General features: G+C 35.7%; 3 protein-coding genes across 8 annotated transcripts; 1 reads left to right on the forward strand and 2 right to left on the reverse strand.

The window, feature by feature from the left end:
* The first annotated feature begins 12,414 nt into the window (after positions 1-12,414).
* Positions 12,415-15,716, forward strand: LOC145586163 (reticulon-like protein B9). Its single transcript, XM_081642916.1, has 5 exons — positions 12,415-12,543; positions 14,385-14,565; positions 14,929-15,070; positions 15,181-15,250; positions 15,337-15,716. The coding sequence occupies exons 1-5, from the start codon at positions 12,441-12,443 to the stop codon at positions 15,504-15,506; spliced, it is 666 nt and encodes a 221-aa protein (XP_081499042.1). The 5' UTR covers positions 12,415-12,440; the 3' UTR covers positions 15,507-15,716.
* A 3,503-nt stretch (positions 15,717-19,219) lies between these two features.
* LOC145599001 (folylpolyglutamate synthase-like) lies at positions 19,220-29,238 on the reverse strand. 5 transcript variants are annotated; one of them, XM_081655422.1, is made up of 12 exons: positions 29,101-29,238; positions 28,947-29,021; positions 28,560-28,812; positions 26,682-26,748; positions 26,381-26,430; positions 26,214-26,261; positions 23,871-23,978; positions 23,167-23,285; positions 22,918-22,983; positions 22,487-22,596; positions 20,645-20,706; positions 19,220-19,803 (listed from the first exon to the last, which is right to left on the reverse strand). In XM_081655422.1, exons 5-11 carry the CDS (start codon positions 26,415-26,417, stop codon positions 20,658-20,660), a joined length of 537 nt encoding a protein of 178 aa, XP_081511548.1. In that variant the 5' UTR covers positions 26,418-26,430; positions 26,682-26,748; positions 28,560-28,812; positions 28,947-29,021; positions 29,101-29,238; the 3' UTR covers positions 19,220-19,803; positions 20,645-20,657. The 5 variants fall into 5 exon arrangements, with proteins under 5 accessions (XP_081511548.1, XP_081511541.1, XP_081511567.1 ...); XM_081655415.1 differs by having other exon boundaries at positions 26,214-26,276; XM_081655441.1 differs by lacking the exon at positions 23,871-23,978.
* A 1,847-nt stretch (positions 29,239-31,085) lies between these two features.
* Positions 31,086-49,554, reverse strand: LOC145598985 (uncharacterized). 2 transcript variants are annotated; one of them, XM_081655407.1, is made up of 11 exons: positions 48,710-49,554; positions 44,255-44,512; positions 40,055-40,297; positions 39,720-39,869; positions 38,160-39,565; positions 37,407-37,480; positions 37,237-37,318; positions 37,033-37,155; positions 36,836-36,933; positions 31,789-31,940; positions 31,086-31,460 (listed from the first exon to the last, which is right to left on the reverse strand). In XM_081655407.1, exons 1-11 carry the CDS (start codon positions 49,148-49,150, stop codon positions 31,209-31,211), a joined length of 3,279 nt encoding a protein of 1,092 aa, XP_081511533.1. In that variant the 5' UTR covers positions 49,151-49,554; the 3' UTR covers positions 31,086-31,208. The 2 variants fall into 2 exon arrangements, with proteins under 2 accessions (XP_081511533.1, XP_081511527.1); XM_081655401.1 differs by having other exon boundaries at positions 31,789-31,946; positions 48,710-49,552.
* Between the last annotated feature and the right edge of the window lie 22,535 nt (positions 49,555-72,089).

Below are 72,089 nucleotides of genomic sequence, written 5' to 3' on the forward strand. Positions count from 1 at the left end.
ATACACACGTTAGTTACTTCAAGGAAAATATTAAATAAGTAAATTTAATCAAAGAATTGAAATAAGGTCTGGGACCAAACCCTAAAAAATTATCAACATTTAACGTCTAGGGCAAAGGCAACCTCGAACTTGGCTAGGTGTGTCTAGAACTTGTGTATGAGGAAGTTTGAGAGAGGGAAGGTTTTGAAAAAGAATAGAGAGAGAGAGATGATTAGATGGTTGTGAATGATGAATGATGATTAAAAATAGGGAAATACGATCCCTATTTATAGGAAAAATAGTACGGGATCAAAGAAAATAATATTCGGAATAAAATACCTATTGTCGCCAACGACAAGAGTCAGCGCCTGGCGACAACTATCAGCTCCAGGCGACAACTATGTCGTCTCGCGCTGATTCATAAGTACAACGCGCTTTCGTACGCGGAATCATCTTTTAACCCGGTTAACAGGTAATTCTGTGTCTAAGCAGATTTAAAATCAGATTTATGATAAATAATATATTTTATTCAAAATAAATTATCTTTAAAAAATATAATTATCAATCATTATCTTATTAGAATTAAAAAGAACCTTCTAGATATTCCTAGAAGATTAAAATCAATCCTTATGACTTTAGGAATAATAATTAATAGGCCCTCCTCTAGATTATTGGGCCACATGTAAAACCACTGGGCCTAATCTAATTTAATCCATAATTTCCTCATAATTCATTGGAATTGGGCTTATAATATATCGTTGGAAAGCTCTTTTTGAGCCCAATCCAACAACACTATTATTGGACCCTTATCATGGACTAAAAAAATTGGAATGGCTATGTTTTATAAATAGGGTAAGAAAAGAAATATTTTTGAAAACAGAAAGAGAAATATTTTAATAAAAACATCTTCATCACTAGACTTTTCACACTTTCACTTTGTTCGATAATCAAATAATGTGAAAGGTATTCATCAATGGGTTTGGTTTTGGGGAGACACATTAGGGTGACTACAAGTATGCTGAACATGTGGTGTATTTAAGAGAAAAGGGAGAGTCGGAGCCCGAGTCTTTTGACGCCTGGGCAAATAAAGAGCTTGAGGAGCCTGCCAAGGACCTCCCCGGAGAAAGAGAAGCCATTGAGCTTTAATCTAATGGGGAGAATCCCAAAGAGGACCAGGCGACTCAAAACCAGGCGGTCCAACAAAAGGAGGGCCAGGCGGCTCAACCTCAGCCTTGATCATTCAGCGACAGTATGCCAAACTTAGATTTTTTTCGGCCTGTGTGCCGAGTATTTGCTTGTTTTTACCGACTATGGGGTCGGGTATCAATTTAACTTTCTTTTCTCCCGGATGTTTATCTGGTCAACATTATTTATCCTGTTTTAGCCGATTTTGAATGAAGTATGCCGACTAAGTCGGCTTGATTATGATTTTGTTTCAATTTTTGCACACGTATAAGTTTGAAAATTTTTGTTCGAATTTTTTCCCAACTTTTTAAAGCATGCGTCAATTCAGATAGTATACCGGCTGCTCTTTCCCCTAGCAGTTGTGTGGTTGGTTTCAGTACTTTGTTTAATTGACTTTGGAATGTTTGATACTTTAAAGAGTATGGAATGTTCCTAAGTCAATCAATCACAATAGTGTTTGCCCCAGACAAAGTACATAGCCGCCAACAGCAGTTGTTTTACCCAATCGGGTATTCGCATATAACTTCTTTCTAAGCCAGACGAAATATTGCCACCTGGCAGTCTATGGAACAAGGAACATATCGTTCGCTGTCTAATGGACCCCAGACAGCTTAAAGGCCGTCTAGGATACCTACAATCCATTGCACTTGATTCATCTGCCCCATTGGGGTGACTGATACGATTTCGTTAAACAGCCCAAGAGAGAACTTCAGTAATTAACCGGCTAATGTCTCTTGACGTCCGGTGTTAAGCTTAATCATTATTTTAGAATATTTTGGTTAGATAGCTATGAGTTGACCAATTTGGTAGTTCAATATTTGCCATCTACATATGCTGGTAGAGCAAACAATAGAATGCCCTCAGCGACAATAACACCCGAAGGGGCGTCGGCGGACGCCATACTCAAATAGGAGCAGGGGAATTTATAAAAATAAATTTGCATCCGGCCATTGGCCTCGGTTTGAATATCATTTTAGCCACTAAGTCTTTTAACTTAGCTTAGTTTTATTCATTATATAGGCCGTCTGTGCATTGCACAGATGATGGTCCACCAATTTAAATATCAAGTTAGCTGCTATGTTTTTAACCAAGCTTATTTATTCAATAGATTGTCTGTAATTTCAACAGGTGGTAGTATATTGTTGTGCATGTATATATACAAAGCAATTAAATCAATATTGGAAACAAAAAGCAACTTAACATTAATAGGATTTTTATTTACAAAAATTTACAAGTCACAGAAGTAGTAATTTTTCAAGTTGTCTACATTCCAAGTTCTAGGCAGCCGCCTGCCGTCTGGAGTTTCCAGGCGGTAGGTGCCATTTCTTACTTCTTCTCTTATCCAGTAGGGGCCTTCCCAATTAGGAGTTAACTTTGCCTCAATTCTTCGTAACACAAATTCCCCAACTTTCAAGGGTCGTTTGTACACTCTCTTGTTGTAGGCACAAGTTATTCTCAGACGGTAAATCTCATGACGCAAGGCGGCATTGCCCCTGCGCTCCGGGAGTGAGTCCAATGCTAGCCACATGGCCTCCCAATTTGCCTCTTCATCATATAGCATGAATCGAATAGTCGGGTCGTAATGCTCAATGGCAAGACGGCTTCAGCACCGTAAACCATGTGAAATGGGGTTTCGCCGGTTGCCCCCTTTTTAGTTATTTGGATGGCCCATAGGACATGAATTAACTCTTCAGCCCAAATACCACCGGCTCTTTCAATTTTCTTTTTGATACCATCTGAGATGAGTTTGTTGAAGGCTTCAACTTGGCTGTTTGCTTGGGGACGGCCGACTGATGCAAAATAGTGTGAGATCCCTTGATCTCCCAACCAAGTTTTAAGCTGAGGCGTCTCAAGCTGAGGTCCATTATTAAATACCATAGACATAGTTACCCCAAACCAGGTGATGATGTTCTTCCAGATGAAGGAGATGACATCCTTTGTCTTGATGCCTTTGACCGCCTCTACTTCCACGCACTTGGTGAAATAGTCCACAGCCACAAGAAAATAACGCATTCCGCCTAGTGCAGGTGTATACGGGCCTAGAATGTCTATGCCCTATTTAGCAAACGGGACTAGGTTGTCGTCAGGTGAGTAGTCGGGCGATGAATTAGCTTGCCAAATCTGTAACACTTATCACATTTTTTAACAAACTCCATGGCATCTGACTCAAGAGTGGGCCAGAAATAATGCCGCCTGGCCTTGACGGCTAAGGATCTGCCGCCTGCATGAGATGCGTAGTATCCCGCATGAAATTATTTAAGAACTTCTCTCACCTTCTTTGGGGTAACACACTTCAATAGAGGCTTTAGAAACCCCACCTTGAAGTGTTCTCCTTCTCTCATCTCAAAGTTTGCAGCACGCTTCTTCAACAAGACTACCTCCTGGGGTGAATCAGGGAGCGTGCCGTCTGTCAGATATGCCCGGATGCCATCCATCCAAGTAGAAATTCAGTCCAGTACTCCAATGGGCTCATCATCAGATATTCCTTTGTCTTTCCATTACTTCCTAAAAGACTTACCGAGGCGTATCACAGGAGGCGGAGGATGCCAATTTTGATAGAGCATTCGCCTGGTTGTTTTCAGACCAGGGCACTTGACTTAGATAAAATTGTTCAAGTGTCCCCGCTTCAGCCTTGACCGCCTGAAAATACTTGATCATAGCTGGATGGGTGGCTTCATACTCACCATGGTATTGGCTAATGATCAACTGAGAATCTTAGCAGGCGTCAATTTTTTTTGCCCCTGCCGCCTTACACATGCGGATACCGGCTAGCAGGGCTTCATATTCCGCCTTATTATTTGAGGCATGAAAATTAAACCGTAGTGCATACTCTTATTTATCTCCTTCCGAAGATTGACAGATTATGCCTACACCACAGCCGTACATAGAAGAGTTCCCATCTACATGCACCTTCCAAACCTGATCAAGGTTGTCCGGAGCAACCGGCCTTGTCATTTCGACAATGCAGTCGGCAAATTCCTGACCCTTCACTACCTTTCTTGGTTCATAGGTGATTTCAAGACTTTGCATTACAATAGCCCATTTGAGCATTCTGCCGGATAAGTCTAGAGTTGTCATTGGCCGCTTGAGGGGTTGATTTGTGTATATCACCACCAGATGTGCCAAGAAGTATGGTTTCAACTTCTTAAAACCCATGTAAAGTGCAAGGCCAAAATTTCCAACCATGGTTTACGGGAGTTCAGCATTTCTGAGCACATGGCTAATGAAATAGATCGGGAGCTGATTGTCGTCTTTCTCAGCAAGGAGAACATCACTGAGGGCGTGATCTGAGACGGCTAGGTATATGTAGAGCGTCTCCTTTGGCAGAGGGCTATTAAGCCTTGGCAAAGAGTGTAAATGTTCTTTCAATTTCTGAAAGGCCGCCTCAGCATCATCCCCCCACTCAAACCTAGTCTTCTTCATGATTGCTTGGAAGAAGTAAAGGCACTTGTTTCCTGAACGGCCAAGGAATCTCCCAAGAGCGGCCAAACAACCAGTAAGCCTTTGAGCTTCCTTAACAGTGCGGGGTGACTTCATGCCAATCACCGCCTGTATATTCTCAGGGTTAGCCTCTATCCCCCTTTAATCAATCAGGAATCCGAGAAACTTCCTAGACTCAACACCAAAAACACACTTTTTCGGATTTAACATGACCTTATGCTGCTTGAGTGTGGTGAAGGTTTCTAGGAGATCAGCAAGGTAATCCGTCTATAGCTTGGATTTGACTATCATGTCATCAATGTACGCCTCTACATTCCTTCAAATCTGATTAATGAAGACTGTATTAATCATCCGTTGGAACGTAGCCGGCGCGTTCTTCAAGCCAAACGGCATCACCGTATAACAGAATAGCCCCTAATTAGTGACGAAGGCCGTCTTTTCTTGATTTTTTTTCCACAGGGGTATCTGATGGAAGCTGGAGTAGGCATCCATAAAACTCATCAAGGCATGACCGGCTGTAGAGTCGACAAGGCTATCGATCTTTGGGAGAAGGTAACTGTCCTTTGGACATGCCTTGTTCAAGTCAGTATAGTCAACACTCATGTGCCAAGTACCATTCAGCTTCTTTACAAGAACCACATTCGCAACCCAATCAGGGAAGTTACATGGCCGAATGAACCCGGCGTTTAACAGCTTTTTAACCTCGGCAGCTACCGCCTGACTTCTTTCCTCGCCGTGATTTCTTTTCTTTTGCCTGATGGGATTCTTTTTTGGAACCACGACGAGTTTGTGGATAGCAAGATCCGGGCTAACGCTTGACATCTCTTCCACTTCAAAGGCAAAAATGTCTTTAAATTCCTTCAGCAGAAGGTGCAAGTCTGCACCAAGCCTTTCAAAGGCAGTCGTCCCCACCTTAACCGTCCGCTCTGGACGGCTGTCGTCTAGAGGGATATCAATGTGCTCATCAGCCGGCTAGGGACGAAGATCCTCTGACCGTTCCCCGGTAAGTGATTGCTATTTCTTCTCCTTCTTCACTTTCACCAGCTTTTCAGCTTTTCTTTTCTTTGCGGCTGCTAGAGGGGGTGAATCAGGGTCCTTGACATCGTCAAGGTCTATTGGCTCCTTCGGTTTACCAGCTGCAGCAGCAGTCGGCTTGACGTCGGAGAGATAGCACTCCCTTGCCGTCTTTGATCCCCGTTAAGGGAGCAAACGGAACCATCATCCTTTTCATACTTAAGAAGCATGAGGGCTGGGATAATGACGGTCTTGCACTCGTTAAAAGAGGGTCGGCCAAGAATGATGTTGTAGGTGGTCAGCTCTTTAACCACCAGGAACCGGACGACCATGTATCGCCCTTGTCCCTTCTCTCCAGCCAGCACAGACAATTGTAGCTGATAAGGTCAGAGGAGCTACCCGTGTCTATGAGGATCCGACCAACCAGCTGGTTGGCGACCTTGCATTCAATGACGACTGGGTCGTCACGCGGTCGACGAACTTTGTCTCGGTCCTTCTCAGCGATGAGGACGTCTGGGAATGTTCCAGTTGAGGACGCCTGTCCATCATCAACTGAGTGGATCATCCTCTTCAGATGATCTTTGGTGCCTCGAATGGTCGAGCCATTGCTTGCGAATCCACCTGCTATACTTTAGACCGTATCCTTGTCGGTATCCGAACTACTAGTAGGTTAGACAGTTTTTGACGACTGCCCCAGATTTGTCTTAGAAGTCACTTTGGACTTCAAGACATAGGACTTCAGCAGTCCCTTGTTAGCCAAGTTGTCCAACGTTCTCTTGAGACTATAGCAGTCGTTAGTGTCATGGCCCACCTCCTAATGGAAGTGGCAGAATTTATTCTTGTTCCACGACTGAACGGAACTCTTCATAGGATTCGGCTTCTCAATAGTCAGCCGGTCCTTCACCTCTATAAAGATGGTGTAACAGTCTTTATTGAATTCATACTGTGAGACATACGGTTTGAATTCTTTCTTTTTCTTTTTAGACAACTTGTCAGGTTCTTCAACCGCCCAAACTTCTTTTCTCCTTTTATTCTCTTCAGCTTTTTGAGCCGGCTGAGCAGACCGACTCTCTTTGTGCTTGTCAGACTTCTTGGAGTCCGACTGATGGCTGGACGAGAAGAGGTCGGTAGCCTAAATAAAGCTCTCCGCCTCTATCAACGCCTCCTGAAGGGTGAATACCCTCTTTCGGACCAGATCGAACTTAAAGGTCGATCCCTCCTTCAGACCTCTAAAGAAGTCTGTATAAGCTACCTCGTCAGACAACCCCTGGATTTGAATTCTCACCAGGTTGAACCGCCTGACGTAGGAGCAAAGTTCTTCTCTATCTCCCTGTCGAATGGTGCTCAAGTCGAGACTTGTCTTTTTGGCAGGGATGTTCATCGAGAAGTTGGAGGCAAACAAGAAGGCAAGCTTCCTGAAGCTGTCGATACATCCGGCTGGCAGGTTTTTAAACCATTGTTGGGCAATGCCCTTCAATTTAGCTAGGAAGCACCAACACCACATAGCATCCTCCAGCCCCTTCATGTGCATGGGGTTGGAGTAGGCCATGAGGTGTTCCTTTGGGTTGGTGGTACCATCATAAGCACCTACCAACACATTCTTTACCTTGGTCGGCTGTGCGGCCTCGGTTATCTCTTTGGTGAACGCAGAAATTTGTTCACCAAGTTTGAGCAGATGGAGTTGCCAGTCCAAAGGTTGGACATTGTATGTTGCCTAACCCCCAAAGAGGGACAAATGCATGAAGTGAGGAGAATACTGACCGTAGACCATCGGGGGTACATACGGCGTATTCCCAATCATCTGAGGACCCGAAAAGACGGTATTACCACCTGTATGGCTCTCATGCAAGGATTGAATATTCCCTGCAAATGTATTCTTCAAGCTGTCTAGAAAGCTCGAAGTAGAGGCTGACTTAGACAGCTGCTGACTTCTCCTGCGCTCAATGATTTGCCGAGCATCAGGAGTAGATTTTTTGTTACCCACCGGTTGTTCCTCCCGGCGGGGATTTCTTAGATTCTTCTGGGGTAGAAGAATCTTGGACCAATCAAGGGTCCCAGCTGCCTTGTCCTTTGGATGCAGGGTTGGCTGCCTATCCCTGAGTGGCTTCCTCCTCTCCTGAGGAGTCTTCCTTGCCGACTGACCCTTGCTTGGGTCAGCCCTGCTCTTAGTGATTAGATACTTAATTTCACCCTTAAAACTAGTCATTAATTTCATGAGTTCGTCCCGGGTGATTGGGACGGATCCATTTGCCGTTTGGGTTTCCCCTTCCGGCTGACCAAGGGGCCTGCTTGTACCCGCCTGGCTTACACCCTGTTCCAGAGTGTCTTTAGGACGGATGCGCTTGGTAATTAGAGAGCCATCTTTGGCTATGTACGTTTCGACTTGAGGATCATCATCCTCGTGGTCAGTAAAGACCTCCGACTGATTAACCGTGTGGTCAGGAGGCAATATAGACTCTTGAACCATCCTTGAGGTACTCTCCCCACAGACGGCGCCAAATGTTTTGGGGGTTTTTGTCCCTCGAGAGAGTTACGGCTCAGAGACTAGTTGCGCGCGGCCTGTACCTGCAAAACCACGAAGACTTCGGTTGTTGGAGCTCCGCCTCTGACGATCAAGTTAGTACTTGAGTATAAACAGGAGAAAGTGCGGAAAAAGAGGTGAGATCTTCTCGGATTCTGAGATCAAGTGATTCTCTGATGTAAGAGAATGTAGGGTAGGCTATAATAAATTGCAGATGCCCCAAAAATGGGGGTAATCTCCCTATTTATAGGGTTTTTGGAAAACGTGCCCCTGATTAGGTCACTCTGACCTAATTATACTGGGCTGCGCCGAATTACGGCTTTTTTAGGATTTGGGCCCTTGAAGCTAGGCCGCCTTTTTCTCCCAAGTTCTAGGAAGGACACGTGTCGAATGAAGGTTGGTCCAATTCGGACCAACCAGGGTATGACACGTGTCAGAATATGATTGGTCCACGTGGCATGGGTAAAATTACCCAAAACAAGAATGAACAAATATTAAAATTTAATATGATAACAAACAAGTATTTAAATTGAACAAATTTATTTTAATGTGAGAATGAACAAGTATAAAATTAAATGAACTTGTTTAATAAATATAAGAATAAATATGGTATTAAATTACAAATAAACATCTTTTAATATGAGAATGAACATATAATCTAAAAGGAATGAAAATGTATCAAATTTAATTATACATACACTAATATAAAAATAATTATAAATGAACATGTATTACATATATATATATAATTACACTCGTATTAACATAATCACGTTCATCATCACATCATTACTAGTTCATTGAAATCTCAACACTATATCATCTCTTTAACTATATATATGTTCATTATCATATCAATAAATATTCATTAACATGATAATAATATAAAAGGTACCCTCAACTATAATATTATCCTTAATTAACCCTTTTTTATTGGTAAAATTTATAGTAAGTCATACACTCAAAGAAATTCATATCAAATATATGTTTTCTTAGGGAAATTTTTTTCCGAAACTGTGAACAAAAAAAATATGTTCAATTTTATATTGATAATTGTTCAGTTTCAATTTGATACATAATTACAGATCAAATACTAGTTATAAAAAAGGATCGGAGGATTGTAACAAAAAAATAAACCAAGATTAATCATGCGTAAATGCTTTCCGATCCACATAAAAATTCAATTCATTAATATTTCTAGTATGATAATAAGAAACATAGATTTTAAAACGTTAAAATATATCAAGATACAATCAAGTTTCAACTACTTATCTTACTTTGAAGTCATTATAATTCTATCTTACTTTGAAGTCGGATTAGTTAAGTAGCTAGTGACCCTTTGACCATTAAGCTTTTTGAACTAGTAAAAGGAACATGACTAGCTAGCAACTTGAGTTCATAATTCCATACACCTTGAATATCTCGTCGAGCAGTGGGAATATCTTGAATGTTCATTTACAAATTGTTTTATGATCATTTATAAAATTTATACACTCCTTGTAAGTATTTTAAAAAAAATTTTAAAAAAAAAGAAGTTAAATACTCCCTGATAAGAACACAAATTCATGATTCATCAATGGTGATTTGTTTGAGCTTCAATCTTTACTACTTTCTCTCTTTCTCAATCCTTTACATTTTCCCCCTTTACCCACTCAAATTCAGCCACTACAGCCACCGTTGTGACGATTGTTGCTGCTGCCACAACAACCACCATCATCTCGCCATCACCACTACCATACAACAACAACATTGTATTTTGTTTGTAACTGCTTCGATTAGGCTAGAAATTTGCTTAATTGAGTTGATTGCCCATGAGTTAGGATCGTCAATTGCTTTATTAAGATATTATTGTGAAGCGAGATATAGCGGTGCATATAGCGCGTCATTCTAAGGAGGGTGTAGGGAGTTTTGCCTACACTTGGGTGTAGGTAAAAGTTTCTACAAATTGATAGGTCTACATAATAATAAAATTTATTGGAAATGGTAATGCGAACGGAAGATTCTCGCGCCCGATCGGGCGGTGGTTTGCCCGACCGGGCGGAATTGGATAAGGAAAAAAAGGAGGGCTCTCGCGCCCAATCGGGCGGTGGTTCGCCCGACCGGGCGACGGAGTCGAGTTTTGACGAGCCCGATCGGGCGGCTCTTGCCCGATAGCTCGCTCGGGGTGAAATTTCCAGATCGCCCGACCGGGCAGGTGTGGCCCAACCGGGCGCGACACCAAGTCTGGAAAATTTTATCTCGCGCCTGATCGGGCAACTGGTTGCCCGATCGGGCCCGCCTTTTTTCTTAGGTTGGTTTGATTTATTTGTCTTCTAATTTCGGGACACATATAAATACGAGCATTGCCTTTTCTATCTTCATTCATTCACATTCAAACCTAAAACACAAAACCTACCCTTTGAGATCTAAACAGTTCTTGAGCAATTTCACTCTTCAGATTCGGGTGCACGGATTACGGAGAGAGTTACGAAATTTGTGGGACGTGCGTCACTAGGAAACTTGTACCGGTGGTGGCGTATTTCGCTTCTAAGGTTGTGGATTATTGTTCCGCGGCGCGACTGTGAGTTTGGGATCTTCAATCCAGGAAAGTTTTAATCTTTTGTTTGTTATTGATTTCAACAGTTATTTTACCAACAAAATTACTAGGATAGATCCCGTGCCATGCATTGTGCTTAATAGTTATAAACTAAATTATCCCCGTTTAATGCACGACATAAAAAAATTTCTTTAAAATAAATATATTTTATATATGTACCTCATATGAGAAATATATATAGAAACATAACCATTAATTGCAATGACATATAGATCTAAATAATTTTGAAGATAATAAAAATTTAACCAAATTATACAATATGGAGTACTCTTAAACTGAGAATAATTATATTTGGAATCCAGATAGTTTTTTTTTATATATATATAAATCCATAATAATATAAAAAAAAATTGAAAAAACATTTTATAAGAGTTGTCTTCTAAAAAAATATACTCCGTATATATAATTTAATAATTTAAGGTAAAAAATAAGAAGGTTTCAAAAAATAAGTAAAAATAAAAATAAGAATATGATATCAGCAATTAATTTAGGCGGGAAATTTTTTTACCACAACTTGACATCTGTACCATTTAAATAGGGGATGATGCCAGTGATTGTTACTTTAGTTATATTTATAGATATTAGATTGTGTAGTATATTATTTTTACGTTTTGAATTACTTTTTTCGCTCCAAAAAATATTATCATATCAAAAATAAATTTATATGAAATTTTTTGAGAATTATAATCTAAAATATTTTTTGAATAAAATTATAATTCAATTTGAACTTCTGAAATATTAGTATTTTATCAAAAATAAAATTCTAAATTAAAAATTTTATCCTAAAATTCTATCCAAATTTGATTGAAAATAGAATTTTTCTAATTTTTTTTATCCTATGAAGTCTATATAAATCTATTCAACGTAACGCGATACTTGGCAAAAAGTTAGAACGCTAAGTGTCGCTATCTCGTGACCTAGCTAAAAGTTTAGCTTTATATATTAGTTATTATTATATGATGTCTTTAATTAAGAGTCTTTTATATTGTACACTAGTAGAAAAAGGCAAATGGGCATAAGGTTAAAACCTAATGTCCTCGGGGCCAAATTAAATAGGTTCATATGAGGGAAAGTGTGAAAATAAACTATGACCCCATGATAGATCACATGTGATTGTATTGAAAAGAGACCTTACACGTGTAAGGGAGTGTTGAGGCGTCTTCCCAAACAACACATGTAATTGTCCCACATTAAAAAAAGAAGAGAGAATTAAAACAGTTATAAGGTTAAAGTGTTATTCCTCCCATGGCCAGATACAAAGGTACCAAATATATTGATGCAAGCAATAGAAAACCAAATGATAGGGACTTAATTATGTATGTAGCGCGATCAGAAGAAAACTAGTAGGGCAACATTCAATTAAGACACACACGTGCAATAGAAAACCATTAGATGAGATTTTAATTAATTATGTAATGTAATGATCTAAATAAGCAAAGAACTAATGTTGGATAAGGAACAATTAAGAATGTGGAGATCAAATTTGAAAAGCAAAACAGTAAACATGCCTTCTATATCATTCTTCAAGGCATACCTTTCTTCTTTAATTACTAAACTTAGCTATATTTCTTTCTTGGATACAAAGTATAGAACCTCAATGTACAGTATATATAACTACAATCTTGTATACTTATATATTACCAAGTACTTCGTACATATTAGTAGCTACGTTATTGCAAGAGTCTCAAGCCAGGGAATTTCAAAATGACATCCGTTCAAGAGAGCATTTACAACAACAAAGAAGCCGCTCCGACGAGGCTGTTCAGTCGGCGAAGGTCCATTCATGAAACTCTTGGTGGTGGAGAAGGTTTGCCACAACTTAATCCTTTATATTTTTTTGAGAACAACTTAATCCTTCATATTTAACTATTATATAACTCATTCATTAATTAATACTACTAATTACATACTACTCCGTACATAGTAATTCCTTTTTTTTTTTTTTTTGACAAGTATTAATTCCTAATTAGATGAATTAAGAAGGGGATCAGAATAACAACTTTTATTGATTAAAGGATTAAAAAAATATCTTGAGCTTTAATAAAACAAAACCAACCCAAATCCTCCCAAGCAATACGTTCTAATGCATAAAATAGTTCACAGCACTTACATTGTATAATAATGTTCTTTCAAAAAAAAAAAATAATAAATAAAATAAAATTGTAGGACGGATTGGAGCTTTAGATGGTAAGTTGTGGCATGATTATTTATTGTTACTTTCAATAGTAAAGTGTGATGGGAATTCGTGTGCATATCTATTTATACTGTTATTTCAATGAAATATGTAGGTATGGAAAGGAAAAGTGAATTCACAATAACTTTGGAAATTTTTATACTTTAGTTGATGCATATGTTATTTTATGTTTTTGAAAAGTTTCTTTTTTGTTGATACATTTAAAAAAAAAAAAAAAAAAAAAAAAAAAAAAAAAAATTATGGTAAACTTTTTTATATACAATTCCTACTTTATCCTAATTACCCTACATTATTATGGCACCAAGGCATGTTATATGTGTAATGTGCCAAAATCAAGTGTCAAATCCACGATTATTTTATATAATCTATCACCCTCCTCACATGAGAGCCCTTTAGACTTGAAATATAGATACGACATATGTTCTCTTATATCCAAAGCAAAAATGTTCTACTCGAAAGTAGGGGGTGGGGCAGATTTAAATCCATGACCTTTGTGTTACACTGGCTCAAAAAATCATTTAGTTTTTGTATAAAGCCCATGATCAATTTAAGTATATTTTATCAATTATTAGTACAATCCTCTCCTATTTCCGGTTCTATACCAATTGTACCATCCACAATATCAGGTATCTTCTTTGTGGAAATATATATATGGGAAATGATGTACCTAAATACCTACACCAGTCTTTTATTATACAAAGATTAGAATAGACCCGGTCTACAATAACTTATTGTAAACCCAACCTTCTTGTATATCATACGAATGTGATTATATCATACAAGATGTGATTATATTACTACAAAAGTGATTATATCATTTTGAAACTGTTATATAAATGTATAACTCAAAAGGTGAATTTATCATTATAAAAAGTATCAAATAGTAAATTACATCATTTCAAAACATGATTTTTAAATTTTATCATCCTAAAGATAATTATATAATCTCATTAAATGATTTAATATGAGATTATATAATTCAATATATAACTCACAAAAAGATAATTATATCATCTAAAAAAGTGATTATATCATCCAGAATGTGATTATATTATTTGAAAGTGTCAAATTTTGGGTCTACAATAATTTATTGTAGACCGGGTCCATACAAGACCAATTGGTTTTATTATTGTTTTGCCAACACATAATTAACAACGATTAATAGATCAAAATACGGACGTATAACAATTATTACATTAAGACGATTCAAATTAGAGTTTGTATGACTATATTTTATTATAAGTATAAATTACAAAGCTAGTCAATTAATCAATTTGATGTTGAATTGTGTTAAAAGTTAATAATTTGTATATTACTACTATATAAATAAAATCTTTAATTTTATATTGAAATTCTATATTTAATCTAGACATAAGCATAATAAGATAAATTATAATAATTTCCTCTTTTATATAGTATATTATGATACTCAAGTTTCTATTTTATATCTGCAGTGGCAGATATCTTGTTATGGAGAAAGCCAAAAGTGTCGGCAATTCTTCTACTTGGCATTACTATGATATGGCTTTTATTTGCGGTTATTGAGTACAGCTTTGTTAGCCTTGTTTGTCACATATCCATTACTACACTGCTTGTGTTCTTCATTTGGTGCACTCTAGCAGAACTATTTAACTGGTAAATCATTCCTCCTATTTTTGTTTAGCTTATACTCGTACTCCATATCATTGTACCCACAAACAAATAAAGTACAAACAAATAAAGTACGAATATATGTATTTTTTTAAATGCATCACTTAAAAAGTTGATATGTAAAATAAAACATTGAGAAGATTCTAATATCATCACATGATCAGATCATATTTTTGATTTAAACCAATGAATTTTTTTGGTCATTACTGTTATTTTTAAAAACTTGATCATAAAAATAAAAACAGACATTATATTACAGGACAGAGGAAGTACTAAACATGTGCACTACGATCATTTGATGTCTAAGTGATTAATAATATATATTGTGACATACTCCGTATGATGTAGGAAAACTCCTGAGATTCCAGAGATCATGATACAGGATTCAACATTCAAAAATGTAGCCACTATGATTCATGCCAGAATAAACTTATGTTTGTCTATGTTACTAGACATTGCATGTCGTGAGAATATTATGTACTTCTTTATGGTAAGGAAACTTCATTATTTCATTTTTTATTTCAGAATTCAAGAAAAAACCACATATTATTCTAGTTATAAAGTATGACATAAGTTGGGTTTTATTTTTTTAATAAACAGACAATTGGATGTTTGTTGATGCTGTCAATACTTGGCAACTACATTTCTTCCATAAATCTTTTGTTCATAAGTAAGATTATTAACTTCTATTTTTTTATTCATATAATAATATATATGAGGTTACTTGTTGAATTATTTTTTAAATTATTATTGCAGGCTATATTTCTATGCAACTATTGCCATTTCTATATGAGAAATTTGAAGATGAAGTAGATTATATAATTGGAGAAATATATGGAGAGATGATGAAGTGGTACAAGATGTTTGATGAAAGCATCATTGGAAAAATTCCAAGAGGACCAAACTATGATCGGAAAACAAGATGAAAAGAATGATAATTTGTTCATTTTTACCAATTTCTAAAGACAAGTGCCTATTGTATCCCCTAAGATAAATTTAGGGAACATATTCAGAGGCGAAATGGGAAAATCACATCATTGTATTATGTATATATGTATATAACTAACCTTTTTTTTTTTTTTTTTTTTTTTTTGAATACATGTATATAACTAACTTAGATCCTATACATGTACGGATAATACTAGTACTTCGTAATTTATTTTTCTATTCTCAAAGACTATTACTCCCTTCATGTTTTAATTAATTGTTACATTTTGACTTTTTTTACTATTCATATACTATCTCTGTCCCCAAAAAAAAATCCATTCGGCCTAATTTTAATCCCCAAAAAAAATGACCTATTAGCATTAAAATACCCACCAATTTGCAACAATATTTGTACAAAATTAGCTTCCTCATATAAAATTTTGTTTTTCCATATACTTTTATTACTATATGTCTCTACTTTTTTGTAAACCCCATATAAATTTATCTTTCTGATATACTTTTACTTCTTTTTATTTAATTGTATTAATACCCGCGAAATCAACCCAAAAGGGTCGTTCTTTCGTGGACGGAGGGAGTAATGATTTTGACTTGATTAATTTACTAATATATAAAAATAATAATAATAATAATAATAATAATAATAATAATAATAATAATAATAATAATAATAATAATAATAATAATAATAATAATAATAATAATAATAATAATAATAATAATAATAATAATAATAATAATAATAATAATAATAATAATAATAAAGCAAATTTTATTGTATAATACATTATTGGATTTGTTATAATATTTAGTCAAACTATAATACTTATTAAAACACGGAGGGAATTAATTAAACCTTGTACTACATACTTGATATTTGGCTATAGCCTAATTAGATACAATAGTAGTCAAAGTCTTGTCTCGACATGCGTGTTTAATTAGTCAAACTGTAACACTTATCAAAACATGGAGGGGGTTAATTAAACTTTACTACATACTTGATATTTGGCTAAAGCCAATATGTTTCTTTATGTTGTGGTTAAAAAAAGGATTAATTTTCTAAGAATTATTTTATACTCCTTAATATGTATATAATTAACTTATTTTTAAATAATACTCCCTCTATTTCACTTTGTTAGTGTAATAAACTATTTTAGGCATTTCAAAATGATATACCCATATTGAAGATTTCCAAGCATTATAGGGTGAATAATTTTCATAATTTGTGAATAAGTAATCTAATTGGGTGTTTAAAGAGTCAAATAATGCTGATTGATTAACATATGTGCTACTGGATTGCTGACATGGCAAATCTTCCAATTAAAATTTATTTTATGCAATTTGATTATAGTCAATTCCCATAAATAAAACAAGAAAAGACAAAACATTAATTACAAAGTTGCAATCAAATTTCAAATTATTAGGGTTCGTTTGGCATTATTGCGGTTTGCAGTTTTTTGGTTTTTTGTATTTTAAAAGTGTATGATATATGTCATATAATGAATAAAAAATTAGTCAAACTTATTAAAATCATGCTAATTTTGAAAACTGACAACAGAATAGTGAAAATATCTTTTTCTTGTTTCCTGCTTTTGGTTTTTTATTTTCAAAAAAACTGAAAATTTGAAAACAAAAAACAATGTCAAACAAACCCTAAGATACCTTCTTTGTTTTTTTTTTTTTTTTTAAATGATTGAAACGAGGGAGTATTAGTTTTATATACAATTTTTTTTTTTTTTTCGTTGATCAAAAGCTACTATATTATACTAACCATGACCTACCATAAATATTACTACGTATTTACTTTTTGAAATACCAATATTTACTCGTACCAATAAACTTATACGGAGTACTTAATTTTTTCTTTTTCTTTTTCTTTTTTTTTTTTTGGGTGAAGAACTTATACTATTATTCTAATGTGAATATTTCACTTAAAAAAGATAACACTTAAAAGTGTTTTACTTGAAAACACAATAATTTTTTTGACGTTAATCATGATTAAATATTTGTCAAATCAAGATTTTGACATCAGCGCACAAACAATACTTTTATAAATATACAATATTTGCCATATTTTATACAACTAGTCGTTGGAGCACGCGCGTTGCGAGTGCTCCCCCGACGGCAAGATAAGCAAAATTCGTGGATGTGTTCGGTTGTTGTGATATTCGTGGTTGTGTTCGGGTTTTGTAATAGCAAGGATGCATGAATTTATAAGTACTGAGAAGGAGTAGTGATAAAGTTTCTATGGGGAAATATCTATGGAAAAACAATTGTTATAAGTGAAGTTATCTAGAATTTGATAATTTAAAGATTCTTAAAAAAAATATACTATTGTTTTAGACATTATTGTAGAACGCAAAATAGTTTCCTATTGTGGAGTACCTAAATATTTTTCGAATAGCTAGCTTCGTCTTAGAATGATTGTGATAATAAGGATTAGTTATAAGGAAATGCACCACTAAGGGATAAAGTTATGTAAAATGGATTAAATGTAAAATATACAAAAGTATTGTATATTTGTTTGTTAGACTATTTAAAGTAGAAAATTTTCGAGTGGTTCTTCTATTGAAAATTTTAGTAATTAGAGTTTGTAATCGATATGGAATGTATAAAATGAATGACAAATATCATATGTTTATATATTAAATTTTATTTATTGGTTATTTATCTATAAATTATTTTATGTACGATTTCAACGATTGTAGTTCTTAGGCTCGCATGTAAACGGTAATAGCATCTTAGTGTTTGACGCATTTAGTGAAATCACATTTATTGCGTACTGTTATTATCTTTAAATATTTTCACCAAAAAAAATTATCTTTAAATATTGTACATACTAATTTATGTACTAATAATCTTTCTTTCCCCCTTCCCTTCCTCCTTTTCTTTTTCGAGATATATATAGCTATTTATGACATTCTTATCAAATAATTATGAGACATGCAAAGGCATATCTTTCTATATTCGTGGCCCTACCAAATTTGACAAATCTACACGCGTGGTCTCCCAATTTGGTTGACACGTTTCCTTTTGGGGTAACTTTTTTACCTTGCATTTACAAGCTACCCCACTTGATTTTTCATTTTCTCTCACTCTCACTCTCTCTCCTCTCCTTAATACATGTGCCTAAATAAAACGCGTCAACTAAATAGAAACGGAGGAAGTATGAGATAGAGGAAGCAGTACCTAAATTAGTGCTTAATTAAATTAGTCTCATTGTAATCAAACTGAGCCAATTTTGAATGATTCCAAAATTCATACTATTGTTAATGACAGTAGTAATTAGTTAATGATTACAAAATTGTCACTCTTATTTATAATAACTTTGTATATGGGGTATATTTCAACCCTATTGGACATACTAAGAAACTTATCTTTCCTGTTTGCTCCTTGAGGCTTATTTCAAAGCTTGCAACAAATATATATCCGCCACTTTCTTTGTGTACAGGGACAGTCTCCAAAAGAACCTTTAATTTGTCCTCCTTACCGGGCATACAAAATAGAGAGAGAAAGAGAGAGAGAGAGAGGGGGGGGGCAGAGAGAACAAATATTAAGACAATAAAGTTCTTCATGATTTCATTCATCCCGTGTAGAATGAAATTGAAGAGCCAATAACCAATCTATCTAAACTTTCAGATAATATTATGATGCTCTATATTCTAATAAGTTTGAACCACCAAAATATACCATATACAAATAGAAAAAAAGTCGTCAAACACAGATAAGTGCACATATATATATATAGGCTGAATAAAATCATCACAAAGGTATGATATAAATTCATCCAAGAAATGATGGTTGTCATAATATGCAACCAAGGTCTGCTGGCCTAGCCCTACCTAATCCGGTCAAAGTACCAAAATCAAAGACCAATGATGCTCATTTGCAAGCCCATTTAACTTGGTGATGCATGCATTAACTCAACCAAGAATAGGTTTCATGCGACTCTCAATGCCATGAACACATTCTACTTAACCATGTTCCTCTTTTCATATCTTTGAAGCTATGAATATATACTTCTGATTAACTAAATATATCCAAAAATACTTTCCTACCTTGTATTTAAACATGACAGCATGACAGAATGAAGAATGATGCATCCATGTAATAAATGTATAATCAATTTGATTCTCTTCAAGTGCAAGCCTCGCCTTTTGGCTATCCACAGAGAAGGGGTGATGATATAACTACATTGTATCATCAATATCAACTCCAAGGATGTAATGTAGGTAGCATCTCAAAACTTATCCGGTCAATCAGGCAATAACAAACTTCCTGTTCAATAACAAACGGACAATCCACCACCCAAATAAGAAACAATACACAGCTAAAGGGTTCATAAAGTCTGACATTACATTGAACATTTTAGGCTATATACAACTATACTACATTGAGTATAAGATTCAAGCAAATAATATAGGCTATATACAACTATACTACATCGAGTATAAGATACAAGCAAATGGTTTTGCCATCACATTGAACGTTTTAGAGCTTTATCTTACTTTCACCATGACCTCGTCCATACAATAATAATAGCACAGCAATCTCAGGCAGATACTAAACATAATCCATTAATTAGAGATATTTTTTAAACCTCCCAAGTCAGCCAACCATGTTAATTGTGTGAAAAAATATAGAATGTTGAGTTTCATTGGTATGTCAATTTTAATCCATGAAGATCATATTGACTGGAAAACTGGCATAATCTCCTTTTAATTAGTGAAGATCCTATACCAAATCAAATAGAAAACTTTTAGCAATATGATATTCTACTTCTATCAAACTAATTACAAAAAACTAACTTATTCACTTCTGCCAATAAAAAGGCATGCCTTTCTATAACTGAGTTCCGCCAATGATATTAGCATCAAGCTTTAAACACAAAAACACCTAGTAAAGCTGAATTAAATTCAGAATCAATATTAAATAAATAAATAAAAACCCAGAAAATCCAACTGCATAAAAACCCATAAATGAACAAAAATTTAATCAGTCTAACATTCAAATAAAAGGAAAAATCTAAACGAAGAGATGAACATTGAACCAATTAGAACAAGAGAGAGAAAGCAAAAAGAACTATACTTGGCGTCGGATCGGGAAATCAACAAATTACCTTTCAAGTTACTTCAATGGAGAGGAAAGTTATTTTGCTTTAGTGGGGGGTTAGAGAAAGCTCTGAAGTATATAAAAAAAAAAATTAAAAAAAAAATTAAAAAAAAAAAAAAAAAAACCAAATATAAACTTCCCTGGCCATTTTTACAAGTAGATTCAACATAAGAACACAACATTAAGAAAATTTGAAACCGAATATAACAACAACAGTGCAAAATAAACCCTAACTTAAGCATCACCAAAAATTATTGACTTCTCCATCCATATGTAAAATAACCACTCAAAACTCTCACTAATTCACTTACCAATCCACTAAAAACACTTCAAACTTCACAAAAAAATTGCAGAGACACCATGAAAAATACGTCTTGATTTACCTCCGAATATTAGAACATCTCCAGATTCTGAAATAATTTTTCACCCTCCATTTCTGCACATATAGAAATTAAAGCACCGCACAATCGAAGAAGCACTAAAATTCAACCCAAAAAATGAAAATAAATAGAACAATCTGGCCTACTTACCTTAAAACAATCTGGCCTCCATAACTAAACTTAAATTACATCAATCTTCAAAATCACCGTAGGATGGCTTCTCTTAACTCAAACTTACATCGATAACCAGACCCAAAACCCCTGTGTCCCCCCACCCCCCTCCTCTCCCCCCCCCCCCCCCCCCCCATTCACATGAACATGATATACCAATGAAGAATCCCCAGTACACCAACTTTATCACCTCCAAAAACTTTTCTCCCAACTAACTTGTCAATGGCATATCAAACAACACCATTAATGAAAATCCTAATCAACTTCAATATTTGAATCTCTTCAACCACTTTAGTCACTAAGATTGTATCAAAAAGCAGTCAATTCACCATTAAAAAGTACAGCTGAGATATAAATAACCCAGGCTACTTAAAAGGCTGAGAACCCCACTTACGTTCTTATGAACACTATAATAACACTATCAATGATCTCATCTTTTTACCTATTTATATTGTGACATTAACAACTAAAGCACTGTAAATGAAACATAAGATCAACTCAACCGCTCTATCAAGTATCCATAAAAAATCACAATAAATCCCGTCAAGAAAAGGAGATTTGTCCTGCTGCATATCAAAGTTAAAACCACTTCCTCACAAAATTCTCCTTAACCATTCCCAAGTGCGCAACCCATGAACCATATTTCCAAAAACATCTTGCACTCTCATTAGTCTCTAAGTCCCTACAATTAAAAGGGGGAAAAAAAAACCCTTTTAAGCAACTTAAAATGATTTTTTATCTCCTTCCAACTGTCAATCACATCAGTAGCATATTTTTTATCATAGAAAGCCTTCTCTTTGAAGAATAAGCTCCTCTAATTTTATTTTATTTTTCCGACAGTTTTATTTTCCCAAAACAGCTCTCACTGTCATTAAAATCTCACTTTTCAGGCCCTTGATTCCCTAAAGAACCTTTTGTACCAGCTTATTCTCATATAAGTTCAATTCCAACCCTCCACCCCCCATCCCGCGACTTCACACTATAATCCACACTCATGATGATAATTGACAAAGCTACAATATAAGGCACGTTTGGCTGATCAGTGATTGAATAAGAATAGCACTCACTCAACATGGCATACAAACAAAAATATAATTAGCCATGAAATAAATAAAAGAGCTCGAAACATAAAGGGTTTTGGAATGAACAATAAAATCTTATTTTATAAAAAAAAAGGCAATGGCTGGTATTATGCTTGTCAATTTACAAGGTAACATAAACATGTACAGCATGACTCAACTTCAGACAATTTTAGAACAGTTAAGGTGAATGAAAAGAACCTTTAAGTTATAACTTACCCATCTAATAGAAATCTTTCGCGGACGTCCATTAAGTGTGGGGACATAAAAAGCCCGGTATGGAAGCCACAATTGCGTAATATGGACTCAGTAAAAGCACAAGTCGAACCCTATGCACATAGATAGACAAAATAATCATCATTTAACACAAGTTCATAGTTTTTCTCTTAATGACAAGAAAGATCAGAGTAATCCTACAGCTGACTTGTGAGAGACTACAATGCAGCCCGCTTAAAGACACTTTGTTATACAATTCAGTAATCCCAACAAACCACAAATGCAAATCACTTCAGAAATGCTCCCTCGGTTTCAAATTAATTGCAACGTTTTCATATAACACGGAGATATGTTTCTGTATGAGTGTATGACACGTAGATATTCATTTAACAAATTCATTGTCTAATTAACATAAAAGGATCGAAGACAAATACCTTTCCTTTGGTGTCAGCCACATGAATAACCTTCGACTTAGAAATTGGTTCTTCCAACTCCAGTATCTGCGAAATCCCACACAAACCTAATATACATTATTACCCTAATAATTCCAAAATAAATCAATTTTGAGACAAAAAGATGTAAATCAAGCATAATAATAAAACTATATAACTTTAATATAATCATATGATCAACTAATTTAAGATAAAATGACATGAAAATTAACATAATAACAGAAGTATAACCTTAATATAATCAAACAGCAACTCAAAGCGATCACCGCTATTGCTCTTCTCAGCACGAGTTCGAGTAGTAATCAAAGATGACAGCGCACTCATTGCCTCCTCATATAATCGAAGAAGCACTAAAATTCAACCCAAAAAATGAAAATAAATAGAACAAATAAGCCCTTAAAATATCGAAAAACAATAGAATAAATAAACCCAAAAAATCGAAAACAAATCGATCAAATAAACTCCTACTAAAAACGAAACGATTTCGCACAAATACACCCACAAAGATTCAACCAAAAACATTCGAAAACAACAGGAACATATTAATCTGCAGTTTGGTAATAAGAGTTTTGGAATGAGGGTCCCAAACCTGAATTAAAGTTTTTCATACCAAAACAATTAAAATAAAAAGGTTGTTTAATTTTATACACACAATACTTGGGATTGTATGTTAAATTATTTGTTACTGGTATTATCGACAGTTCTAGCTATATATTGATATATGGTTCATCTCAAATGCTTCATAATTTTAAACATTTAATTTAACATTAATATGATAATCTATTAATTGTTATAATTATATACTTTGAATTCTAACATAATTATCGACAATGACGAAATACCCATGTAATTGATTTCCATTGTTTGTATTGATTCTGAACAAAGTTTGGGTCTTAAAATTTGACTATGGAGGAGGAAGGGGAGAGAGAAAGTACCTGCTCGGGGAGGTCTATGTTGTATGGAAAGGAGCCGCAAATGGCAGCGACATTGATTATTGGTTTTGCTGCTGCTGTTGCCGCCTCCATTCTTATAAGAGGAAAAATCTAATCGAATAGATGAACAAAAGAAATAAACAAAAAATAAATCATAAATTCTTTTGCTTGGTACCTCAGAAACTGCTCCAATGGAGGAGATAGAGAGTGGGAGCGCCGAGAGGAGAAGGAGAGAGAAAGATAGTGAGATGAGAAGAAGGAAGAAGCCTTAAGAGTTAAGAGAGAGAAGACAGCTGGCAGCCAGGCCACCAAAGAAACAAAACAATAAAGGGCAAAATCGGCAATTCAATGAATTCAAGGACATCTCTGTAATAGCACCAGCGGGTACTATTCATAAGCTACAGTTAAAACTTTTGCATTTTTATAAGGTTTAAGGATACGTATAATTTATTTTTTTTTTTCGGTGGGTGACGAGAATAACCCTAATAACCTGGACCTCTCATAGGCAAGTCATGTGGTTAAACTCCTACCGAGGAACTTATACAAAATATCATTTGATAAAACAAGTTGTAGAAGTTTATTCCCAGATTTTCTCGTAGACTTACCAATTTACCATACATACTATATATACTCGTATCTATAAACTTATGTGTAAACATTCTGAGAAGATCCTAACTAAAAGTTGAATTATTCCCATATTTTCAATAGTGAGATTATTGTAAGAAAACGTGTAAAAGGTCGGATTACTCTTGTGAATTTTCCCTTTACAATTTTTGCAAATCAGCTTACTGATTTGGTGTCTCCCGTGAATAAGATGGGTGAAAGTTGTAATAAGCAACCTGCTCAAAATCAGCTCGTATTGATCACCTTTCAACAGTCAAAAATCATCAAGCCAAACTCAAAAATGAAAGGGTTTATCTACATAGTACCCCTGAGGTATTCACTTTTCTAAGCTGTGCCCACCCATTTTCAAAATTCCACACTGTAACCCCAAACTACCTTTAGTGTCTATGATGTAACCCTGCCGTTAAGTTGTCGTTAGCTATCACCGTTAGTTTTATGTTGCCTCTCTCACACCCTCACGACCCAGCCTTAACCACCCTAACTAACGCACCCAGCCACCGCCACACCCAACAACCACCACACCTAGCACAACCGCCACACACCAACAACCATGAAGAAAATTGAACCTAACCCTAACCAACCCCACCACAGCCACTGCCGGCAGCAGCTATCGGCACTCCCATCCCCACCTACTCCAGCCGATGCACCACCTTAGCCCAACCCCAAACTCCGCGGCTGACGCACCACCCTAGCCCAACCCAAACACCTCAGCCCCAACCACTGCCGCGCAAAACCACGCACTCCCCTTTTCCCTCACCCTATAAACGGCCAAATCGACCATTCGGGGTTTCAATGGTCGATTCCAGCCATTTTGAGGGTGAAAGGGTAAAGGATTGGAGTTTTTCGTCCTTTAGGGTTCACGCATCAGATTTTTGGTGGTCGAATCGACGGCGAAGTGCTGCTGTTCTTTCGGTGGTGCGTTGTGATGGGTGCGGTTCGCAGGGTGGGTGCGGTGGCTTGGGTGGGTGAAGTTCGGTGGCTTGGGTGAAGTCCGGTGGGTGGTTCGCTGGGTGGGTGGGTTTGGAGGAGGGAATGGTTGGTGGTGCGTGGGTGGTTTTGCAGGAGGGAAGGTTTTTTTTTTTTTTTTTTTTTTTTTTTAAAAAAAAAAAACAGATTTTTTAACAAAAGTTAACGGTGTTAACCTTAGGATTAGTGGGGGGTTACATAGCAGACACTAAAGGTAGTTTGGGGTTACAGTGTGGAATTTTGAAAATGGGTGGGCACAGCTTGGAAAAGTGAATACCTCAGGGGTACTATGTAGAAAAACCCAAAATGAAAAGTCTTCAGAAATATATTTATGGTATTAAGCTTTGAGCACAAAATAAGGTAGCTGTGAAATCTCAAATAGGAGTATTTCGCAGTGTGCACTCTTCACTCTGTGAAATCTCAAATAGGAGTATTTCGCAGTGTGCACTCTTCACTCTGTCAGTGGTTGAGAAAATGACTCCTATAGACGGGTTCTTCAATTCATCGGCAGCATTCCAACGATCCCACTACCAAGGGTATCATAACAAAGCTAAGACTTATGAATAAGGATTAAAACTGCATTGTAAGGATAAGTGTTAAACATAGCCATTGGACTGAAAAGCTTAAACGGGAAAACGACTTAAAAACCAAGAGGCATTTCTTACAAATCAACAACTTTTAGAACCAAGTCCACTAATAGCACAGATATGTTTGGATCAGATTCTTCTGAATTATATAAATGTTGTGATTCCTTACCAAAAGCTGCAGAAAATGCTACTAGGAACCGGGCACTGACTGAAGTTCCTATAGATGATGAAGCTGAAAAGTATACATGAGTCCCGAAAACAACACCAATTAAAAAAAAAAAAAAAAAAAATTCAACTTCTTACATATGAAGTTCTAAGAAAATTCTCAAAGCTTACCATAAATAAAATCAGACTCCAAAGGTTCAGGCCACATATTGATGTAGCACCTGAAAAAGACAGCATGTTAGGTAACAAAGGTATGAGAGATTAACAGAATTAATTTGCAGCGACATTGATCACAAAGAACGCAAAGTAATTCAAATTCCTTAGAATATTACTTCATTAAAATACAACAGCATGTTCAGGAATCATTCTCCAGCAAAAAAGTAAACTACTGAACATTAGATATAGAATGCATGATCCACTCGCCAATTAAAGAACCAAGGAACTATTCTTCAGAAAGAGGGAGTGTGATTACCTCTTTTAGATTGACCCATTCACATGCTTCGTTAAGCGTTCGCATCATAAACTAAACCAAGCTGACCCTGTAAAAATATGGTAGGATGTGAATTTTCAAGATTCATTATATGCAAAATGCTTTAAATTTAGGAAAAATACACTTTAATAATTCCAACTATGAGCGATTTACTTCTAATAATTCCAACTAAGCTTTAGTTTTTAATAATCCTAACTATGGGGTCAGTTTGCCACTAACAGTCCCAACCGGTCATCAACCTAATCTAATGGATTGCTCTGACATGTGGCATCATGTGAGTGGTTCTAAAAATAAAAATAAATTAAAAATTAAAAAACTGAAAAATAAATTATAAAAAAAAAATTATAAAACCTCTCCTCTTTACCAGCCACCCCCAACCCTCTAGCCCAGCCGGAATCCGTCGCTACCTCACCAGGAACCTCCCTTTCCCCTTCCATCCCCGAAAACAACCACCTTCCCCAGCCCCACCCTCGAAATCGCCTACCATCCGCTTAACCACCACCCTCCCACCTGCTTGCCCGCTCACGAAACCACCCCTCGTATCTTTTTCGGCTTATGTGTTCGTCGTCGCTGCATTCCTTTTTCTACAACTCAATCGAATGGCAATGAGGTTTTATTTTCTGTCAATAAAAAATATTGTTACTCTTTGAATTACTTCTGTTTTGTGCTTCGGATTTGTAGATTTTGCAATTAGTTTTCTCAATCAGAAACCCCAATTAATAAGTTCCAAGTCATTGATCATGAATATACCAATATGTTTTGGTCACTATTCCATAAGGTAGCTAAAAATCCCAGTTTGCAATCCAAATTCCAATTTGGGTTAAATCAAATACGAACTCCCCATTTACAGTAATTACAAGCTTGATTTCTTATGGAAATCAAATAGACTCACTATCTATTGACTATTAATCATAGAATACAATTTAATTCTTAATTCATTTGCAAAATCAGAAATCTGGGAAATGCTGAACAAATTAAAAGCAAAAAATTACATAGAATTGTTAATTACCAATTGCCACTTCGAACTAACGCGCTCCTCGGATTGAAATTGCATAACAGATTGGGAGGTGGTTTTAGGGAAGAGGGGATGGTGGTTTAGAGGAAACGTGAAGGGTCGACGGCTGGGATGGTTGAAGAGGCGTTGGGCTGGGCAGTGGAGGTGCCGGTGGGGGAAGAGGGAGGAGCTGGTGTTTGGGGTTTTCTTTTTTCTTTTTCTTTATTTTTAACTTTTATGTATTTATTTAATTTTAACTTTTTTTTATAAAAAATTTCTAGACCAATAGAAATGCAACACATGTAATTTTTTTTTAAAATAAAATAAATTTAACCTGTCCCCGATCATCCGGGACTACTAGTGGCGAACTGACCTCATAGTTAGGATTATTAAAAAATAAACCTTAGTTGGGATTATTAGAAGTAAATTGTTCACAGTTGGGATTATTAAACAGTATTTTTCCTTAAATTTACTAGGAACATATAATGATTTTTTCCCATTAACAAATTTGAAGACACTATCCTTTGCCACAACCCACAAAGATAGATAAATTGACTTTCTCAATTCATTGCAGCGCTAGATAAGCTCTATTTGCTTACTAGATTTAAAAAAAAGGTGTTAATATGTGCACACACATTTTGTATGCCTAGTAATATTTAACAAACCAATAGAATAACAAACAAATGATATGTTACTCTGTTATAAGTTTTATAACTAACAAAATTTCCGCATTACAACAAAGCCACTTCTACATTTCAACCTGTCAGCATTTAGCAACCACAGAACACTACATTGCAGACCTAGCAGATACAGTAGCACATAATAAATTTCTCTAGTTATCAAAATCTTTAAATTCAAAAACTTACTGGTTTTTGTCTTTTTGGGTCGTTTTTTATCTTTTTGGGTCGTCATCCTAGTTGGCCTCTTTTGAAATTTGATGAAGATGATTGCATGTTAGGATGCAAGGTTGGAGATGGTGCATCAACAGATAATTCGACACTGACTGATCTGTTATCTGTTTCTTACGCGATGCTGAAACTGTTGGGCTAGGTACAGATTCATGAACAGGTTGTGAAGAGCTAAGCATGCCTGGTTGCCCCATTTGCCGTTCTCCACTCCCTGCCAAAGTTAATATAAATAATTCTCGTCAACAAACAGCATCATCATCATCATCATCAAATCATCAATTATACTTTATACATTGAAAACATGTTTTACAATGATGATAAAAAAAAATATATGTTTAAACTTACTCTACAAATCATATCATCACTGTTCTCGGCTGACGCCCTCAGCTCTTTCCCTAGTTCTGTTTTCAAACTTTCCTTCTACTAAATAGCAAAATGTGTTTAGACAAATGAATATAATGATTCTGAACATGATTATTAATCAGCAACAGCTAAGTACCTAAGAAATGGCATCGGAATGAGCCTTGAAGGCCCCCCGCAAAACTGAGCAGTATGCATCTTGTTCAATCATATGGATTTGTGTTCCATGGCATTATTTGACATCCTTCGTAATGGAGCAGGGGCAGGAACTGCAGATCTCCCATTCCCAACTACACGTGCATTTCTTGCAAATCTATTTTGATGAGGCGGTGGAAGATCATCATCATCCCCACAAAAATTCCAAATAAAATCAATATCTGAATCGACCTTATAAACAAACTAAAACAGACAAAAAAGGCAACAAAACAACAGAAAAAATCCTTCAAATGGAATATTGAATGAAGATATAGTTGAAATTAGTGGGTAGGACCGTAGGAAAATGCAAATTAATTTTATACAAGATAGATTTCAACAGCGAAGACATAAAAGAAGTTAAAATATTGATGCAGCGCTATACAGAACACAAATGGACCCCTCTCAGTGATTATGATGAAGATAAGAACCATGACAATGAAGACAAATAATGCACTAATGCAGCAGATACGATAGATCATCTAAATTAGAATGTTATCTTTACATATCTTCTAGTAGTAGATTTATAGTTCCAAAACTATAATCTTTATGTATCAACAAACAAAGCAAACATATAAAAGAAACTAAGCGAAGAAACCTAAAAACCACTGCAGATATAATTTAGCAGCCATTTTAGCCCAAAATAATCCTTTAATTTAATTGCATTTCAATAGCCTAGACTTACATTTCTACAATTATAATATATGTCCAAAAGAATAAAATACATGAGATTTTTTGGCTCTGTAATTATGCACAGTTAAAGCAACTCAAATAGTCAAATAAACCACCTAAGAGCCCAAAATTGACTATACAGACAGTTATATCAAAGACGAGCAAAGCAAAACCTTACCACCAAAGCACCAAATTCAAAGCGGCAAGCGAAATCTCAGCCGCCATAGAAGCAACAGCAACCTTTTTCTGCAACACAACCCCTTTTAGTCTGAGCAGAAAACAACTCCCATCATCCCCATCAACAACAAAAACATGCGGCGGAAGTGACTCAATTAAATTCACAACAAACCCTAGATTGCAAAATTGATATTCAATAATAATATAAAAAATCTTACCTCTGAAGTTTCTTCCACGGAGAAGAAAGTTTAGAACCCGCTTCAATGGAGAATTCTGAGTTTAGTGTGTGTGGGAGAGGAGAGAGAAGAAGTGAGTTGAGCAAAATGAGTGGAAGAGAAGGAAAACCGGAAAAGAAGAATAACTGGATTGCTGACTCCCTTAAATGGCTGACTCAGTAGATGAAATTGAAATGAATTAATGTGTATGTCTTATGAATAGCATATTTTATTAACTCTACACCCAAGCCACTATTTATCAGAAATTTGTCTTATTCCCATTTTTTAACTGGTAGAGACTACACATCATGAATAGAAAAAGAGAAGAAGAAGAAGAAGAAGAAAGATATCACCAGGGATCCAAACCAATGTGCTAAAGAAAAAAAGGAGATGAGTATACTAAGGATAGATCTATCTATTATCCGTACTCCTACAGAGTGACTTTACAGGTCTTAAAGAAGCTCTTACCTATTCATCCGTACACTGGCGGGAAGTATACATTTATTCTCTTATTCCCCTTTGAAAGCAATATGTCTCGGGAAAAACAGCCAACCTCAAAACCAAGCATGCTTGGTGGAGGTGGTGGAAAACTCACCTTGTGACTTTGAACCAAGCATGCTTGGTGGAGGTGGTGGGGAACTCACCTTGTGACTTTGAACCAAGCATGCTTGGTAGAGGTGGTGGGGAACTCACCTTGTGACTTTGAACCAAGCATGCTTGGTAGAGGTGGTGGGGAACTTACCTTGTGACTTTGAAATCACAAGTTCGAGCCCCATCACCCACATTTGCTAGCGAATAGGGAATTCCCTTACCTTCTCCCTCTACTCTTTTGTAGCTGGCTACTGACCCTTCTCCTTACCACAAAAAAGAAAATAAAATAAAATAAAATAAAAAAAGTAGCCAGCCTCGGAAATAACTCGCTTTTTCACATAAAAACAAGAAGTCCTAGCGAGACACTGAATTAATGATGAGGGAAAACTTTATGCATAAACTATGAAATGTAGGTTATGGCCAGACTTGATGATGTCATTCCTCTGTGAATTGCCTTTAGCAATGTGACAAACTTGCATAAACTTTCTGCAGAAAACCACTTCAACTTCCATGTCTTGGCTCCTGGAATTATACTTCCATTCTTAAATCCAACTCTCGGTTTCATCATGTCAAGTATAGGTGAAAGACAGGATATTGGGGAGTTTTCTCTAAGAGTCAACATCACAGTCAGGCTCTCTTTGGCTTCAATGACCTGAAAACATCAGGATGTTAATAAGCAAGATCATCATGAACCTAACATAATAGTAAGATAATTGTGCCACTGAAGAAACCCCACATCCCTAACCTGTTACTATACCAAACACCAGTGTAGAGATTGAGAGAGGTGTAAGACAAAGCATTTGCACTACGTAAAAAAAAGATACAAAGGCTCCATCTTAAAAATCCAAATTCAACTAATAGACATTTACTAAATTGGGCTTCCAACCATCAGAATCAAATTAGTCAAAACAATCTCAACGCAAAGTGTTTTCACATCCAGAAACGTAATTTATATAATTTGATAATCACGTATAAATTACCATCTCAGAGACATTAGCAATGGAACAGCAACTATCAAGCAAAAAATAAGAGGTGGCATCTGCATGTGCTGAAAGTGAGCTGAAGTGCAAGATATCCTCAATGCATACAACCAGATGTCCCCCACTCACAAAAAGTGATCTGGATACCCACTCTGCTTCTGCCAACAACAAGAGAAACAGGACTTCAAAGAGAGCAATAGATTTACAGAAAATGGAAAATAGAGACAATGAAATAAGCCTCGGAGTAATTTGAAAATTCTGGACAAAATATGATTAACCCTTTGGAAATTAAAGAAACAGGAAAAAAAGGTAGCTCGTCAAATTTACAGGTTTAAAGCATAAATAAAAAGTTCATAACATGCCAAAAACATATTATGTCCTTAACAATCTTCTTGGCAAGAGGCAGTCTTTTTAAACACTTGCAAAGAAGTTGAACCTCATTGGAACAATAGTTGTAATCTAATTGTCCACAGACTGTCCTATCCTACTCAACCCCAAGGACATTGCGGAAAGAAAAAGATCATTAATGAAAAAGAAAAAAGAAAAGAAATGTAAAATAAAAGAAGAATACAATCACATGGTAGATCGATATTTAAGCAGTACCTGCAAAACAGCCTACTTACTCTCAGCTAGTAGACAGGTTTGGAGAACTTTAAAATTACAGACAATGAATTTGCATACACCGTTAATAACAAAAGAACTCGAAACTACTCCCTCCGTCACATGAAATCATTATCTTTCATATAAAGGTTGTCTTGTAATAAAAAAAAAATAATAATAATAATTAAGTAATTCTATTTAGGAAATAAAATAAAAAAATAAACAACTCTTTTCATTCCATCAAATCAAATCCTTTTGGATTTTTTGTGAGAAACTACCTAATAAAACCCAGATTTTGTGAGAAACTTACCAAATAAAAAAAAATGTTGTAAGATACTACCTAATAAAAGGTTAAATGTTGTAAAATACGACCCACTTCAAACAGCCTCCACCAAGCCAAAACCACCGCCTCTTACCCAAAAATTACCATATCGTAGCCCGAAACTACCCCTACCAACTCGGAATATCCCCCAACCACCTCGAATATAGCCTTACTATCTTGAAAATCAACCCTTGCGGTGGTTTCGGGGGTGTTTTTATGTGGGTCAAAGTCGGAAAATTAGGTCAAAATCTAGTTAGGGTATTAATTTACAATATTTAACCTTTTTTGGTAATTTTTTACAACTTTTTTTTTTATTAGGTAGTTTCTCACAAAATGTGGGTTTTATTAGGTAGTTTCTTCATCTATTTCCCATTCCATCCACTTATGTTAATTACAATATTTATATATATAAGTATTCTAGCAACTAATTCATAACTTTTGCATCCATACCCAATGAGTAAAACATTAAGAGACAAAAAGACTATTTTTTGAAGCATCCATTTAATTCTTATGGTCACCTTAACAACCGGTAATATTTGATGATTTTGAGAATATATTTGAGTGTAATTTAGCAAGAAAAGTAATATTATAATGTCCATAGTAATGTCATGTAATCTCTAAAGTTATATTTTCCATTGTATTTTTCCAATTCACCGGATGCCACACTCCCCATAATGTAATGAACAATAAAAATGATTTAGGAGGAAAATGAGATACTTAGGTGAATTAGCATGATATTGAGCCTTATACATAACATTCTCTTATACAACACAAATTCAATTCCCATTACCTTTTATATACTACTAACAATAGAAGTTGTAAATCCCTTGTAATAGTTTACTTTATCACTTATACTTCCTCTGATTTTTTATAGTTGCAACACTTCTCTTTTCACGCTTACTGATGCATGTTTTCAATCGTTTATATCTTTAGTTACCAATATGTAAAAATTATAAATCTTAGATATTAAAATTGTATAAGTCAAGACGAATCTAACAAGATCCCACATGACTATATTTTTCCTTAAGTATAAATCGTTAAAGCTAGTCAAAGTGAGACACATGAATAGTGTCAAAGTCAAACTGTTGCAACTATAAAAATTGAAAGAAGTACATGTTTTTAATGAGACAAACAATTAGTGATCAAAGATCAAAATTTAACTTATAAGGGCGAAAGTTCCCCATAAAGAACAACTTTGAAAGTAAAACAAGTAACTTCAAATCCTAATGTCTAGTTTTATAATTTCTTTTTCGGAAATTAGACTATCAAGCATCAACCTAAGGACCTTGAATTGTCACCTATATACAATTTTGTTTTCTTGGATGCAGGTCCAAGAAAATCCCCTAAGATGTTGGGATCATTATCACCTTTCAGTGTTTTCACAATGAAAAAAAAGTAATACCTTTCAGTATTTTCATAATGAAAAAAAAAAAGTAATACCTTTTGGTTTTTTCAGAATGAAAAAAAAAAAAAAAAGTAATACCTTTTGGTGTTTTCAGAATGAAAAAAAAGTAATACCTTTCAGTGTTTTCACCAATGTTACAAGGTACGTGGTTCGATTCGAAACATGGTACGGAAACGGATACACGGCACGCTACACATGATGAATCCGGTACGATTGGGTACGAAATAATAATTAATAAAATATAACTGTGATTTTTATTAATAAGATTTTGATTTGGAAAATAATATAAAACGTAGTTGTATCGGTCCTAGCTTGAATTTATGTGGGTTAGTGAATTGCTTAAGAAAATAGAGTACATTATATATACTTGTATAAAAAAAAGCCCAAAGATTTAAGCCCATATGGAATAATACCCTAGCCGCCACACTATGTACTACTGTGTAAATTAGGAGAGAGGAGAGAGAAAAAACTACTCCTAAGATATAAAATCAGAAGAGAGAGAAAATGCATTGGAAATATTGGGAAGAAACCATAGAAAGTTGCACACGAAGAATAACCGCTTAGCTGCTACCAGAGTCGCCTCCTTCAGCGACCCAAGTCGCGTTTGTTCCGCGTTCCGATACGCGCAACTCAGTTCGCGATTCGTGGCTACGTACAGCGAACCTTGTAACACTGGTTTTCACAACGAACAAAAAAAAAAAGCACTCCCTCCGTCCCCAAATCGACCCTTTTGGGTTGATTTCGCGATTATTAAGAAACTTAAATAAAAAGAAATAAAAATATACTGGAAAGATAAATTTAGATGGGGTTTGTAAAAAACTACAGAGATAAAATATTAAATATACATCATAAAAAAAAAAACAAAAAAAAATACGGGGAAGCTAATTTTGCACAAATATTAATGTAAATTGTGGGTATTTTAATGCAAATGGGTCGATCATTTTGAAACTAAAATTAGGCCAAAAGGGTCGAAGTTTTGGGGACGGAGGGAGTAATACCTTTCAGTGTTTTCACAAAAAAGAAGGAAAAAAAAAAAAAAAGAAAAATTTAATAGTACCTTTCATTGTACTGTTGAGGCACAGCCAGGCCATGAACCTTTTGGTGTGAAGGCACAGTGAGCCACACAACTTTATTTTTCCCAGAATTATTCTCTCTTTTATTGAGTGTGCCTTGCTTCAATTATGCAAACAAAAGCGCAAGGAAATTCCTATCACTTTTTAGTGCCTTCAAGCCATGCATTGGCACCTTTCAAAAAGACAATCTGTGGGTAGCAACCTTATCCTATGGGGAGCTGTTTTTATGATATGATGGGATCCAGTGCGACAAAGTCAATTTTTAAGGAAGTAGGTCCTTCATTTTCTTTCTTGTTTAGTCATCACTCCCCAACCTCCTTCCCCTGTTTTATGTCCACTCTTCTACCTTCTCTAACCCTCCCTTTTGCTTAATATGTGAAGAAAAGGGGGCTCCATCAACCAAGGCACAGGTTCTAGATTAGGAATCCAGCTCCAATTATTATTAGCATCCTCAAAAGTTAATTTTGGTTTTAGTTCAAAGTAGGACTATAAGTGATTGCATAATCCTAGAAAATCAAAAAGTATTAGATTTTATAATAAGCAACGCTTAAATAAATGGCAATGTTTGTGGCTTCTGGTTGATTAGAGAGGGAAATGAGGGCAAAATAAAATAAAATAATTGAAAAAATACTAGCTAACTTTTTTTTGTAAAAGGTAATTGGATTAAGGAAGGATATGAACTACTGGGACTTATTATCGAATGAAATTGTAGAATACTCTCCCCTTTTTTTACACAGTTTGACATTCACAATTGCTTACGCACAACTTTAACCATAAATATCGTCGAATTGTCAATCGGCATGTAAAAATTATAAAATCTGATATCTTGAAAGGTAAGGAGAATTTCCCTACCAAGCAGGCAACCTGCATGGGTCAACTCAGCTCGGGTTAGTGGGCTACACTAAGAGTGAAGGGGGAATGGTAAAAATCTAAGGGATGCCCACACTCAAAGTGTCTTGAGTGAGGATTGAGCCCTAACATCAGGGTTGGAAAGTACAATCTTTACCACTAGGCAAAACTTAGCTTTGTAATATATTGTAAGTATATAGTTAGATGAATAAAACAAGAGCTGACTTGACTACTTGTTTCCTTACATATAAATACCATCATTGGTCATAGTGGAATAAGTTAATAGTGAAACTAGGGCAAAGTGTGTAGATTGAAAAAGAACCCCTAATATTTGTAAGGTCTACTACTATTGGAACATCGTCCACTAAGCATATAATGTATAGCTGTGCTCCAGCCCCCCAAAAAAATCAACTCAATAGCTACTATAAGATGAGAATCAATGTATTATAAATTACAAATGCACACCAACTAAATCCTCTTCAAGTAATACTGAAAGAAGGAAATACAAATAATTACATTAATGAAAAAAATGACCACGCTAAGGAATACCAAACAACATTTTCATCAAGTTCAACCCAATAATTCTGCTTTCTACTTAATTTCTTATGTATCAAGAGAAAGTGCAAAATATATTAAATACAGATTTGGATAGTATTAATTCTGATAATTTCATAAGACCTTGAATTAGTTCATATAGAATGTAACCTTGAGTTAGTTCAGATGAAATGTATGAATGTTCTGAAATGTTATGAGAAAAAGATACAGTGAGGGAAAGAAAACAAAAGATATGCCTGTTACCTTTGTGCCAAAAAAGCACCATACAATATTGGTAAATGCTGCTTCCCAAGTTTCCACATATTTGCCTATCAAACAAGTTCATCTGAACCTGATCCAAACTGCCAATGAAGTTTTTAATTGTGATAAGCATTCCTCCTTAAGATCTGTCCAAATACTAAGCTTATTTATAGATAAAAAGCATAGACTAGAACTTTAACCTCTTGACAGAACATCTATTTATTTCTCCTGGTGCAATTAATCCTATCATGAAAAGTAAATGCCTAGTTTTTTCCTTGCATCTTGTAATCAACAGATACGCAGTATCCTCATCAATAAAAATCCTGCAAAAATAAAGAACAATGGCTCTATTAATGAGAAAGAAACACTACAGTGCATAAATAAACAGCTAAGAGGACACTAACCAGAGAGCCAGAAGACCCAACCCAATCGAAACCTCTCTCACGTCTTCAACCTTGTGTGAAGTCAATAGACTCAAGTTATTACCTAAATGAACCCATGTGCGGAACAAAAAAACAGCACATAAGAGATGAGAAAACCATCGAAAAAGAGATCATACCACAGCAAGTCTAACCTGACCCATCATGCATGCCATCAAGAAGAATCACATACAACTTCCATTCACTGCTTAGGACAACAGCTACCTGTCTGCAGTTGTCAATAAAAATTGAAATTGAAAGGTTTAAAATTTTGCAGAATTTCTGAACACTTTGAAGTAAGGGTCAAATTTGTCAACAGAAGACAAAAATATATGACCAAGAAATGAAGAAATTCATGGCTTATAGTATATAACATAAGGGAAAGGAGGAAAACATAAGCAATGAGACCAAAAAAAAAATTGATGATATAATGCAAAGGCAAGTCCTAGAAGAAGAAATAATTGTTAGGTCGAAGGCCCAAACGGCTGATATATTTTGAAGATATCACAAACCACCTCCAAACACATCATGCAGTGCCTTGTTATGGAATCTCATAACAGTTTAGGATCTAGTAAATCCATAAGATTATGTCTTACTGCCATATTTATAGATTCAGACCTAGCCTAGTGTGTAATTCATTACTTGATGTAAAAATATTTCCTAGTGGCAATCACTCAAGTAAAAGGGCCCACAATCTATGTATGCCACATGTCACAATTTAGTGGTAGTTGTATGGTTGGCCCTTAGGGTTTGGGCCCTTCTTCCATTATATCTTACCACAACAAAATAGGGTTAAAGAAAGAGGTTGTAGCTAATACTCTTTCAATGGGATTAGAACAAATAATGGAAAACAAGTATTGAGGCTTGAGTTGTTAAATCTTATATACGGCTATAAATATATATATTACCTTTCGTTCCACATGGGATTCCTCCCAACTACGCCATTGCAGACAATGTACTGCTTGCAAGTCTCGTGAATGGCAGTATCTGCAACAAGTGAATTGAAGTAATTTTCAATATGGTCACCAGTTTTTGAAACTCCATGCTTTGAGTAAGCTAAGACTCCACCACCGTCATCATGTGCAGGTGCCGAGTTCACCTTTCCATCAGCTCTTCCAATGCAATATATATCATTCATAGTTTGGTTCTCTTGCACATCTTTAAGATCAGCTTTGCAGGGACTTATGCTATCCGACAGTGAAACAACTCTTTTTTTTGGTTTCCTTTTAGAGATTTTCTTTTCATAACAATCATTAACTTGCTTATTGGAAGTGATAGCATCTTCATCATTGTTTCCAAGAAGAGGTGCATCACCACAGAAGAACTCTATAGAACTATCAAGTACACCAAGTTTACCAGTGGATTGCTGCGTATGAAGATCAAGTGAGCCCCATCCTGTTCCTACCTCAGGAGCAAACTTCCAATCAATATCTCGAGTCAAACCCTCTTCGCCAGTATATTGGTCACTTTCAGGGTATGGTAGCCCACTTTCAAGTCCATCCTCGTCATCACAGCTGGTATTACTGTCAGAGGAAGCAGCAGATAAGGACTCAGCAGACACCTGTAAAAACTCTTCCTCCAAGTACTGACGGCGATAAAGAATATCCTCCTCATAGTGTGGAGGTGATACTGGGGTTCCAGAGAATGGCGTTAACTCCTTAATACTTTTTATGGCAGTCAACGGTGTACCATTAACACTAGCATTTAACTCTTCGCCATGTACACTGAAACCAGGTGTAACAGAGTTGACATCTGCTCTTTGTAGATAATTTTTCCCCTTAGGCAAATAGAACTTCAGAAGATCTTCATCTAAAGCCCGTGTATTTGCTCGAGGCATTGTTTCCACATATTCAGCAGCAGAATGAAGCCATTGATAGCCATGATTGCCAGCTGAAGAACTAGCAAAGGAGCTATTAGTTTTCTCAGCATTTGTACTCCTATCATCTTCTGAATTTATGATTGTGTCTGATACATATTCCATGTACCTTGAACTTTCTCCAATGTGCCTCCAGCTAGATGTCTCTCTTGAATTGCTGTTAACAAAAGCCAGTGCGGCCTGGCTACTCTTTATTTCATCAACCCAATTCTCAGATTCCTGATCCATCCAATCCTTGAATTCCTCCAACCATAACCTAGAACGTTCTTTTTTCATAAACTCAATTCTGTTAATCAAACTACTTAGTTCACCTTCTTTATCCGAAACATCCTCCTCTCCACCGTGCATATCATTATCACAGGACACTGAATCTTGCTCAGAGAGCATGTTCATCCCAAGCTCTTCATTTTCTATGCATGCAAGGCGAGAGAGCTTCTTCTGCAAACAAAAGCACAACAATTACCACAGAATATTGATCAACAAATATAGCAGACATGTATGGTATTATCCAGTACAAAACAAGCACTACAAGTCCACAAGAAATACAGTAATAAACTATATTCACAATTCCAAGAAGTGTTCAATAGCTTACCCTTTTTCCATCTATGAACCTTTCCACTTCATTGTCTTCCCTTGCAGGAAAGTAAAATCCATAACTTGCAGGCCTTCTGTGCCTCCTAGCAATTATTATATGCCTCTTCAAAAACTCTCTCGTGCTCATTTCTTTGTCGTCTAATTTCACCTGAAAGAATACGATTCATGAAAATTTTAGAAAGCACTACATCATGCTTGGATTTTTGAATTGCTTTATCAATTTCTTTTGCCCTGCCAAACCAATTAAAAAAGAAAAAAGAAAAGAAAAACAAAGCTGAAAAAAAGGGCTAAAAGATGCTCTAACATCCCAAGGAAACAGAAAGCAGAACTCACTTGTTCAGGACGAAGGAAATGGCTGAAAACTTGTGGCCGATACCATCGAGCACAACAGAGAGGATTCCCTTCCAGCCAAATATTTTTTAAAGAAGGAAGGCCTGAAAGGACCTCTAGCTCCACATAGTTAGAGATAATGTTGTACGAGACATCAAGTCCTTCTAAAGATTTCAAATTCTCAATCCCTCGCAAAGTAGTCAATGCATTGCTCCTTAAAACAAGTTTTAATATATGGCATGTAACCTGCATAATACAATTGAAAAAAAAAAATCAAAAGCCAGTTCCTAATGGATTGAGCATTAAAATTGTTTTCCTTGCAATTGCTAGAGCTGTCAATTCGGGTAAACGGGTCGGAATAGAGTCGGGTAAGAGTGGGCCGGGTCGGGTCAATTCGGGTTTATGCCGTAACCTATGCGGGTCGGGTTCAAGGTGGGTCATGCTTGAGTCAGGTTACGTCGGGTCACACATCTTGTCGGGTTTAGGTTGGGTTACATTCGGGTTGGGTGAATAATAGGTCGGGTTTAATTTGGGTTTTCACGGGTCAAAACGAGTTAGGGTAATTCTCGAGTTCGAGTCGGGTTCGGTTCAAGTCAATGATTTGCGGGTTAGAATCAGGTCGGTTCATTCTCGGGTTTGAGTCAGGTTCGGTTCAAGTCAATAATTTGCGGGTTATAATCAAGTTGGGTCATTTCCAAGTCGTGTCATTTCCAAGTCGGGTTCGGTTAAAGTCAATAATTTGCGGATTATAATCAGGACGGGTCATTTCCAAGTCGGGTCATTCTCGGGTTCAAGATGGCTTTGGTTCAAGTCAATAATTTGCGGGTTACAATCAGGTCAGGTCATGTTCGGGTTCAAGTCGGATTTGGTTCAAGTCAATAATTTGCGGGTTATGATCAGGTCATGTATATGTGCTAGGAATAACCAAACATTGATCCTAATCATCAGAAATTTAGCACAATAAGTTCTAATCTTTTGTATCTAAGTTAGTTTATATATATATATATATATATATATATATATATATTAGTCTTTGTGTATCAATTTAATTATATATATCTATTTCCTCATTAAAAAAATAAAAGTTATTATATATGTCTAAGCTCTAAGGGGAAAATGGAAAAACAAAAATATCCTTTGAAAGATTGAGGGAATATCTTCTTTCCTAATCATTAAGAAAATAACTGCATATATAAAATGCACATGCCTTTGTCAATCATTATAGACTAAACTCTAACTAACTATAAATGGATAATTATCATTTTTATATAACAATATATATCCGGCAACATACAAGGAAACTATAGCCTATAATTTAAGAAGATAATTATCTCCTTTGACCATACAACAAATATCTACTATATTTAACTCTTATATTTGGGGATGATGCTTGTTTCTTTTGTTGGCCTGGACCAACTTGGTCTCACTAGACAAAATGCATTGATCAATAATAATAAGGTAGGCTAAATTGAATTTAAGGTGATTTGAAATCGGGTTAGGAACAACTTTGGTTGTATTTAGGTCAGGTAAATTACAAGTCGTGTTGATTTCGGTTGGGATTAGTAACAGATCGAGTTGAATTTTGGGTCGGGTTAATAATAAGTCGGGTAAAATTTAGGTAAGGTCAATAACAAGTCGGGTTGAATTTGGGTCGGGTCATTAACAAGTCGGGTTGATTTTCGGTCGCGTTTGCAACAGTCGGGTTGAATTTCGAGTCGGGTTAGTAACAGGTAAATTCGTGTCGGGTTGAAATTCAGGTCGGGTTAAATTCGGTTTTTGACAGGTTAAAACAAGTTTGGGTCCATTTCGATTCATCGGGGTCGATTCAGGTCAATAATTTACGGGTTACATTCGGGTCATCTCCGGGTCGGTTCATGTTCGGGTTCAGGTCTCAAATACTCGGGTCAGGTTGGTTTCAGGTCGGGTTCGGGTCACCATTTTTTCGGGTTCAGATGGGTTGGTTAATAATCAGGTTCGGGTTGGTATTTCAGGTCGGGTCCGCTTTTGACAGCTTTAGCAATTGCAACACAAGATGTTTACCGAAAATCTTATAGCTATGTTATTGTCCAGCCAAATCAGGGTCATTAAGAATCCAAGTGAAAATTACAAGACAACGTACACTTTCAGAATCACAACCAAGCAAACCAAATTAAAAGACATCACGCAGAAGATGCAAAAAGATTCTCAAGTTCAAAAACAACATCAAAGCTGAATGCAAACTGAAAAGAAACGCTTTGTCATTGGCCTATTGTCAACCAGACCAGATTGAGTGCCATATATAATGCCATGGGCTGGCAGTTCATGTGTTGGAAAGCAAGTTTGGTGTGTTACAAACACACACACACAAAAAAAAGGCATTTCATCGGATTGGGTTGGCTTTTACTAGGTCCATGGGCCACATTATTAGTCCAGGCCCACACACCTTCAGAGCTGGGTTGTTGGTTCAGTACCGGCATGTCACCCATACTCAGTTGACTTGAACTGATTGATCCAGGTTGAACCTTGGCCATCTAGATAACGTGTAAGAAATTCCATTTTGGGCCATCCTTTAAAGATTATCCCATTTCTTTATATAATAACATGTTTCCACCATTTACCCCACTTGCATACACTCGTAAATATGAAACAAATAAATAAATAAAACAAAGATACCCTCATATAGTCATACACTTGCAAAATTTTGGAATCAGCCTTAAACAGCACATTTAGCCTTAGGCACAAATAAATACGGGTGGAGGGAGTAACATCAGTTGCATGAAAACAATTGGACTACAAATCCAACTGAAAGAAGGATTACTAGTTTTAAGTATCAAAATGTAATCTCAAGTCCCTCAAAGGCGTCATAGCAGGTACAAGAAGAAACTAAAGACACAACTTAGTCTAAGTGGGTAAGTTAAGTTGAGACAAATTCTAGAAATTATTGCCATCAATTGTTAGTTTGGACACTAAGTTATTGCCAAATAATCATCTTCTCCTCATACTCACCAACAACAACAAACTTCTGCATTAGGTGATCCCTTCATCCTAGACTTAGATTGAACAAAATAAACAATAATATAATGTGAAGAAGAAGTTGATCGACTATTTACTAGAAAAATGGCAATGATGAAGGATAGTCAAGCTTTAAAGCGAGCATTCAAGAGTCTTTGATTCTATTCCAACTAACAATCTAAAAGCTAGCAGATATAGTATATTAATATATATTCTAATACCAATATTACTCAGATCACTGCTGCAAAATACTAATATATTAAGATTAACACAGAGAAAGTTAAAGAATAAGACAACAGAAGCAATGATTAGGTTACAGTTAACAACCAGTGAAAGCATAATGAGCTAAAAGGTGCTGCAATGGCTCATTCCTTAGAATAAAACCACACATGCAAACACATTCCTTAGAAACTTAGGGCCAAACACAATAAGCGCAGAAAGACAGTTTCCAATTCTATTGGGATGCTTCTTTTAACTCAGAGATTCTACGAGCAATTCTGTTGTGATATATAATCATGAAAAGTGGATAAGAATCTCACTTTTCTAATTTGAATTAGCTTATACTATACATTGATTATATAGATGAAGGAAGAAACTCGAAATTCAGTCTCACCACATATCTAGCAAAAAGTGGTTAAGTCTTTAACGAATCAGAGCTAGCCACCTGTGTCTTATACAAACAAAAGCGAGCAGAGAAAAGGACAGGGTCTGAGACCTCTGACCACTATCTCAAGCAAGGTGGTGAGGCACAACCACACCTAGCAACAGTAACTTAAGGCTGCAGCCACTAGTTGGCATATTAGGATAATGACAAAGGGGCAGTAAAGTTAGTAATTGAAGCCGTACTATTTAGCTAAGTAGTATAAATAGGTAGAGAGTGGTAGAAGGAAGATTAGGCAGAATTTTGTTAGGGAAACCTAGAGAGAGTCATGGCCTAAAGCCATTTTGGAGAGTTCTGAGCTAAACTCACTATAGAAGATTGATAGCCTTAAGCTATTAAACCTATTCCTTGTAAACCTTTTGCCATTTTCAATCAATATTCAAGCACTAATCTTTAATTACTAGCAATATTAAATTAGAATTATACACCAGAAAATCAGACATTACAGTATCTTCAAGGTGAAGGAAATGATATGGACGGTTTAGAAATTGGAAAAAGAAAACTATCTGGAGTTTCAATTATATTCAAGCCATTCTACCAACTAGACTTACCTCACTAAAAGATGCGACTGATCGAAGTTGATTAAATCCCAGATCCAGGTGCGTTAATCTTGTGCACTTTCGTAAATTATCAACTTTTGCAAACTTGTTTCGGCTAAGATCAATAGTTTCAACAGCTGGAAGAAGTTGCAGTGACTCATCCATAAGAATCAAACCATTACATGCACAAGATACAAAAGATAACCGAATCCATTGGGGTGATTCTTTAATGTCAGCAATTCTACTTGCAAATACATGACGTAATGCATCCTGAAATTCAACAGAGAAGAAATTGGATCACTCTGTATGACCATCAGAGCACCAGCAAATCTTGCAGATAAAAAATGGACATGGAGGAGAGGCAAAATCAGACAAAATCCATAGAAAAGATTATTAACTTAGTAAAGACAACTAAGAGAAGAAAAAAAAAGGATACTTGATTAGGTAAATCATAGGAGGGTATCATAATACATATTGTCATAATGAATATTGAGCATAAATTTCAGTATGGAATTTTATACATGAATATCCAAGGTAATGCATTTTATTAACAAACGTGTACTTCTCTTCAATGATTATCAAAATCACTCAAAGGCAAGTTTCTAACAGGTGATGGTGACCGATAATCAAGAAAAATTAAAAATAAAAAACGCCTAGTGGTAAATGCATGGAAATAAAACTCGGCCGTCCCGTTATGAAACAGGTGTTTTGCAATAGGTTTAACATAGACCGAACAGAAAAACCCCGTTTTATAACAGCAAGTCAGAAATCGCACCCAATGAGGTGCATTTCCCGTTCTATACATTGGGATTTTTTTTTTATCTCATATAGTATATTTATAATAGTTTTGGCTAGAATATGGTCTAATTACTACCTCTAGTTCATTTTAGTCACAACAAAGGACAATTTTACGCAAACCTAGGCAAAAAATTGAAAGCATGATTATGAAAAATAAGGGTACATGCTTAACAATTAATCCAGCCAAAAAAAAAAAAAAAAAAAAAAAAAAAAAAAAAAAAAAAACCTTAACTAAATTATAATAGTAACCCACCACCACCACCACTATTGACACCACCAAGCATCACCCAAACCACCCACCACCACCACCCAGCATCACCGAAACTACCCAGTACCGAACCTAACACCGCCAACGCACCACCACTACCCCACGCACCCAGCAACTCGTCGTCCCACCACCACCACCCCACGCACCAGCCACCCACGAACCCAGCCACTACCACAAACCCAGCCACTAGTCCACTACCACGACCCCACCACCACCACGGCACCACCCCATGCACCCAGCCGATTTCAAACCCACGAAATCAATTACCACGAAATCAACCCAGAAAACCCACGAAATCAACCTAGAAAACCCACGAAATCAACCTAGAAAACCCACAAAATCAACCCAGCCGCCGATTTCAAACCCACGAAATCAATTACCACGAAATCAACCCAGAAAACCAAACTCACAAACCACTATCGCCGCCGATCTACAACCCCCGATCTGCCGATTTCAAACCCACAAATCAAACCCATAAACCAAACCGCCGATCTGAAACCACGAATCAAACCCACAAAACCAAACCCACGCCGCCGCCGATCTACAACCCCCGCCGCTCGTAACACCATGGAACCACCATGAAAATGTGGTTGGAGGAGGAGAGAGAATATTCAATGGGAGGAGAGTTTAATTAATAAAGATTGGGGTTTAATTTAATGAAATCAGATTTGTAATTTAATAAGGGTGTTTAAGAAAAAAAGTAAGGGTATATATGTCATTTTACAGGCTAAAAGTTACCAAATATGGAAAAAAAAAATTTGTTGCAAGTAATTTGAACCACCCCAAAATGGAAATTGTTGCGACTAAATTGAACCGGAGGTAGTACAAAGAAATAAGTATACAAGCTAAACTTTTTACTTATGAAATTTTTTCTTAAGAAAAAAACATGCCGCGTAACCCATGATCCATCTAACCATTAACAGCCTATCTCATGACAATGCAACCGTTTCCGCTGTTTTTTTCCCATAAATAGATGCATTAACTTGTAACATTACTTACCAAGCAAATTATTGAAAACCCCTAAATTTTTAACCTTATACTCTCTCTCTCTCTCTCTCTCTGGACTGTGAGCTACTCATGAACATTTTTCCAGCTTAACAACTGACATTATCTTTTTTCTCCCAATTTTTTTGTCTTTCCAAGTCCCACTATCTTTAAAATAATGAGATGTGACAACAAATTTTCCAGATAGTGTAATGTTATGAACTAATCTTTTCCAATTGAAATAAAAATTTAAAAAAAAAAAAAAAAAAAAAAAGCTACAATAACGCATGACGCTGCAAGGCTTACCTATTTTATATACAAACAAAAAAAGTCAGGTGGGATCTCGCTAGATTTGTCTTGGTGTATATTTCCAAAATATTATCTTTTTATTAATAATCAAATATACCAATGTTTGAAGCTATGAATTGGCAAGCATGAAGAGAAAAGTGTTTCATCAAAAACTACAGATGAAGTATCAAACAAGACATTTTAGAGAAAAGGTAAGAGTTAGTGAGTTGTAATGAGGAAAAATAATATCAGAGGACAACAATAATAAACATATCCATGATATATAGTGAAGAGAATATAAAGGAAAATTATTAAAAGAGCCAATAACATTGTCATTGGATCCTATGGGTCACAACTCAGGCTAATAAAAAAACAAACTTAAGTCACTTGCACGTTTGGATGTAGTGTGCTTGCTCCTAATCACAACGCCGGTATAAGCAGGGGTGAGCAGAAAATCCAGGTACCCGGTTTTGGACAGGAACCGGAACCGGTTTGAACCCGGCGGGTCTAGACCCAGAACTAGTCCACCGGGTCCGGTGGGTCCGGTTCCAAAAATCAAGACCCGGTTCCTATCGGTTCCGGGACCAGGTCCCAAATATTTGGACCCAATTCTAACTTTTTTTTTTATGTTTTTATACAGCTCATATCCCATTTACATATGTAATATTAGTAGGCCCAACAACCCATTTACATATAAACTCTCCTACCCTTTCTAAACTAACCCTAAAAAAATCATCAACCTCCCGCATTCATTCTAACGCCTCATTCACTCTCAACTTCTCCTTTTTCATCTCTTCTTTTCCTTCCATCTTCACCTCTCTAATAATTATAAGATATTTGTATATTGTTTTCTTTCCATTTGATGTTGTAACTCAAGAATTTCTTAGCTTTTCCAATTAAAACATTTTTTCTTGTTATTGATGCCAATTCAAAGGGAAAGGAGCTTTTATTTTGGAGTATCAATTTATAAAATAAATTGTCTACTTGTGTATTTTATTTTGTACTAGAAATTTGTAATTATTTACTAAATTTTGATATGTCGATGTATTTTTTTTTTTTTAAACCGTGTTGATGTGTTATTTGAATCTGTTATACAGTATTTAGATACTTTATTTTTTTTAGTTATTATATTGAAAAATTACCCTAATTAAATTAAGAATTATCAAGTTAGATTTTTTTAACCGAAAACCGGTTCCTACCGGATCCGGGACCAGTTCCAGATTTATTGGACCCACTTAGGACCGGTTCCAATACCAACCGGGTCCGGTTCCGGGTCCTTTGTTTTTGACCGGGTACCCGGTTGTGCTCACCCCTAGGTATAAGGGTTAAGTGTCACCCTCAAGGCCGCCTTATGAGGAGGATCCACTCATTGGGTTCGTGCTTCATCAAAATACCATGTTTTGTTTTCTAAGTTTTGCATTAAAAATTTAAATTTCACTAGATTGTTTTTTTTTGTAAAGAACCTAGGAGGCTAGAATTTGTTTATTTTTGGTGTCTTAGACATGTGTTAGAATTTGTTAAGAGTCCTTAAGTTAGGTTTGTTGGTTTTTGACCTGGATTTGGTTTAGTTAATCCTAAACTAAATAGGTTACTTGCAAGATTAGGTTACTTGCAAGGCAAGGTCAATTAGGCAGGTTAGGTTAGGGCTAGTCCTAATATTATTAGGAATCATAATTAGGATGGCTAAGACCTCTACATAAAAATGATTGAGTGTGTAACTTTGACACACAGTTCAGCATTAAGCTCATCAAGGTGTTTCACTACTATATTCTTGTGAATCAAACTGTGAAGGGAATTTCCTATGTAAGAAAGTTGCAACAAATTTCATATTGAACTCGAAAGTCTGACCCAATCTAGCTCAAGACAGTAAATACTAAGATTGGTAGCACTTGGTCCTAGCAAACATTTTCATTTATATCTGACCCAATAGAGCCACCCCTTTAACAGCATTCCACAAATAGAACATTAAATTGAAGTAAATCATTTTGAATCCACGATTCTAATCGAAAACTCGACTCTCCATGATCACTAAACATTCATTAACACCTATAAAAAAAATGCTAAATTAAAGCTAAATAAAAATTTCATAATTCTAGAGTTAAATTGAAATTGAGTTGAAACAGACTTACAGTAGAATTATGACAAATAAGTTTCTCCAAAGTATGTCTCAACTCAAGCAAGCCTTTAGCAGCAGAAGTAGAAAGATCACAACCACGGAGCTCCAAAACCTTCAATCTTCCGAAAGCAAGCAGCGACAAAGGCGTCGGATCCCTGGAAGGAGGAGGCAATACAGAAACAATCTTCAACGACGAAAGACGACACAAAATCTTACGGAGCTGCTCCAGAGCCCGGTGATCACCGAGATCGGATACGTAAGCGCGAAGATAATCGACGGGAGCTCCAGCAATCAATCCCTCAAGTTCGCTAAGTGCTTCCAATCTGGATTGAACATAGTGAAGACCTACTGGATTCAGCTTCAAAATTAGGGTTCCATCGATTAATCCGCCTGCATTTTTTGCCACGAATTTGACTAGGGATTCAAGGTAACGATCACCAGTCACAATCTCCATTGATTCAAGAACAATTTTTAGGATTTGAAGGTTAAAATTTAGGGTTGATGCATGATTATTAGCAAGAATTTGGAATTCCGAAAGAAGTAGGAATGAATTTCAGAAATGAAAGAGTGAGAATTCAGAAGAATATAGGAAGAGGAGAAAATGATACTAAATTTTAAACAAGGAATTGGAGAAACCCGGGGCAAATGTTTGTTGTATCTCGTAGCTCCGTAAAAGTCGCAAAAGGAAATCGGTTCCTCGACTTCGAGGGTGGAAAATCGTTGTTACCGGTGGTAGGACCCCTATTCCAATGACCCTGACTAGTTTGTATCCCTGTCGTACTGTGTTAATCGTGATGGGGGAGGAAACATACAAGTTTATCACGAGTGATATCCCAAAGAGCTAGTCCCGATTAATACTCCCTCCGTTTCTTATTGAAATTCCTCAATTTTTAACTCGCAAAAAAATAGTCTCACTCGATAAAGTCCATTTTTTTTTTTTCATTAATAATAAGCCATACGGCACTTACATAAGAAATTGTAATCGAACAATACAAAGACAAAAGAACCAATTACAAATTCGACATATATTAAACTACAATTGCACGCGCAAAATGACTTCCTGAAATACCCTTGGCTCATATAACGATGTCCTATGCAGCCTCTTGCAAGGGGGTCTGGCAATATGTTGTAGTTTTTGACTCGAACCTTCATTGGCTCAGAAACCCGTACTCCTCGACTTGAAATCAAAATTGGTGTCGTACACTTCACCACTGACAAGACAATCTCCGATTCAAGCACGGATATCGGCATGGAAGCATAACCCTTTAGCCCAAACCAACAGAAGATCAAACCAAAGCCCCATAGCCAAAAAACCCGGCTCAAATCCTGCACCAGAAGATCGGCGCACCGATCTGCACACCCCATAGCACACCAACACACCACACAAAAAGAAAAAATAACAAACCCAAATAAACCACACATACAAAGACGGAAAAAAGAGACCCAAACACCACACACACCACTAAAAGAAAAAACAGACGAAAAACTAAAAACAAGAACTACGACCGTAACCCTAACAACCCACCCCGCAGCCAATCCGAACACCACCACCAAAACTCCGAGGTTCACCAACCCAACCCACATACCGCCGAACAGTAAAGCCCGAACCGCCGAGACCCGCCCGAGAAGCCCAAACCCCACACACCCCTGAACCGCGGCAACGACGGCTGTAAACACCAGACTGAGAACGGCCCTACGCGAGGGACTCAGAGGAAGATAACTCTCCCTCCCCATTCTCCTACAAAACGTCGCGATGACGGGAAAAGCGGTGGAGAAGAGGCACGGCGGGGAAGCGGAGAAGAAAAACGGCGGCAAGCCGGCAGCAAGGCCGGTGAGGAGAAAAGGCGGTCGAAAAGGGGGGACGGCACACGTTGCAAGGCCGACCAGACAAAAAACCAAAACGAGAAAGGACAAAAACAACCTAAGGAGATAGATCGGAGGCTCGCCGACGTTGTGGCATGGGCGGTGAACCGTACGCCCGCCGGTGAGCCTCATGGCCGGAGCAATTTGAGAAAAAACGGTAGGGTTAATGGGAGAGAGAGAGGGCGCTAGAGAGAGAAAAGAATTGCAAGTCGCAGGCGCCTTTCACTCGATAAAGTCCATGATATTATTATTATTATTATTATTATTATTATTATTATTATTATTATTATTATTATTATTATTATTATTATTTTTATATATATATATATATATGTACTAAAATTTGTTATATATTTAGATAATTTTCTTAATATCAAATGATAATATTTTATACGGAGTATTTAATTAATTTAAAATGGGAAATCTCATTCGCCAATTTTGCTTACGAGTCATTTAAATTATTTGATTCCAAAAAAAATTAATATTCTCGTATTTAATTGGCTACCACTAAAATTTATAATCTTACATGGCGCTGAAAAAATAAAATCCTACGTGCCTCTCTAAAAATTCGGGAAAAAACTCTCCTTTAAATATATACTAGCCCGTGCGATGCACAGTTTGTTTGAATTTTTAAAAATATATATATATATTTTTATGTGCTAAAATTTGTTTTATATTTAGATAAAATTTCTAAAATCAAAAGATAATATTTAAATTTACTTAATTTAAACTGAATAATCTCATTCGTCAATTTTGCTTACGTGTCAATTAAATTATTTAATTCTAAAAAAAATTAATAATCTCTTATTTATCGGCTACAATTAAAATTTATAATCGTACGTGGCGCGTTAAGAAAACTAAATCTTACGTGGCTCTCTTAAAACTCGGGAAAAAACTCCCCTTTACACACACACACACACACACACACACACACACACACACACACACACACACATATATATATACTAGGTTAGATCTTGTGCCATGCACGGTAATTTCAATATTTATCATTAGTTTAATACAATTATTTTACTATAAAAAATAATATTAAATTGCAAAATAGGATGAAAGTTTTGTAATTACAATTTTTTTGAATCTTTAAAGAATACAGAGGAAGAAATGCATGCATGACAAATAAAAATAACTATGGATTACATTACAAAGTTATAGATAATATTACATTATTGTATTACATGACTTTATTCCCGTCATAAAATAAATAAATATATAAATCTTTGTTGAATGTGTAAAAATGAATATACTTGCCAAATAGAAAAGAAATATTATTGTAAAGTAAGTATTAAATTAAATCTTCTCTAAGAAGCTTTGGCACAAAAAAAAAAAAAAAAAAAAAAAAAAAAAAAAAAAAGACCTTTTGGAGGGAAAATTTTTAACCAGGTTATGACAAGTGTCATTTCTGGTTTCGCCTTTAATATAGGTACTAGGTTAAGTCCCGTGCCATGCACGATAATTTTTAATACTTAATACTTATCATTAGTTTAACACTATTATCTATACTTTAGTATTTAAAAATTATAACCAATAAACTAAGAAAGACTCATGTCCTCATCCATTCTATTACACTTCTCTAACCATAGTGCCACATGTCATCTTACACTATTAATTTTTTATTACACCATTCTTTTTAATTCTTTCATTGAACTTATACTTCATCTTTCATACACACTTCATCTCTTCATCTTCATCTCTCCCCTTTAATTAAACCTTTTCCTACATTCTCTCTTTAATTTTAGCCCTTCCACCTTCTTTTTAAGCCTCTTTTTCGATTAAAGTTCCAAAGTTTTTATTTCTTTAATCATGTTTCCGATTACATATTATACCCTATAATGACTTATTGATATTTCCTCACTTATCTCTCAATACAATTTTATATGAATAACTCGTGCATTGCACGGGCTAGAAGGCTAGTTTAATTATAAAAAATTGTACCATTAAGTCTCACATAACCATTAAGGAGACAACCCTCACCTTCACATTATTAAAACATCTAAATACATATTTCGTCACCCCACCTCCACCTCCCCCGATTCCCAACTTTCTCTCTCTAAACTTTCCTTTTTTCTCCCATCTCCCTCTTCTCTCGTAACCCTAAAATCAAAAAAATGGGGATGAGTATTATTAGTAGTAAGTAGGGATGACAATCTAGTCCGGATCCGACCCTACTCCGCCCCGATCCGAGGTAAAATATTCGCTCCGAGTCCGAGAAAAAAGTAATTCGAGTTCGACTCCGTAAAAATAATCTGACTTCGAGTCGGAGGAAGCTTGGAGTCGGATCCTACAAAAAATCCGAGAAAAAAATCCGACTCCGACAATTGTCCGACTTTAACGGATTATCCGACTCCGACTCCAATAGATAGTGGATTTTTGTGTAAGTCATGGTGGCATTGGGTGTGGGTTGTAAAGGCCCAAATAGTCCAACATCTCAAAGTATATTGAATAATGAAAAAAAAACTCGGAGTCGGAGTCGGAGGTCGGATATTGAAGTCGTAGTCCGAGTCGGATGTCGGAGTCGGATTTAACCTCCAACTTCCTGTCGGGTCGGAGTCGGATTTAGCATAATCCGCTCTGAGTCCGACCCGTTGCCGCCATCCCTAGTAGTAAGAGCTTTGATCATGCCAACTCTTCAATCCTTAGAATCTCAAAAAACCTCTTCAATGATTCAAGAATTGTATTGCATATTTCCGTTCACATTATTTTAGGAAATTTTGTATCATCCACGGCCCAATTTTGGAATCCCTATCCATAAGAAAATTTATTTTAAAATACCACCTACAAAGACACAAAAAAAATAAAAAGAAAAAAAATTACCACCCAAAATGATAGATCTAACTTTTTAAAAAAATAGTTTAAATCCCGTGCAATGGACGGTTATTATTAAATTTTCTAAAGAGTTATTACATTGAATTTTATAAAAAACTTAACCTCATAATACTAATTCAAAAATAAATATAACTTAATTTTATATGTAACTCTATCAATGTCAAGATTAGTGACACTTAGACTTGATTCAAAAAAAAAAAAAAAAAAAAAAGGAGGTCTATGAAGTTTTATTTTTTGTAAAAAAATTCTATGAGGATAGTACCTGCACATGTTGCGTTAGTATTGATACGACTTTTAAGAGTAGAAAATAAAGTGTATACATACCTTAACAAAATTATTTTATTTTTAATTGAACTAAACATTATTGCAAAAGTAACAAAATTAGAAGAAAACAAAAGTTTATATATCGAAGACTAAAATAATATATAGTAGTATTGTTTAATAATTACCTCATTTTTTTTTTTACAAAAATAATACCAAATAAAAGACTACTTATTTGTCAAAATATATTATTTGGGTTTATATGGAGAATTATTATTGTTAAGATTTTTAATTGGAAGAAAGATATTTTAAATTATTATAAATGATTTCCTTAAAGAATCTGCGTAAAAATGGAAAGTTAAATGGGCGGGAAATTTTTTAATGAGATTGTGACAAGTGTCACTTTAGGTTCGCTTTTAGTATAGGTTAATGATATTGATTAGATATTAGATTTTCTTTTTTCAAGTATATTAATATTTTTTTTTTATCAAAATTCTCTCAAATTTACAACAATATTTGTGCTAATCTAACTTTTCCACGTAAATTTTGCTTTTTCACGTACTTTATTACTTTATCTCTCTACTTTTTTGCATACCTACCTTTTCAATGTGCTTTTACTACTTAATTATGTTTATTAATTTCCATTAAAATTGCTCATAAGAGAATATCAATAAGGGACGGAGGAAGTATGTCATATTAACATATCTTGTTGATATAGTGGCATACTTGAAAATAGGAGTCTTGGAGTTTGTATTATATTGTTATAATATTGTTTTGATGACATGTCATTTAAATTCTTGTTATTTAACGCCATTTGCCTGAATTTGATTGATATCAACAAGGAAAAAGTAAAGGGCTTTCAGAGGAGTGAGAAATTAGTAAAAACAAACGAGGAAGATGGTATTCTTCGAATCCATGCACTAGCGGATCTATAAAGACTTGAAGGGGAGCACTTGCATCCCCTTTTTGCAAAAAAATTATGAAATTTAAGGTAAGTTAAAAAAAAATTCTATTTCATATACTAATTTTTGTTGTCCCATTTTAAGTAAATTGATTCCTAAAAGATAATATCAGACAATAGAAATTTTTATGTTCTAAAAAAATCATACATTTTCTTCATATATAATGGTAAATGATACATTAACTCCCATTTTTACACGTATCTCCGCTTTTTTAAATACTGTAACATTTGCACATTTTACACCACATATTCACACACTCTTCTATAATAACATATTGTGATTATTTTTTCGGTCGAACGTTATAAACTTTGACCATAATTACCGTTAATGTATAAAAGATAAGAAATTTTAGAAAATAACACCTACAAAATCACAGAATTTTGTTTTTAACACCAGAATTATTCAAATTTTTATTATAACACCACTTAAAAAAATTCAATGTTGGTTTCACCACCAGATAACGGAAACTGTGACGGAAAATTTGAAAAGGGCCCACATAACAATTTACCCTCCAATTTTCATCCTCTTCAATTCGATTCTCTCTCTTCTTCATTCAATACCCAACTACTCCTCCTTCATTCAATCAATTCTCTCTTTATACCTTCAACTACTTATCAAGAATTAAACCCTAACAATTTGAATTGTGTGGTATTGAATTTGAGTTGGATAGGGAAGTGTCAGAAGTGGAGCGAAACAAGTCAGCGAGTGGGCGTCAGCCATTATCAACAACAAAAAAGCTTGGATTTTTTCGTGGAATCTGACAGAAATAGCAGCAAGATTCCAAAATAGGTACCTTTCGAATCTTTTAAAGTTATTTTAAGCATCTGTTAAAGTTAATTATGCCATTTTCATTAGTATTCTGGGGTATTTTGGGAAAAAAATTGGGAATCCTAAATAATAAAGTGAAATTGGGTGCGAATTACTTAGTGTGCTGTGCGATTTTCTAATTAAAATAGAATTTGCTTAAGTGAATTATGCATTAGTGCAATTAGTTTATTGTTTACTGTGATTCATTAATTTTGTTGACCTGTTCACTCTTTTGTCCTTGGTTTTGTTGACTAAAGTTTGTTTAGTTGGTAAAATATGTTTGGTTTTGTTGATTAAAGTAGTACAATTGACTGTGTAATTGGGTCAATAGATGATGGCCTATTTTGACTTCTTCTGCATATGTTTATTGAGTAGATAAATGACCAACAACCAAGATGGTTTAATTGATATAGTGTTCAGAGTTGGGGGTGCTTTTGTTCCCAAAAGGGTGTCACAAACAAAACATTTGCTTTGCTGGTGTGATGGATTATGTTATTGGAGGAGGGATGTGGTACAGGATAGGATAAATGCGAGTTATTTAAGGGAAGCTGTTGTGCATGGGTTTGTGTACTATAATGTTCATGTCCCTCCTAACTATAGACTGTGGTATAAACAAAGAGGAAGGACTTTTAATACAGGGAGAAGGGAAATACTAAATGAAGAGGAAATTAAGGGGCTATTAGAGACAGTGAACTCAGAAGGGTATGTGGAAGTTTTTGTGAGTGCAGATGAGACCTTAAAGGCCCATACATCATGCCCAGTCCACTCCAGAAAAGGGGGAGAGAAGGGGAAGAAAAGTGAGGCAAAGAATGTACCACTGAGGAAGAGCCCAAGACTTAATAAAAGTGTAGTTGAGGTGTCTGAAAGGGAAAATTCTCCTAAACCTAGATCTAGGCAGGGGTTAGGTAAGGGGATAAGAGAGACTGAAGGTGTTTCTGGTAGAGAAAAGTTGTTGGATAAGGGGAAAGGTAAAGCTAAGGTTGAGGGGTTTTCTGGTGGTAGGAAGGTGTTGGATAAGGGGAAGGGAAAAAAGAAATCTGTAGCTAAAGGATTGGTTTTTGAGGATAATAGTGACTCAGGGAGTGGGGAGGGCTATTCTTCTACTGACAACAGTAAGATTGACATTACTTTGGAGCCTGGGGAGGAGGAGTATGACAGTGGGGATGAAAAATGGTTTGTGCAGAACTCTGAGGAGATATTGGAAAAGGTGACAAGAAGTCTTGGGAAGCAGCTATATGTGCATGATCAAGGTGTTGTGAAGGACCCTAGGTCAAAGTTGAATGAAGATTTAGATGTAGCTGAAGTTCAAGTGAAGGAGTTATGTCTTCGTCGTGTGCAATTACTAGATATATAATTGGATCAAATTATGGAGATAATTAAGTTCGTACTTTTGGGTCGTCGTTTTGCCATAGCTAGAGGTACTAATGATCTTTGGACTAGTAAAATAGCCCAAAGCCCAATTGGACGGATCCTATAAGGTCACACAAAGGGGATAGATCGAGCATTAGAGGACGAGGCCCATCATGGGCCTCATCACTCTAGGTGGCCGACCATATGGAGTGCACAAGGGAGTTTTGGGCTTCGTGCCCTAGTCTAATTATAATGAGATTATAAATAGACTAGGTGCCTAGGTTTGCAAGTAAGTATGCAATTAACTGATCAGTGTGATCAAACCCTAATTAGTAAACACGAAACCCAACCCCTCTCATAGTCCTCTCTCTCACACGGCTCTCCTCCTCCTTATTGGCGCCGGTGGTGTCTCGTGGTGGTGGTGGTTCGTGCGGTGGTCGGTTGTCCGTAAAGGTGGTGATCGCGGTTTTCCTCAATCACTCGACCAATCTAGTATTGGTGGACGTCTCGTTCGAATCTCGTGGACCAAGTAGAGGAGCAACGCTTGGGGCTCTATTCTCTCCCTGATTTGCTTATTGAATAGCTTCGTGGAATTCACACGTCAAAGGTATGATTATGTGTCTTATGTGTTATGCATGTGATTCTTGGGATTGGTACTTGATTGAATATGATTCATGTTTTTCCGCTGCGTAGTACCTATAAACTCCTACAGTGGTATCAGTTAGCCTCTTGCATGAACGCGCTAGATCATAATAATACGATTATTTGATGTCCACGATAATTTTATAATCAATTAAGAGGGAGAAATTAATTTAATTATGGTTCAATTATTATATTTAATGTGATTAAACTTTTGGAATCAATAAATATGATTTAATTATGCTCAAAATTTCCATGAAGAGACTGAATTTTAGCCCTAATTGTTCGAAAATTTCGAACACCCTAACCCCAAAATTTCGAATTTTTCGAAAATCCTAGCCCTAAAATATGATTTTTGTGCTTGATTTTGATTTAATTCGATTTATTTTATGATTCATAATTTTAATCGGATTGATTTATGCATAAAAGTGTTTTGTGTATGATCATCAATTTAATTTTAAAAGTTAGAATTAAATTGGGATTAATTTTATGAAGCACCTTAATTTTAAAGTTAAATGTGATTTAATTTTAATCTTATGGACTGATTTAATTTAATTATGATAAATGTTATTTTAATTAAATTAAAACACAAAAAAAAAATTATTTTAGGTGGCCGGCAACCGCGGCTGGGTGGCGCAGCCACGGCGGCTGCCGACCAGGTGGCAGTCCAAGAGGGAGGGGAAAGGGAGGGCGGCGGTCTTGGTGGCTGAGGCAGCAGCTGTGCAAGCATTGCACGCTGCTGCCGTGGCTGCCTCTGCTGCTGGTTGTTGCTGCCTTGCGGCAGTGGCTAGCTCCGGCTAGCCAACCACGGTGGCCAGCAACCGTGCAGTCACGGTTTTTCAAAAAAAAAAAAAATTTAATTATCTTATTTTAAAAATTATTTCAAGATAATTGTGAATTATTTTGGGATAAAAATCAGTTTTATTTTGGATAAGATAGAATATTTTGAAAATATGATCTTTTATTTTAAAAGATAAAATTGGTTTTATTTGGATAAAATCTTTTATTTTAGGATAAAATTAAATATTCAAAAGTTGTTATATTTGATATTATCCATATTTAAAGTTGTAAAATTGGTAATTATCCTAATTAAAGTGGTTAATTTTGGATAAGATTGATTAGGATATTCTGAGCATATTCCAAAAGGATAATAATTGATTTAAATAATGTGATTATCTCATAATTAGATTAGGATATAATTGATTTTAAAATTATTTTATTGGCTAGTAATTAGGATAGAATCTCCTAAATTTGTTAGGATAATCATGAAAGATTAAATATGATTTATCTTTCTAGATTAAAATATGATTTGATTCTATCTCATGACTAAATTTAATATATGATATTTTATAAACGGTCATGAATAATATATAATATTATCTAATTATGATTAAAATATAAGATATTTTAGGAAATGCGTTGACTTTATTATGAACATTCGATGTTGTAGTTTAGACAAGCATGTTGAGTGATTTATTATATGACACTTTTATAATATATGATATTATGTTACTATATATAGACTAGTATGGCCCATAGGTTCTTAAATACGATCTGCGCATCGTGATGTATTTTTGTAATCTAAATACGGTATGCGTACCGTTAAGTAGTTTTTTAACTTTTATTTAAAGTAAATAGAATAGTTATTTAAATAGTGTTAGTCCAAAGAAGCCAATGAAGTGAAGGCCCAAAAGAGCAAGGTGGATGGAGATCCATGACGATTCAAGTGGGAGCTTTTTCATTTCTAGTTATCTTAGGACTAAGGGGCCATACTGTGTCATGATTTATTGCATTAGTAGATTATGCATGTTAGATTTTATTTATGTTGATTGATGATGCGCTAGAGTTCACTAAATAATCACAACATAATAAATCTAGGTCCCAGTAATATTGAGATTGCTTTTCCAATTAAAAACCCGATGAAACCTTTGATATTTATGATGGGTCATGCCAAAGCTGGGTGTCATATTATATCTTAGGGGAGTGGGGGTAAAACAAATTTTACACTTTTAATTGGTTGTGCTCAACAAGGTTACCTAAAGAGTTTAGAACCTTGAAGCAAAGGGAAATAATTAAACATGTGATGATTAATTATTCAACCAAGAGTTACAAGAGTTGTAATCAGTAAAGAGTTTACTCACCTTGAAAATGTAATGGTTGATGGTAGGGCCAAAGTCCGGTCAATTATTGCACAAATAAAGGATCTTGGAATCACTTAAATTCAATTGGGATCAATTAATGATTGAATAAAGTGTTTTAAAGTTTACCAAATGAATGCGTTTATGGTACTTTAATTTTAAATTAAACATAATTATTAAACTTTGCCTTATTTTGACATAGATGGGTAGCCGTAATCACAATGACAACAACGTTTACAACCTTCGACCATTCCTTGAGAAGGATAGGTTGACAGGGGAGAACTTTTCCACTTGGGAAAGAATGCTAAGACTTGTTCTGAAATCTGAGGGTAAAGAGGATATCATTGATACCCCATTACCAGGACCTCTGCCAGAAAATCCAACTGCGGCACAGATCAAGAAGCACAAGGAAGCTCATGAAAGTGCTATACCTATCACTTGCTTAATGATTGCTACCATGGAGCCTAGTCTTCAAAAGCGTTTTGAGGACCAGAATGCCTACTCAATCATGCAAGAACTCAAAGCTTTGTTTAAGAAACAAGCTAGAGTTGAAAGGTATGAGCTCCATCGTGAGATTCTGGATTGTAGGATGGAGAAGGGAGCCACAGTTCATGATCATGTTTTCAAAATGATCGGCCTAATTCAAAGTATGGAGAAATTGGGGCATCCATACAGTGATGATTTGGCAACAGACATCATTCTCCATTCACTACCAGAAAGTTTCAACCAGTTTATCATGAATTTTAACATGACTGCCACTGTAAAGACTATGAATCAATTGCATGCAATGCTGGTTAGTGCTGAGAAACAAATCCCTAAGGAACCTAAGAAGGAAGTTCTTATGATTCAAAAGGGAAATGGGTTCAAGAAGAAGGGGCAAAGGCTAGTGCTAAGAGCAAGGGCAAGCAAGTTGCCAAGGCTCCTGAAAAGCCTAAGAAGTCTCCAAAGCCCAAGGCTGCAAGTGAAAGTGAATGCTTTTACTGCAAGAAGAAGGGGCATTGGAAGCGAAATTGCCAGAAATACCATGACTTCCTCAAGAAGAATGGAGCATCAACCTCAGGTATAATGTTATAAACATTTTAACTTTCACTTAGGTATGAGATACCAAGTTGCAGTGCTTAACATAGTGATGTTGCGCAGGGACTGCAAACAAGTGAAGCTAGCATGGAAATGGAGCTTGAAGGTACACTAGAAGTTTTGAGTGACCAGAGATAGCTTCATAGTTTTAAATTTTTGATTAGTTTATCATGATTTTAGAACAATTTCCAGTTTTGATGAGACAATATTTTGGTTTTCTTGTTTTGAATACTGAATTTGGTTTACTTGGCTTAACTTGGACAAGTGTTGATCCATGACCAAGGTAATAAATTGTTTTCATTTTGCTAGATATGAGTTAATTTTGTTTTATGACATTGATATAAGTAGATCACAAAAGTAAATTTAGATGATTCAAAATACACTTACTAATAACAAGTAAGGTTAGGTCACATTAACCATTTGCACATCCAAAGTAATGGATGGACTCTTATTCTTATATGATTATGAATCACTTGAGAGTTAGAAGTCATGCTTGATAAAAGTTAAAATGACCAAGTTGCCTTTTAGTAGAAAGGGTAAAAGAAGCTAAAATGACCTTTTGGAACTCAAACATATGATGTATGTGAACCAATAAGTTCAAAACTAGCAAAGGGATTTAACTATTTCATCACTTTTACTAACGATTTAAGTAAACATATCGATAATTACTTAATAAAGTAAAGCGTGGAAACATTGAAATGTTCAAAATTTCCAAATGAAATGTAAAATCAGTTTGAGATAAAACAATTTAACACCACAATATGATTTTTGTGATAAATATTTTACTCAAAAGGAATGATCATCTAAAGAGGATTGTTGAATTAATTCACAATCCAGAAACATTACAATTAAAGTGTATGTTTATGAAGGAGGAATCAAACTTTGCTTGCCATTGTTAGATCCAAGATTTAATGATTTACAAGTATCGTTTTGAGGATATGCATTAGAACAACAACAATTGCGAATATACTAAACAGGAAACTTAACCAAAGCAGTAGAAAAGATGTCATAAGAGTTATGATTTGGAAATTTTCCAAAAGTTATCTTTTCTAAACAGGATTAAGGGTTATGAAATCAATGTAAAATGTTTACAAAGATAACATAATACACCCTAAATCAGAAAAGTAGTTCTTCATGGGTTTTCTCATGGAAACTAAGAGGTATTATTCCTACAACCGCGTAGAAACAAAATGTTTGTTGCTCGCGATAGTGTCTTTATAGAAAGAATATCTTCCTACAAAGCCAAGTGGGAGTAAAGTTAGATCTCGATGAGATTCGAGACGAGCAACAAATGGATGTGGATAACACTACATTAGAGACGAAGGCATATGAAATCAGCTAATTTGATAAACCATGTGTCGAAGCAAGCTAATTCCACTAGCGAGACTTCTATCGTACCACTAGAATGAAAGGCTTCAAAGAGTTGAAGAGAATAATTCTATTGTCGCTCATACATATCGTAGGTTACTTGGGATCAAAACAAACAATTTGTTGAAATTCTGAGAAAAGGTGGATTCTAATATTTTCCTATTGGAATGGTTAGAATCCATGGTCTACAATCAAGCTTTGGATAAATGCCAACTCAGGAAATGGCTTAAAGCCACGAAATCCAGTATGAACTCCATGTTTGTAAAAATGTGTTAGTCCATAATAGTCTTACAAATAGGGTCAAACCTATTAGTTGGGTAAGACTATTCGCATTATTCTAGTTATGGAGATCAAAATCACCTTCATGAAATGTTCTTGATGGTGAGAATGTATATGATACATCCTAAGAGTTTGAAATCCTGAAATTTCTAGAAAGTTTTGCAAACTTCAGAAATTCATTTATGAATTGAAGTAAGAATTAAGGAGTTGGAACATTCGTTTTGATTAGGCAATCAAACAGTTTGATTTCCTTAGTAGAACGAAAAGAGATTCTTGTAGAGACAAGAAGTTTAGTGGGAGCAATTGGTCTTTTAGTCTAGTATGTAGTTGACATACAGTTCATATGAAATGATATATCAATGCTTGAATAAGTCAAGCAGTGGTTAGAAAGATTGTTTCAATATGATAGACTTAGGAAATGTTGAGTACATATTGGGAATTAAGATCCATGAAGTGAATCTTGAAGAATGATTGGAATGAATCGAGAGACTTATGTTGATAAGGATCTTGACAAGTTCATGAAGCAAGACTCCAAGATAGGATATCTTCCCATGTTTCATGGTAATACACTCAGTAAGACTCAGTGCCTTCAAAAGCTAATAGAGTTGAGTTGTATGGATAATGTACCTTATGTTTTTGCAAAAGGTTCATTATATGTGCCATGAAATGTACAAAGCAAGATGTTGCATATGACTTGTACATATGTAGCAGGTTTCAAGCAAATTCAGAATAAGCATACAGAGAACTACCAGGAACAAATCCTTGAGTACTTGAGAAGCACTAAAAAGGATTCTTCTAGCTATTGTAATTTAAGCAAGTTGTCAAAAGGTTACATGAATGCAAGTTTTCCAAACAAGCAAGATGATTGTAGATGGTGATCTGAATGCATATTTGTGTCTGGATGGAAAAGGACAGTGAGCTTGAAGAGTTCAAAGCAGAGCACTGTTGCATACTCAATGTCAGAATATGTGTATTAAACTATAGTAAGATAGTTAGAGAGAAAGTTCAGATTAAAATGTCATGTGACTAACAGGTCACCTTTGCCCAAAAACAAAGGAGCCAGAGTCACATCACAAATCCAAACAAAAGGATATGAGATATCACCTCAATTACGAGATCATTGACCAGCGGAAGGTCGTGTTCTGCAAAGTTTTATTATGAGTGAGAAATCACTAAACCCCTTCCATGGACTTAGGTATGAGAGTCATATTAAAGTCCTAGGATTGAAGCAAGTTGTGTAATTTAAGTTGTATATGTTTTGAGAAAACATATTACATAAGAAATGCATCAATTTGCAGAATTATGTTTAAAATAGAAATTATTATTTCTCTTATTTAATTATGGTTTTGGAAATTAAATAAAATGTCCAAAATAATTATGAATTGATGGGCTCATCAGGTTGATGACCTGGTGAATTGAAACCCCACAGGTGAACAAAATTCATATATTATTTAAAGTTCCTAGTTCGAGATCATTAAAGTGGACATAAATGATTTCAATAAATGGACTAGCATGTAAGATTGATTGGATAGCGCAGTTTCATGGGCTATAGGGGCATAGTGATGCTCGGTCAATCACTTGGATATGCATGAATGATGCATGATCGAACTATTGACCTACTTTGAAGTTCAAGTATAGAGCTTCCGTATATATTAGTGGATTCCTTTGACATGAGTGGAGCATTGATTTCATTCAATGGATGTTGTGACTGTGGTACACTCAAACGTCTAGCCGTAACTGGAGATTATAAAGGGTGTTTCCTGGTTATTTCAGAAGTTGAGTGGGAGTCATGTTACCACAAGATTGGATAGAGTCTACCTATTAAATTAGGAAATGTGTCATGGCCGCTTGAAGAGGGAGAATTCAGAAAATACGTGGCCGCGTTCAAATGCATTACACAGTAATCATTTGGTTTTGTAATTCTAACTCAGATTTCAGGAAACGATTTGTAGATTAATATGATCTCGACATGTGATGCAGTCATATTATCAAATCGACACATACATTGACTTAAGGAATTTGAATATTGTACCCTTGTCTCAGACAAGTGGGAGATTGAAGGAGTTATGTCTTCGTCGTGTGCAATTACTAGATATATAATTGGATCAAATTATGGAGATAATTAAGTTCGTACTTTTGGGTCGTCGTTTTGCCATAGCTAGAGGTACTAACGATCTTTGGACTAGTAAAATAGCCCAAAGCCCAATTGGACGGATCCTATAAGGTCACACAAAGGGGCTAGATCGAGCATTAGAGGACGAGGCCCATCATGGGCCTCATCACTCTAGGTGGCCGGCCATATGGAGTGGACAAGGGAGTTTTGGGCTTCGTGCCCTAGTCTAATTATAATGAGATTATAAATAGACTAGGTGCCTAGGTTTGCAAGTAAGTATGCAATTAACTGATCAGTGTGATCAAACCCTAATTAGTAAACACGAAACCCAACCCCTCTCATAGTCCTCTCTCTCACACGGCTCTCTTCCTCCTTATTGGCGCCGGTGGTGTCTCGTGGTGGTGGTGGTTCGTGCGGTGGTCGGTTGTCCGTAAAGGTGGTGATCGCGGTTTTCCTTAATCACTCGACCAATCTAGTATTGGTGGACGGCTCATTCGAATCTCGTGGACCAAGTAGAGGAGCAACGCTTGGGGCTCTATTCTCTCCCTGATTTGCCTGTCGAATAGCTTCGTGGAATTCACGCGTCAAAGGTATGATTATGTGTCTTGTGTGTTATGCATGTGATTCTTGGGATTGGTACTTGATTGAATATGATTCATGTTTTTCCGCTGCGTAGTACCTATAAACTCCTACATTAAGTGCAGCAAGAAGTTGAGGAAGAGTCAGATGAGTTAAGGAGCTTGGATGGGTCATCTGATGAAGAGGACAACAATCCTTGGTTCAATGAGAAAACTGACTTCAGTAAGCCTGTTGTTCTGGTTAATAGGCTTAAGTTCAACAATGTTTTGGTTTTAAGGAAATCCCTTAGAGTGCATGCCATAGAAAATAGATATGAGTACTACTTTTTACACAATGACAGTAGTAGGATTACTGTGCAGTGTAGGAATAGATGTGGATGTAAGTTTGAAACAAAGACTAGTAGGATGCCTATGTGTATATGCAAGAGTGGAGTGAAGTGCAACTTTAAGATTCATACAACAAAGTTAGTTAGAGCACAAACTTGGCAGATAAAGAGTATGAGGTTGGAACACAGATGTGTGAGAAGCAGAGAGAACAAGAAGGTCACTGCAGAGTTCATTGCAGAGAGGTACCTTGAGGAGTTCAGAAGTAATCCCATATGGAACATTACACAGATAATTAGGGATAGGGTTTTGCAAGATTTGGGTATAACAGTAACCTACTTTAGGGCTTGGATGACAAGATGTAGAGCAAAGTTGATAATATTTGGTTCAGCAAGAGAGCAGTATGCAAGGGTCTGGGACTATGGGAAGGCAATTATGAAGTATAACCCAGGGTCTGGTTGTAATGTGATGGTGGAGGGCTTTGATCAACCTGAGCCACCTATCTTTCTGAGGATGTTTGTTTGTCTGAGGGCTGTGAAAGATGGGTTTTTGAAAGGTTGCAGGCCAATCATTGGGGTAAATGGGTGCCACTTGAAAGGAGCTTACCCAGGGCAAATTTTAGTTGATGTGTCCAAGGATGGAAACAACAACATTTACCCTATTGCTTGGGCAACATGTGAGATTGAAAACAAGGATACTTGGATTTGGTTCCTGCAATCATTGATGGATAGTTTGGGGAATGTTGATGGAACAGGTCTGACCTTCATGTCAGACAGGCAAAAGGTGTGCCAATCATCTTTTGATTTTGTATTTACTTTTCTGTTCTGTCACTTGTTCAATGTATACTCAGATGGGAATGTTTTGTCCATGATAAACAGGGTTTGGTTGAAGCTCTAGCTGCAGTTGTCCCAAATGCAGAGACAAGGTTTTGTGTTAGGCATATTTGGGCAAATTTTAAACTGAATTTCACAGGAACAATCTTCAAAGAGCTTTGTTGGAGTGCTGCAAGAGCAACAACACTGGTAAGAGCAACATCTTCTATTTGTTAGTTTGTTACAGTTCTTTCAGTTAGATTGTTGTGAGTTATGTGCATTCCTTAGGTTAGTAACTTGGTTTTAATCTGGTATTTTGTAGCCTGACTATGAAATGGCAATGGATCAAATCAAGGATCTAAATCAAGAAGCTTATGATTATTTGCTAAAGATCCCAACAAAACACTGGTGCAGACATGCATTTACTGAGAACTGCAAGTCCAACATGTTACTCAACAACATACATGTGTGAGACTTTTAACTCAGTAATTAGGGATGCAAGAGACAAACCTATCCTCACCCAAATGGAGTGGATGAGGAGATACATGATGAACATGAACAATGAGAAGTGGGAAGACTCTAAGCACTTCACAAGCAATTTGACTCCTTATGTTCACAAGCTATTTCAAAGAATGAGCTATGTGTCTAGGAATTGTATTATTCAAGCTGCCAGGGATGATACATATGAAGTTCAGCTTTATGATGATCAGGTGCTAGTTGATTTGGGGAATAGCACATGCTCATGTTACCATTGGCAGCTGACAGGCCTCCCATGTGTGCATGCCTTTGCATGCATAATGGACCAGAGGAGTGATGCAGAGCAGTATGTCCACCCCTATTACAGTATGACCTCATACAGAGCATATTATGAGCCTGCTATTCAACCAATGCCAGGCCTAAAGCACTGGGAGAGGGTGAATATGAGAGAACCTCAGCCACCAGCATTTAAGGTGCAGCCTGGGAGACCCAAATTGAAGAAAAGAAAATTAGAGCCTGGGGAGGGAACATCTGGTGCAAGGCAGGAAGAGGGAAAGAAAAGGAAGAATCAGTGCAGGAATTGTGGTGGATATGGGCATAATGCTAAGACTTGCAATCTTCCAAAAGTACCTGAGCCAAAAGAGGACAAATCAGTTGGAAGGCCCCTATTGAACTCACCCTGGGTAGTTAAGCAAAGGAAGAAGAGTGAGATAAAAGCTGCAAAGAAGGTAAGCTTTGGTGACTTGTTCATTTAGTATTAAATTAGATGTTATTGTTGGATGCTGAAGCCTGTTTTGCTTAACAGAGTGCAGTAGGGGCTGATACAAATACCAAAGGATCACAAACTCAGAAGAGTCAGCCAAAACCAAAGCAGCAAAGCACCCCCTCCTGTAGTCAGCCTGAACCAGGATACAAAACTAAAGTGCAGCAGACTGGAGTGCAGACTAGGAGGGCTAAGCTGAATACATTCAAGGATGTTAATTTGACTCAGTGAATTATGTTGTTGAACTTAACTAGATTATTAAGTTAGCCTTCATATTTTGAACAACATCTTGTAGTAGACTAACTGTTAGAGGTAGTATTATGAACTCTTAGTTTGGTGTTAGTTTTAAAAAAAGCCTATTTTGCATCATCAAAACTTTGGTGTTAGGCTGTAAAAGCTTATTTTGTAATGCGGATTAACTAATTTGCTGTTTTATTGCAATCCACACACTTCATTTCAAGTAAATATCAGTACAACTTATTGCAAAAGAACATAGCAAATTCATTCATTAACCATTACATTTTAAGCTAAGGCTTACAACATATTGAAATGTTCATGCCCCAAATGAAACTACACTTTCAGCATTACAAACCCCCCAATAACTAGCATCACTAACATGACAAAACTAATCCCAACTACAACACAAACAACAGACTGCTCTGATCTTCCATTTCTTCCATTCAAATCTCTATTCATCTTCTTCCTGTCTGAGTTTAATGCCTTGTATTTCATCTTCAGGCTGTCCACTTCATTTAACAAACACCGCATCTGTCCACCTAGATCATCAACTTCCCTTTTGTAGTCAGTAATTTCTCCTTTCAAAAGCTTTTTATCCAACAACAAATTGTTGATTACCTCTGTTTGCCAGGCTGTCCCATCTGGTTCATCTGCCCATTCAAATGATTTACAACCCCTGCTCTCAGTTACAGGGTCATAGAACTTGCATGTTTTGAACTTCCGACCAGGGTTCTCCCTTGTCCAACTGGTGAGCTTTGCAAGAGGAACACCACACTTGCACTTCTTCTCTCTTGAAGGAGAGGAAGTTATGACAGACATCTCCTGCATCAATATACAATCCAAAGCAAGTAAATGAAACAATTGAACAACAGTAATCAAGCAATCAGTCCTAATTATCCAGAACCCCAATTCAATTTTCCGACGAACCCTAACTTCATTTACTCACAAATATTGCAATTAATTCCTGAAACTAATCCCAAATTGTATGAGTACTAACAATTACAATGCGCACAAAATCAATGACTTATGCCCAACATACAACAACCACTCCTAATTTTTGTAATAATTAAGCAGACATAATTTAGGGTTTTATTTAGAAATTTCAACCAATTACCTTTTTCCAGATCTTCTTCCAACGAACAAAGATGGCAACTTCTACCAATTTTTGCAATTTGGTTGTTGAAATCGTTGAATTTGAACCCAATTTTTGTGAATAAGTTGAATAAGTTGCAAGGAAATTGCAACTATATAAAAGAGTTTGACAAAAATAGCCGTTATAGTGGGCCCCACAAACAGTTCCTCCAACGGCGTACGAATTTAGGTGGTGAAACCAACATTGAATTTTTTTAAGTGGTGTTATAATAAAAATTTGAAAAATTCTGGTGTTAAAAGCAAAATTCTGTGATTTTGTAGGTGTTATTTTCTAAAATTTCCTAAAAGATAATATGGTAAAGAAAAATAAATAATCCGAGCTCCACGTGCAACCCTTCAAGGCCCGATTTGCTCTTTTTTTTTTGTCAAAATAATTTATATTAATCAACGTGATCCATTTGGGTTACATAATTTTAAAAAAATTTGGACCCCCATTTTGAATATTCTGGATCTGCCACTGAATCCATGGACTCCATGAAAGTCTACCATGTTTATTTTGTTTTCAACAACAATTCTTTGTGACTTATCATCCATAATCTTTGTAAATTCAGCTTTTATTTGTTCACCTTCTCGAACCTATCGATAGTGGCGGCGGAAAAACACTTTGTACTTTAGCTTTTATTTATTCACCTTCCCGTACCTATCGATGGTGGCAGCGGAAAAATCTTTGTAAATTCAACTTTTTATTTCTTTAGTTTCTCGTACCTATCGACAGTGGCGGCGGCTTTGCCGCCAAATTTAAAGAAAACCCTAAGAAAAAATATTAAATGAAGGGAATAGTTGACCCTAAACGGGACAAGTGTTTTCGTGAAAGATCGATGATCTTCAACAATGGCGCAATGGAGTTAACATGAGGAGGGATAAAATTCAGGTTAGGGGTGGAGAGAGAAAATTCAGTGTGGGGAAGAAGAGAGAGAACCCTTTGTTTTCACTTTCTCACTTTAACAGTGTTAATGACAGGCAAACTTCTAAAATTATTCAAGTTACCATACTACCCCTAACTTACATACGAAAATGACATTGGCACCCTTATCTATACCCTTTCAAAACCCACGAGCAGTGTTACTATTTCAAATCTACAATATAGTTCCGTTTTTTCCCTTGTTTTTTTTTAATTTGTGTGTACTGGTTATTTTTAAGTTGTTTTTTTCCCCTTCTAAAACATAGTCAGCGTACTTTTCCCTGGCCAAGCATTTGTGTGTCCACTTGTGTGGTTGTGATTGACATAGATTGCAATTTGTTCCCTTTTTTTGTTTTTTTTTTGTTTTGTTTTTTTTTTTTTTTTTTTTTTTTTTTTTTTTACTTTTTTCCCCTTCATTTCATTTTTTTACCTTGTTGATTCAGCATGTGTTTTAAATTAGTTTTAGAAAATTTGTCTTTTATTTTCCTTACTTTAATATTTTTAATTTAGGTTGTTGAGTTGATTATTAGAGTTGAGTACATGTATTTTATGGTGTGGATATTGTATGTGTTTGCTTGGTTTAGATTTTAAGAAAATTATGTTAAAAATGTGTCTTTGCTTCAGTTTAGATTTTTAAAAAATCATTTTTTGGAAATGTTTTTCTAAGATACTGCATTTTTTGAGCTTGGGTTTTAAAGGGTTCTTTTGTTTCCATTACCTATTAATTAGCTTAATATTGCTTAGCACTTTTAAGCTTGGCTTTTAAAGGGGGGGGGGGGGGGTTTCCTAATTATCCATTAATTAGTTTAGTATTGCTTGACACTTTTAAGAAGAAATAGTAGCTGGGTTCACTTTGATTACTATATTATTTATTATAGGTGGGTTAGTGTTGTGAATATCAATTGTTAAAGGAGGGGTTAGACTAATGCAGTAAATGAGAATGCTTGCTTGTAGAGATGTGGTCTTCCATATTTTAAGGCTTATTAGAGATGTGACACTTTTTTGTTTCTTTGACTGCCAATAAGGCTTGAATATTTATGTACTTTGATTTATGAAGGAAATATTTATTTATTCACTGAGTGTGTTCTTATATTAGATGTATATATATTGGATTCATCTTGTTTATGGTTGTCTAGAGCTTGCATTTTTACATCTAATTGTTTCTTTCTGTTTGTGTTCTAGAGCCTTACAACAGAGTGATTAGTTCTAGACAAAGAAAGCTCGGGTAACCTAAATTATCAGTTGTTTGAGATGGATATGTTTCCTACATATGTATCTTATTGATTATTACATTGTTATGGTTGATGCAAGAGCTTCCAACAAATTAGTGGACCAAGACTATGACTATCCATGACAAATGACAATTCCATGCATCACAGGACTGTGATAAGGACAAACCAAATATTTGATTATGTTATGTATATTGATAGATATATTGTCTATACTGTGTATTATGTTCATGGAATGCACTTTATATGGTGAATCATGGTATGGCCTTCTAAATTTGGATATGGAATAAGTTGTTTTACATGAATTTTAGACAATCATGTTCATTTATTATAAGTTAGTAGTTCTTGTAGATAGTAGGCCTTTTAGTTTCTTTTGTTAGGTTTTAGGTTTTGATCTTTCTGATTTTGTCCAGAAATGTGCCTTAAAGTTGTCATGGAATGTAGTAGTGACAAGAGGAAAACTAGGTCGTTATCTAATTCTCCCTTGGTCAAACTAAATTTATAAACACTTAACAAACCTTATACAAGTATGCGGTAAGTCAAGGGTCGAACCCAAAGGAATGAGTAGGAACTATGCTATAGTCTATTGCCAAGCTAAATCGAAGAATATCAATGGTTGAGGTTGGTAACTAGAATGTCAAGAAGATAGAAAAATCAAAGAATTCAATCAATATGCTAAACACTAGGGATATAGGTTCCACATGCAAGCTCAATGATTATGCTAATTGAAAGATCACTCAATTGATTCAAACATTACAAGGGACAAACAATAGTTGCAATCAAAGGAATTCAAAGGTTATCTCCTATAAGCCAAGCTAGGGTTCACTATGAATGGCTAACAAGGAGAATCACAATCAAATTCAATCAATTAAAGCAATTCTCAAATCAAGGGTTCATGTCATTGAAATTTGCAATGCAATCTAGATTAATCTTATAGGTTGATCACTCCTAGTCTAATTAATCACATGCACAACTATGTCAACCAATTTAATTGCAACAATTCAATCAATCAATGATCATCAACTAGCAAAAATCATCAATCAAGCATGCTTCCCCTTCTCCCTAGCAACTAATCTACTCACTATTCATGGTGAAATTGAAAGACAAAACAAATTCAATCACAAACATATTCATTTCAAACTAAATCAAAAGGAGAATCAATCAATCAACAAATTCTCAAACCTAAATCAAAATCCAAATCAAACATTCAAGCATTAAATAA

The sequence above is a fragment of the Chenopodium album genome, chromosome 2, assembly GCF_948465745.1.
Source record: "Chenopodium album chromosome 2, dcCheAlbu1.1, whole genome shotgun sequence".
Lineage (NCBI taxonomy): Eukaryota > Viridiplantae > Streptophyta > Magnoliopsida > Caryophyllales > Amaranthaceae > Chenopodium > Chenopodium album.

Coding starts and splice junctions, on each gene's coding strand:
- LOC145599001 (XM_081655415.1), bottom strand. CDS start 26,417: ATGTGGCCTGAACCTTTGGAGTCTGATTTTATTTATG. Junction 23,979..26,213: donor AGCATTTTCTGCAGCTTTTG/GTAAGGAATCAC, acceptor CTATTCGATTAG/ATTTTTCCTCTTATAAGAAT. Junction 23,286..23,870: donor ACATAGACCTCCCCGAGCAG/GTACTTTCTCTC, acceptor GTTGAATTTTAG/TGCTTCTTCGATTATATGAG.
- LOC145586163 (XM_081642916.1), top strand. CDS start 12,441: ATGACATCCGTTCAAGAGAGCATTTACAACAACAAAGAAGCCGCTCCG. Junction 14,566..14,928: donor CTAGCAGAACTATTTAACTG/GTAAATCATTCC, acceptor CGTATGATGTAG/GAAAACTCCTGAGATTCCAG. Junction 15,071..15,180: donor ATATTATGTACTTCTTTATG/GTAAGGAAACTT, acceptor TTTAATAAACAG/ACAATTGGATGTTTGTTGAT.
- LOC145598985 (XM_081655401.1), bottom strand. CDS start 49,150: ATGGAGATTGTGACTGGTGATCGTTACCTTGAATCCCTAGTCAAATTC. Junction 39,870..40,054: donor ATTTCCTTCGTCCTGAACAA/GTGAGTTCTGCT, acceptor GTATTCTTTCAG/GTGAAATTAGACGACAAAGA. Junction 31,461..31,788: donor TTGCTAATGTCTCTGAGATG/GTAATTTATACG, acceptor TGATGTTTTCAG/GTCATTGAAGCCAAAGAGAG.